A 72,089-nucleotide genomic window follows, 5' to 3' on the forward strand; every position below is an offset into this window, starting at 1 on the left:
TATAAATCCGGGGACATTAAATGAAATCCGGGGACATTCCAGCGATAAATTTGGGGACTGTCCCTGGGAAACGGGGACTTTTGGTAACCATATCTTAAACACATTCATGTAAAAATTACTACTCATTCCTCACAATCTGTGCCTGCCATGGAAGGTGTTGGAAATAGGTTTTCACTCAAGTTTATGCTGAAAAAAGGGCTCTCAAAGAAGCTTACAAATGCAAACACCATTATAAGATAGTCCTTGTTTTTGGGCTTAGAAAAGGAAAAGGGATTTAGAGAAGAAAATAATTACAGGCATCCCATGACTAGTTAGCATGCTAATACTGTAGTAGTAGTAGTAGTAGTAGTAATAATAATAATAATAATAATAATAATAATAATAATAATAATAATTTACTGTTGATATGTCACCCATCTGACTGGATTGCCTCAGCCACTCTGGGCGTCTTCCAACAATTATAAAATCACAGTCTCATTCCTCTACTAGCTAAGAAGAACGACCATGCACCACCACCTGCTGTGTTTGATTTTCTATAACTTGATTACAGTACTTCCTTAAGAATTCACTGTTGAATGTGTTAACTACACTGAAAAACAATTGTGTGCGAGGAGATTTGAAAGCTTCTGTACTGTTGAATCTATGATGCCTGGTTCAGACATGCAGGGTCCTTTGTTTGATAAGTGTGCATGGTTATGCTTTGCTGTTTGGAGACACATTCTAAGTCTGCTGCTTGAATAAAGCTCCAGCGTTGCTTCTTATGTATGGGAGTTACTGATGCAGAATGATGCCTAAGCAATCCTTTGGACGAAGAAATGCCTGACCAAAGCATTATTGGTTACAATTGCCACTTTGTGGCAACAGTTTGTATAAATCTGTGGTCATACTTACTGAAATATACTCAGAGTCGCAAAGTGATTTCATGCTCTTTATTCAGCTCATAGTGGTGAGGAGGAATGAATGAAAGTCCCCTCAAGGTATCTGCTTTATATACATTATTTACACAATGGGCTGCACATGATTGGCTAATTCCGGAATTCTACTGTAAGCCAATCAGGTTGTGGATTCACTTCTATCTGGAGCATGATTGGGTGGTTCCTGCCAACCAATCAGACTGCTGCATTGTTCTAGGACCAATCAGACTGCTGCATTCTGAATCCTATTGTTCTAGGACCAATCAGACTGCTGCCTTTTGGATCCTATTGTTCTAGGACCAATCAGATTGCTGCAGTTTGGATCCTATTCAACTCAGTACATAACACCCCTCCCCTCTAAGTTCCAGTCCTGCCCGGGAGGTTGCATTCATAGTCCTCAAGGTACGCCGGCGGCCTACGTGTGCGTTGCGGCCTGTGGTGTTCCCTGGTCCGGGGTTCAGGTTCTGGCTCGTGTTCCAAGGATACTGGCTGTGATGGGGCTGTATGGTCTGGCGCAACCGGCTCGCTCAGTCGTGGTTCTGGTTCCAGTGTCCTTTCGGCCTCACGGGTCCTCTCTGTATTTACTGATTCTGCCTCTCCTGCTTGCCCCTGCTGCTCTATGGGCCTCACTGCCCCACTGTTCCCTTGGGACTCCTCTGACCTGTCCTCCTCCTCCTGGTTTTCTTCCGGGAATCGTCGCCGTATCTGGTCGCAGTGGCGGCGCCAGCATTGCCCCCCATCTGTTAGCACCTCGTACGACACGGGGCCAGTGACCCTGGTGACTGTGGCGGGTACCCATGCAGGGCCCGCCCCAAAATTCTTTGCATACACTGGGGCCTGGGCCTCGAAGGTCCAGGGGTTCCTGCCTTCCCCCACCACTACCTCATCCTGAGCTCTATCGGGGTGAAGGCGGTCCAATCTGATTGCAAGGCGCCGGCCCATTAGTAGTTCAGCAGGGCTCCGGCCAGTCGTTGAGCTGGGGGTGCTGTGCTGTGCTAGAAGGAATGTGGCAAGGCGGTACTCCCAATCCCCTTGCGTCATGCGGCGAAGGGTGTCCTTGGTGGTCCGCACCATGCGTTCTGCTTGGCCATTGGTGGCAGGGTGGAATGGCGCCGAACGGATGTGGCGGATGGCATTCTGCGCTGTGAAGGTTTGGAATTCTCCTGACGTAAATGCAATCCCGTTGTCTGAGACGAGAGTGTCAGGGAGCCCGTGGGTTGCAAACAGCCTGCGTAGTACCCGGATGGCTGCGGACGTAGAAGTGGACGGTACCAGTGCGACTTCCAGCCATTTGGTGTAGGAGTCCACTACTATGAAGAATGTTTTCCCCTGAAAGGGGCCAGCGAAGTCCACATGCAGGCGTGACCATGGTGCTCGGGCGGACTCCCAGGACTGGACTGGGGCCCTTGGGGGATCTGGGCAGGATTCTTGGCAGGCCTGGCAGTGTTTGACCCAGGCCTCTATCTCTCCGTCGATCCCCGGCCACCACACATAACTCCTGGCAAGGGCCTTCATTCTTACTACCCCTGGGTGTGTCTCGTGTAGGGCTGTGAGGACCCTTTTGCGGAGGGGCTGGGGAACAACGACTCTGCTTCCCCATAACAGGCACCCCTTGTGGGCCGACAGTTCATGTTTGCGGGTTGTGTAGCCGGCGAATTCTGGCCCAGGGCTGCTGCTGGGCCATCCCCTCCACACCCAGTCCAGGACCCGGGAGATGACCCTATCTTTCTTGGAATGGTGTGCAACTTCTTGTGCCTGAATGGGGCGCTCGGGAAGCAGCTCCAGGCTCATAACCTCTTGTGCAGGTGCTGGGTCAGGGCCTGTTTCCGGTAGTGGTAGCCTGCTGAGGGCGTCCACATGGCCCATCGCCTTCCCAGGGCGGTGAATCAGTGCATACTGGTAGCTGGCAAGGAAAAATGACCACCTGAGGACGCGAGGAGACAGCACTTGGGGGGTCTGCTTTTTGGGGGCAAACAAGCCAAGCAACGGCTTGTGGTCAGTCACCATGGTGAAGGGCTGCCCGTACAAGAAATCATGGAATTTTTTTACTCCCTTCACGATTGCCAGACCCTCCTTGTCGATTTGCGAGTGGTTACGTTGAGTGTCTGGGAAAAGTATGCCATCGGTACCTCTCTTCCATCCGGGAGTTGGTGTCCCAGGACAGCGCCAATGCCATAGGGCGAGGCGTCGCATGCTAGCACCACCGGCAGCCTCTTGTCGAAGTGTGCCAAGACCAAGTTTGAGACAAGCAAGTCCTTGACTGCCTGGAATGCGGCCTCCTGGCGCTGGCCCCACACCCAAGGGGCCCGCTTGTCCAGGAGTCTGTGTAGGGGCTCCGCTACCGCCGCCTTGTGGGGAAGGAAGGAATGGTAAAAGTTCAATAGTCCCAAGAAGGCCTGAAGTTCAGTCTTGTTCTTGGGCGCTGGGGCATCACAAATGGCCCGTACCTTGTCCCCAGTCAGGTGGACCCCTTCTGTGTCCACCATAAATCCCAGAAAGTCCACCTGAGGCACTCCTAGTAGACATTTTTCCCGCTTCACCTTGAGACCCGCCGTCTGGAAACGGTGCAGAATGGTGCGGAGGCAGTCCTCAAACTCCTCGGGTGTGGGCCCGGCAATCAACACATCATCGAAGAAGGGGGTGACACCAGGAATCCCTTTAAGGAGAGAGTCCATTAGATTCTGGAATATGCCTGGTGCCACGCTGACACCGAATTGCAGCCGCTTTACCCTGAACGCTCCTCTGTGCGTCACAATCGTCTGTGCCTCTGCTGTGGCCTCATCTACTGGCAGCTGTTGATATGCTTGGGCCAGGTCCAGCTTGCCAAAAATTTTCGACCCAGCCAGGGTAGCAAGGACATGGCTGACCACTGGCACTGGGTATGCATGGGCCGTGAGGGCCTTGTTTATGGTACATTTGTAGTCTGCACAGATGCGGAACTACTTGCAAATCGACAAGGAGGGTCTGGCAATCGTGAAGGGTGACGGCTAGCCCCAGTGGTCCAAACCATGCCAATCCCAGTAAGCTAATGTAGGGGCCCTTGACCACAAGCAAGTCCAGTTGCCGCGTCCGCCCTCGGTACTGCACCCTGCAGGTCCCCACCCCCATTGTGGGGACCTTACATTTCTGGAAGTCCCGGAGGGTGAATGGGGCCGGCCTGAGTTTGGGACCCCCAGTAGGACACAGTTTCCTTAAGGTCCTTGCCGAGATTATGGATAGAGTTGAACCCGTGTCAAGCTCCATGCGGCATGGGCCCCCCTCTATCTGTACCTCTACATAAATTTTCTCTATGTTGGGGTGGGGCAACTGGTATACCTGGAAGTCCGTGAGCTCCGTCGAGTTGCCTTGGTGCGTTGGGCCCCGGGACCCTTGGATTGGTCATCTGATGCCTGGCGTCGGGTGGGCCGAGCCCGACACACCCGGGCGATGTGTCCCAATTTTCTGCACTGCCTGCACTCTGTGTTGCGGAAACGGCAGGTCCTCCTCTCGTGACTTTCTCCACAGCTTGCGCAGTTCCCTCCTTCTCATCGAGGCAGCTGTGGTATGTGGGCTGCTTGAGTGCGCTGCTGTACTCGGTGCACCTCCTCCCTGTTGGATCCTGAGTCGTCGGTGAGGTCTTCATGGTGGACCCTCGGTTGGGACGGCTGGCTCGGCCGTGCCTCTTGCGTCGACCTCTCGGCAGCTTCCGTTGCCAGGGCCTCCTCCAGAGCGACCTGGAACGTTAGGTTCTTCTTAGCATAGAGGCGTCGTTGCAGCTTCTCATCCTTCAGGCCACCGACGAGGCGGTCACGAAGCATGTTCTCCAGCTCTGAGAAGTTGCAGAACTGGGCAGCTTGGCGGAGAGAGGTCACAAACCCAGTTATGGTTTCCCCAGGGGCTTGCCGCTTTGCGTAGAAGGCATTTCGACGAGCCACCACTGAGGGCTGTGGCGAAAAGTGCCCCTTCAGCTGTTCCATTATTGTTTTGTATGGAACAGTAGCAACGTCTTCAGGCGCAAGGAGAGCCCGGGCGATTTCAAACGTCTCCTCTCCGCAGACGCTGAATAATATTGCCCTCTTCTTGGCGTCTTCTTCATTGGTGACCCCTTTGGCTTCTAGGAGGAAGGTGAAACGGGAGGCGTACGCTTCCCAGTCTCCAGATGCTGGGTTGAACGGTGAGAAGCTGCTGTCGGTTGCCATTCTGAGTTCCTTGTGTCCCAGAGCTGAAGCCTGGATACACGGTGCGAGGCAGCGGTGCGGCAGGTGGCGGTACTGCGGTGCTGTGTGTGGCAGTCAGCTCAGCGGGATCCCATCCTCGTCGCCAGTGAAATATACTCAGAGTCGCAAAGTGATTTCATGCTCTTTATTCAGCTCATAGTGGTGAGGAGGAATGAATGAAAGTCCCCTCAAGGTATCTGCTTTATATACATTATTTACACAATGGGCTGCACATGATTGGCTAATTCCGGAATTCTACTGTAAGCCAATCAGGTTGTGGATTCACTTCTATCTGGAGCATGATTGGGTGGTTCCTTCCAACCAATCATACTGCTGCATTGTTCTAGGACCAATCAGACTGCTGCATTCTGAATCCTATTGTTCTAGGACCAATCAGACTGCTGCAGTTTGGATCCTATTCAACTCAGTACATAACACTTACAAAGATCATTATTGGGAACCATTATTTAGAATCGGATGGGTCATCAACTGGTACTCTATAAACACAACTGCCCATCTTGAAGCTGCTCGGTTTGGAGGAATTTGCAAACCTTGGGGGCAGATTATAGATTAGAGATGGGAAACCTATCTTCCTCCAGTTGTTGTAGGACTCCCATCTCTCATCTCGGGCCATATGCTATACCAACTGCAACTAATGGGAGTTTGAGTCCAACAACATCTTGAGGGCCACTGATAAGCCAGGGAACCAGTCAAAAGGGATAGCTGATCAAAAATCCAATTTAAAAACTTAATCAACACAGTCCTATGCATGTTTGTTTAGCAGTCCCAATACGTTCAATGGCTTTAATTCTCAGGTAAGTGTGCACAGGATTGCAGTGTGAGTAGCTTAATTTTTAGAATAAATAAATAAATATACCAATATGCACTAGCTTAATGTTAAGTATAAACTAATGAATTAAAGCTTTTGGTTTTATTTCATAATTTTAGATGCCATCCATGAATTTCAGGGAGTGATATACCCTGGGGGTGTGTGTGATGGGTTTTATGTATTTCCCCCCATCATATTTTTAGTCAGAGGTAAGTCCCATTGAGTTCAATATACTCCCAGACAAATGTGAATAGGATTGAAGCCTTAGCAGAAAAATACCAGTTTTCCTCCACTCTGCTATAATGGATCACATGCGTAGAAACGTGGCTCAGCCTTATACTCACAGTGAGGAGTGACTGTCTGAATTTGACTGAACTGTTGTAAGCTATAATCTTCTGTCTAGAGATAGTCTCTGTTTGGCTTTTATGTCAGATGTAAAATTACAGTATTAGACGTTAGGGAGTTTTCCAGCCCCACATGTAGTAATACCAACCTTTGGAAATCCTAAGAGGAAAGGATTGTAAAGGAGGGAAAGCTAGCAAGGGAATTGCATTGTACCTGGATGGCTTGTTTTGCAATATTTCACCAGGGTTTAAGTATTCTGGGGCCTGCAAGTAAGAGGAGCTGTTGGACTAGTTACTGCTATAGATGTTAAGCTGTACAAAACTGACGAAAGCTTGTAAGTGCATTTTATTTTGCAAGAGATTTGCAATCATCATGGAGCAAAAGTGATAGGCACACAATAACTAAAATGATTTCAATTTCCATCTTGTAATTGATTTCCAGCATATAAGAAGTAATAGCTTTTTCTTCTTTTTTTTTGGATGGGTTGTAGAAGGGCAATGTAGTGTTTAGTGTATTATATAGCACTTAGCCGGCTCGGTGCTCACAACTTAATGGGTTTGTGTGTCTGCTTTCAAGAGAACATGAAAAGATTGTGATTTTTATCAGGAGAGTTTCTTATGCCTGAGAAGCATGCTGAATCCTGAAAATGTGAAAGAAACACAGAGATTTGACTTTTTGTCAATGCATTTGAAAGAAAACTATTGCAAGACATTGCATGAATGGTATTTGATGCCTTGCAAATTGAAACCTATATATAACCTGTCTAATAATAATTGCTGGAGGTGTAGCTTCCCTTGCAGATTGTCTACACATGTATCGAGGAGATTATAAAATCCATGGTTTCTGGTGGCAAGCCTTAGAAAATAATAAGCAAATTGTTGGATACTCAATTCCAAGAAATCCAGTAAATTGACTTTTAAAATGTTTGGAAGGATACATGGATATATGTGAATGTGGAAATAGTTACCAATATTTTGATAGGAGTGAAAATGTTGATTGCAATGTATTGGACTACTACCTCTAGTCAGAATATTTTAAAAATATTGCACATGACAATAAATTAACATATTCCATCCAGGCAAGAGATAATGTATTGATTGGGCAATTTTAATTTCCTTTTGGAATGAAACTTTTGATGGTTATGTTGTCAGATGGTATTGTTTTCTTTTGCTTGAATACTGATGGTAATATTTGCAATAACTCATGTCTTTTGTTTGTTATTTTAAGAACTAATAAAAATAAGCATGTAAAGTGTGAATATTATTATTTATTTATTCACTCCATTTATATCTCTCCTCTTCTTCACAGAGCTCAAGGTGGCATCATAGCTCTTTCATTTCCCAATTTGTCCTCAACACATCGCTGTGAGATAGCTGAGAGACAGAGACCGGCCCAAGGTCACCCAGTGAGCTTCATGGCTGATTTGGGATTTAATGCATATTTTATACGCACTTGCAAGTTTTATTTGGACTTAAGAGGTATACAAATTTTGTTGAAATAAAAATTGAACCTTGATCTCCCAGGTTGGTCTCCAACACTGTAACCATCAAACCACACTGGCTCCTCCAGGGATAAACACATATTTGCAATGACATCTATCATTCAGATACCACTTTGTAAAGTCACAGAAGATGTCCTGCATAATGTTGGCTGTGGCCGAAAATGTCAACATTTCTGTTTATATTGTCTTACCTTTAACTATGAGTGAATAGTCTTCAACATCTGGAGACCTGGGATTTAGCACAACCTATTTTATGGGATCCACTTTTATTTATTTATTTTTAAATAAGGTTTTTAAAAAGGTTTGTTTTTCTGCTTCTCTCCTTCCCTACCTAGTTTCCACTTATTACTCTCCATTAATCTTCCCACATGTTGTTGCTTCGTCTTCTTTTTCTCCCCATGACCCTTCCTTTCAAAGTAATTTTACCCTTCTCCTGAATTCCTCCCCCCCATTCTCCTTGCACATACAACTTGTCCCTTATCTCCACCCCCCCTAACTTTCTCATTCATTCTTCTTCCCTGGCCCCTTTACATTCACCTCTTCCTCCTACAACAGTTTCCCTCTATTCTCACTTAGTTAATTAATTAATTAATTGGTTGGTATGGTGCTGGAGGAGACTCTTGAGAGTCCCATGGACTGCAAGAAGATCAAACCTATCCATTCTGAAGGAAATCAGCCCTGAGTGCTCACTGGAAGGACAGATACTTGGCCACCTCATGAGAAGAGAAGACTCCCTGGAAAAGACCCTGATGTTGGGAAAGATGGAGGGCACAAGGAGAAGGGGACAACAGAGGACGAGATGGTTGGACAGTGTTCTCGAAACTACCAGCATGAGTTTGACCAAACTGCGGGAGGCAGTGGAAAACAGGAGTGCCTGGCGTGCTCTGGTTCATGGGGTCATGAAGAGTCGGACATGACTAAATGACTAAACAACAGCAACAATTAACTATTAACCTTTTATTTCTTATTTCTTTCAACACCACCTCGGGTCCTTTCTCCTCAGAGTGGGGAGACATATCTTCCTGAATGTTCCCCTGAATTTCTCTGTCCACCACCTTTACTCATAGAATCTTAGAGTTGGAAGGGACCCCAGGGTCATCTAGTCCAACCCCCTGCAATGCAGGAATCTCAGCTACAGCATCCATGACAGATGGCCATCCAACCTCTGTTTAAAAACTTCCAAGGAAAGAGAGTCCAATCTGTTCCACTGCTGAACAGCTCACTGTCAGAAAGTTTCCCCCTGAATGTTTAGTTGGAATCTCCTTTTTTGTAACTTGAAGCCATTGGTTTGAGTCCTACTCTCCAGAGCAGGATAAAACAAGCATGCTCCCTCCTCCATGTGACAGCCCTTAAGATATTTGAAGATGGCTATCATACCTTCTATAAGTCTCCTGTTTTCCAGGCTAAACATACCCAGCTCCTTCAAGCACTCCTCATAAGCCTTAGTTTCCAGACCCTTGATCATCTTGGTTGTCCTCCTCTGCACACGCTCCAGCTTGTCAACATCCTTCCTAAATTGTGGAGCCCAGAATTGGACAAAGTATTCCAAGTGTGGTCTGACTAAGGCAGAATAGAGCGGTACTATTATTTCCCTTGATCTGGACACTATACTTTTGGTGATGCAGCCTAGAATAGCATTAGCTTTTTTTGCTGCAGCATCACACTGTTTGTTGACTCACGTTAAGCTTGTAGTCCACCAAGACCCCTAGATCTTTTTCATAAGTACTGCTAGTAAGCCAGGTGTCCCCTATCCTATGTTTGTGCATCTGGTTCTTCCTGCCTGAGTGCAGAACCTTACATTTGTCCCTATTGAAATTAATTTTGTTAGCTTGCAGCCAGTTCTCCAATCCATTAAGGTCATTTTGAATTGTGATTCTGTCTTCTGTGGCATTAGCTACCTCTCCCAGTTTGGTGTCATCTGCAGATTTGATGAGCACCCCCTCAGTTCCCTTATCCAAGTCATTTTTAATGCTGTCGAACAACAATGAACCCAGGACACAGAGCCCTGTGGCACCCCACTTGTCACATTTTTCCAGGATGATGAAGAACCATGAATGAGTACTCTTTGGGTTCGGTCAGTCAACCAGCTACAAATACACCTAACAGTTACTGTACTTCATTCAACCCACATTTTACCAGCTTCCTTGCGAGAATATCATGGGGGACTTTGTCAAAAGCCTTACTCAGTATGTAAATAAGTTGCTGGTACTGGCATGGATCTAACCAAACAGTTAGAGCACAGCTAGGGCATAGGGCCAGCAAGCAGGGAGACAGTGGGCAGACTGTGACACTGTTTGAGGCCCACTGTTTGATAAATTTGGTGTAGACAATGATGAAGTGGAAATTATGGTATCTAGAAAATTATCATTGTGTCCAGTTTAGTTGGAAAGCATATTGAGAATGATGCTGCCACAGTAGTGTTCTGACCAATGGGTAGCTTTCAAGAAGCTGCTGTCTCTGAAATCTTTTTTTAAAAATAAAAATAATAACAAATTTGAGTGTGATTGTAGTAACTAATTAGTGCAGAAACTTTCCTGACCTCTTCCCAGAGAGTGGTTCCAAAGTTTTGTAATAGCTTCAGGAAGACTTAGCTGTAGCTAATGCCATCTAAACCTGTTATATAGGTCATACAGTCAGCAGGACTGACTGTCTAACTAGAGCACAGTTGGTGGGTGGGCTTACATGGGGGAGAAGTGGCTATGTGACAGGAAAACAATTTGTAGCTAGCAGCAAGAGTTCTGATGCAGGTTCCTCCACTGAATGTGTGTGTTCTGGACTAATGCCAGATTCCACAGTGAAAAAGGCAAGTTTGGAGGCCCATGTGAGCAACTTACTCCAGCAAATGTTGAGAGCAGACTACAGTGGTACCTCGGGTTACATACACTTCAGGTTACACACTCTGCTAACCCAGAAATAGTGCTTCAGGTTAAGAACTTTGCTTCAGGATGAGAACAGAAATCGTGCTCCGGCGGCGCGGCAGCAGCAGGAGGCCCCATTAGCTAAAGTGGTGCTTCAGGTTAAGAACAGTTTCAGGTTAAGTAGGCACCTCCTGAACGAATTAAGTACTTAACCCGAGGTACCACTGTATTGCTTTTTAGCCGCTGTCTGCAGATTGCCTCCTCCAGACTCTATCTCCCATAGATAATTTCAGTGCCTTAAAAGGCCAACCATCTGGCCTGAAAACAGGTGCCATTCTTCTTCCATAGCTTCTACTTGGTGCACTCCTGGACTGGTGATGTGTGAAGAGACACATCTGGTTCTCCGGGCTCAGGGGAAAATGCCCATGAGGGTCTGGGCTGTGGCTTTGTTGGCCCTAGAGGGCCAGAGGGAGGTTTCTCTGGGGGTTCCTGTCCAACGGCCTCAGGCACAATGGCCTTCAGTAGTCAGGTCTGAGCTCTGAACCTGTGTCCTGATCACTGTTAAATTCAGGAAACATTGTCTTAATGGCAATATAATCTCTTCCAACTGTTACACCACACAAGATGCAGATCCCAGGGGGCCTAAGATCTGAGATCACATTTATTGGTCAGGGAGCCTAGCTGACACATGGGGAATGGCAAGACACCTCAGTGCTGGCATCCTTTCCTAATCATTTATTTTCATCATGTGGCCATTCACAGGTAACTTTGGTTGCAGCTGCTACCCTTAGTGCATTATTATCTGTATGTTGTCCTTATCTTTCCCCAGGCAACCAGTCAGCCATTGAGAATTTGAAGAGGCAAGAAAACTCTCTATCCTTTGTCATTCCAACCACAAGGGAAGCCTGCAACAGCAATAGTGACAGATGAGTACCTCTGTTGGGTTGCCACTTTTGTCCTAGGGTTCCTAGGCTATTCTAGAGTGCATGGAAGACAATCATGTAAAGAAGAGGGGCATCTGTGCAACATACAAGGTCATATCCAACTAAGTACTACTCATACTAGACTCATTGAGATTAATAGTCCTAAATTAGTTGGGTCCATTAATTTCAGTGGGTCTACTCTGAGTAGGATGGCCCAGAGTCACCGTAACACCATGCTCCCAATTCCCATTCCAAAAATACAAGCCAGAATAAAACTATAATCACTGGTATGAAAAGCAGTGGAGACTTCCAGGAAAACCAACAGGATGGCTGATGAAGAAAGTGTCAGGAAGGATTTTTATAAGCCCTTCCACAAGGAGAGGAAACAATATAGACTAAACATGTTTGTTTGTAGCATTTAGTCTACTCTTTTAAAAAATAATTAACCTTTATTAATTTTGTAAAAGACGAGACTTCAAATAGTAAAAAACCCACATGGTAGAAATCCCCAGAATTTATAACAAAGGTAAGTAAAATTAAATGGGATACAAAACACAAGTCTGTATTTCACCTTATTATTCTGTCTTTCTTCAAAGCCTCTTTAGTGGGCAGCAATGTTGTTGTTGTTTAGTCATTTAGTTGTGTCCAACTCTTCGTGACCCCATGGACCAGAGCACATCAGGCACTCCTGTCTTCCACCGCCTCCCACAGTTTGGTCAGGCTCATGTTTGTAGCTTCAAGAACACTATCCAACCATCTCATCCTCTGTCGTCCCCTTCTCCTTGTGCCCTCCATCTTTCCCAACATCAGGGTCTTTTCCAGGGAGTCTTCTCTTCTCATGAGGTGGCCAAAGTATTGGAGCAGCAATAGTGGGCAGCAATAGAGGGTTTTTATTCACTGTTACTCTTATTCAGAGTAGACCCATTGAAAAGAATATGACAAACTCTGGATTGGATTTAACTAAATGAGGCTCATCAGTGGAAGCCCTGCACAAAGACTTTGCTTGCATATTGGGGTTTTTCCTCTCTCCATCCTGTGTGGCTCCATGAAATGGATTGTAGAAGGAGTCAGGAGAACAGTGTGCTGAGGGAGAAGAGTGAGGGATCAGGATAATTGTTCTGTCTGGCAAGCCAAAATGCTCATTTTGACCGGTGATGTTGAATCAACAGCCTTGGCATGTTGTTGAATTCTTCCTTCCAGTTTAGGGTTGACATACAGTATTTCAAAAAGTGAAATACACTCAAAATTGTCCAGCTTTTAAACTGATTTCTGAAAATTCTGCCCAGATGCTATTTTCGGAGGACGAATCCTGGATATGTCCAGGAAATTCCAGATGTATGGCAGCCCTATTCCAGTTCATTAAATTCAGTGGGTCTCCTCTGAGTATAACTTGGTTGGATACAACCCCAAGTTCCAAAGAAAGCATTCATGTATCTCCAATGTAAAGTATTTATTGGTGTTAGGAGTACCACAAGCTCATATACCTTGCATCCCTACCTTCAGAGGCTCTGCTCTCTCTATCGAAGGGATGCTCTTCACAGATGATGCGGCCTTGACAGCACACTCCAAGGAAACTCTAGAAGCTCATCAACCATTTTGCCCAAGCCTGAAGAGAGTTTGGCCATCAGCCTGATGAAGACAAGCCTCCTGGTCAGGATGTTGCTAGCACTCCAAGCATCACTGGTGAGGTGGTAGACGATTTTGTCTACTTGGGTTTCATCAGCACTGAGCTGGACAAGCATATTGGCAAGGCAACCATATCAATGGCTCACCTCTCCAAATGGGTTTGGGGGAGTGTGATGCTAATGGCCAAGATTACCAGGCGTGTGTGTTGAGCACACTGCTTTATAACTCATGGGCAACACCTCACTTCAGAAAATTGCCACTTGAGGGCAATTCCGCCACAGCTGGAAGTATGTGCCTTATTCTTGCCCATATCCAGCATATCTGAGAAATTGACTGGGAGATGTAGCATAATTTAACCTATGTGAGATGCCTGCAAAATATGATTTTAATTACCATTTCATTTACTTGTGCTGACATCAAGCAAAATGATTTGCCATTCCATGGTTTTTTCCAAAGCTGTATCACTCAACTCTGACTAGGTCTCAATCTCAACATATCTTGTAAGTTTTCCATGTCCAGAGTCATTAACAGATGGTAAATTTTGGAAATTTGTCTTTGCTACTAACATAATTCCTTCAAAGTTCTCATGGCCTGTGTTTTTATGCTTTGTCTTTGTGGTAAAGGAACTTATTTGCTTCATATCGAGCCAGTTGTTACCTAACATATCCAGTGCCTCCTGCAAAGTTCTTTCACTCTTGGGACCTACACTTGTATAGAACTCACATGGTCTGTACTGTTCCTTGCCTTTTCGGCCCTTAAACTGTTGCACTCCATGAAGGAATGAACTATTAGATTGGTAAAGCAAAGGCTGGGTTGGTGCCAAGCCTTTCATCCAAACCTTAAGTGTTACTCTGAAATATGGATTGGAGACCCATGACAGAATTTTTGGACATTTGCCTAAACAGGGGAACTGCATTTACTCTTCAGCACAAGAGGTTTCTGGAGTGTCTTACAAAAATCCGTAATGGGACACTCCCTGCCCTCAGTTTTGTAGACACAATTTGAGAGGACAAGAGATTGCGGGGAGGGGGAAAAAAAATCAAGACACTAGTTCTTGGTTACAAAGTTCTTACAGACCAATGGAAATAGGTCAAGGAAAAGAAAAGCCAAAAGTTGCAGATCTCTTAGTTGCTTCTCACCATAACCAAAACAAGGAAGAGATAGCACTGGATGAAAGAAAATAAAAGGGAAGAAAAGGGGGAGGGAAGAAAAGAAATGGTTTTCCAAAGTGCCCTAAAATGTGTATTATAGTTGTTCATTCCCAATGCATTTTGGAAAAAGTTTTAATTCTGCTGGGAAATCTAAAACATATGAAAAGGAATACATGATGTATCTTTTTTTTTTTAAAAAAAAAACTGGAACATCTTGAAAACTTTTAAACACATCTGAACAAAGAAATGCACTTCAGAATAACTAGTTGAATATCACACCTCTCAAACTCACATATGTAAACAGAAAACCGGAGCTAGTATAAAACAAACCTATTAACTTAAAATGCAAAATCATACTGAAGTCATACTGAACCCACTTGTACCAAGAACAGCAAATACACTTTATACAAATTTAGTTGGGCATGAACAAGTATTCACTGACAGCAGGCTATCTTAGGGGCACAGGGTAGACACCTTGGCACACTACACCCTCCAAGGTTTTGCTGTCATCCCTCAGCATCTGCTGCCTCAAGTGGCTGCCTCACTCTGTCCAGTGGCTGGACCAGCACTATTCGCATCTCTCGCTGTCCTGCAACCTGATGGAATGGTGGCTGCCAGGTGACAGTTGATGGAGGGAGGAACCTGACAGAGTAGGCTTCTCAGCAGAGCAAAGATAAGATGGGAATCTACCTTCCTACATATCTATAAATTGATTTAAGTGCATTCAGACACTGAATGTCTTTCATGCATGCACACCAACAGTAGGAGAAAGGTTCCACTCTTAGGCAGAGTAACCCATGGGTGCAGAAGCCATGGTATCCATTGTCCTGCCATTTCACTATGGCCAGGATGGGAAGGTAGGGGGTCCCTTCCTCCTCCCCCACTGATGACAGTGGGATGCAATTAACACTGATTCCACTGATTGTGTGGGCATGTCAGAATTAGGTGGTTTTAGATTTGATGGATCCATGATTGCACCCAACACACTCAATTTTCCTCTGCCATCCGCCACAGGAAAAGCTATGCTGCCAGAACTTTTGGCTGGTGGGCCAGGGAAGCTTTGGCAATATGTCGTTCCATCAGACAACCTTACTCTCCGCTGGCTGAGTGGGACCTTCTAAGGCTTGTTTACAAAGCTATTGTACTACCAACCTTACTATATGCTTGTGAAACAAGGACCACTTATAAACGCCATCTCCAACTCCTTGAAAGATTCCATCAACCGTGTCTCCAAAATTTTTTACACATCACTTGGGAAGACAGGTGAACTAATATCAGTGTACTGGAAGAAGCAAAGATCACCAGTGTTGAAGCAATGATTCTTCAACATCAGCTTTGTTGGACTGGTCATGTTGTGCGAATGTCTGATGATTGTCTTCCAAAGCAACTACTCTATTCTGAACTTAAAAATGGAAAGCATAATGCTGGTGGTCAACAAAAGAGGTTCAAAGACTTTCTCAAGGCAAATCTTAAAAAATGCAGTATAAACACTGACAACTGGGAAACACGGGCCCGCGAGCGCTCCAGTTGGAGAATAGCCTTTACCAAAGGTGTCATGGGCTTTGAAGACACTCGAACTCAGGACGCAAGGGAGAAACGTGCCAAGAGGAAGGTACGCTTGGCAAATCCACTCTGTGATCAACTCCCGCCTGGAAGCCAATGTCCCCACTGAGGAAGGACGTGTGGATCCAGAATTGGCCTCCACAATCACTTACGGACTCATTGTTAAAACCATGTTCCTGGAAGACAATCTTACTCGCCAAAGAAGAAGATAGTCTACATTGCCTCTTCAACTATTGAAACATACACGAAGAACAATATACTGTATATGAGTTTGCCCATTGTAATGTACTCTATCTCCCAATGAGAAATAATCTGTAAGCCATTTTTTTTACTCACCAGAAAAGGTTTTGTGCATGTTTTCAAAGGCAGTTAACAAAAGGTTTCGTAATGTTAAAACAAGGTGGGATTGTTATGTTTCTCAACAGGAAATCAAGTATTTCTTAATTATTTTAAAAGTTTTTAGCATGGGGTTTTTTTTAAGGTGGGCATTGCTGAACAATAGCATTTTTTTGCACAAATAGAACAGTGAATATGGACATTGTTAAGAATTCTGGTCTATTTTAAACGAACTTTAAAATAATTCCCCCCCCAGAACAGAAAATGTGAAATCTCATGGCCACTAATTTAATCTTTTTTGAACTTATAATAGGCTCTTGTCAATAGCATGTCAAAGTATGGTAACCATCACAAAGTGACAATACTCAGGTCAATCCCTAAGAAAGTTAGGAACTGTGTACGGACAGATTTTTTTTTAAAATAAAAAGCTTATCATTCAGTTCCTTTGAAACATTTCAAACCTCAATTTCCTTTGTGTGTGTCATTTTGGGTGTGCATGTAAAAAAGAATGAAAAATTAAAAGCGGCGTTTTGCTCTTTCCAACTGTGTCACACACTGAACTGGTTGGGGCGGACTGCAAAACGTTCTATTAGACCGGGCGACTTAGTCACTCACTGCACCATTAACTAAGAGCAAACTTAAGTTTTGCAAAGGGTCAGCAGATGACAGCTCGGAAGCGATCAAGGGGGCTTGATTTTCTTTGCGACCAAGAAACAAACAAACAAGCGAGCGAGCGAGCGAGCTCTTTTAAAGGGGACCCTCCTTTCACGCCGCGCTTTGCAAAAGGCAAAAGGCAGCTCGCTCAAGTTCGCCGAAGCGCCGTTCCTTAATAATGCTCTGTGAATGCGGCTCGAGCTGCGGTGTTTCATTTTCTTCCCCCAGCCTGGTGCGCCGATCGCCTCTCCTTGTGGCTGGCTGGGTACTCCCGCACTGTGTGCTTGTTGTACTCTCTCTCTCTCTCTCTCTTCCTTTCTCTCTCTCTCTCTCTCTCTCCCCCCTCCCTTTCTCTCTCTCTCTCTCTTACACTGCCAGCCCCTGATGTGATGGCGAAGAAACCCCGTTGACAAGGCACTGCTTTTTCATGACGGTGAGTTTCCCTTTGAGTGTATTATAATTTTGTGATAAAAATTTCAAGGAAGAAAAAAAAACACACAACCTCCTTCCTCCCTTCCTTCGGGGAGGGAAAAGAGAGAGAGAGAGCGAGCGGGGGTGGTGGTGGTGGTGGGGGGAAGAAGAAGAGAAAGAGAGAGAGAGAGAAATCTATCTCCAGACCAGACAGAAAAGAAAAAAAGAGGAGCAAATTAACAACCAGGAGTTGCCAAAACCAGGATATTAGGTTTCAGCCCAGAGAGCTATTGGCTCCGGGGCTATGTATATAAATATATATCTAGAGAGAGAGGAGAGAGGGGGGGGACGCGGGGAGGAAGATGAAGAAGGAGAAGGCGATTTGGCGCGGGTGGGCAGGCTGCTAATTCGCAGGGAAATGAAATATTTATTTCTTTTTTTGCAGCGAGAGGCCGCGGCGGCGGCGGCTACTGAGGGCACTTCCCAAAAATGTTTCTTAAAGGGGGAGAGAGACAGGCAAGGAGAGAGAGAGAGAGAGGGAGGAAGAGGGAGAGGACAGATAAGGTTTCAGGTCTAGGCTGATAGCTGAGAGAGAGAGAGAGAGAGAGAGAGAGACGGGGGGGGGGCTGGGAGAGAGAGAGAGAGAGAGGACTGGGGTGGGTTTTTCTCTCTTCCCCCCCTTCTCTCTCTCGCTGATGCCATGCAAATTTAGGAGAGGAGGGAGAGAGGGGAAGGCGAAAGAAGGAGGAAAAAAAACAACCTCGTTTTAATGACTCATTGATTGAGCCGGTTTAAAATTAGTTGTTGTTGTGTTTGGGGTGGGTTTTGTGTGCTTTTTCCTGGCCGCCCCCTTGGTGGCCATCAAGAGGGAGGAAGAGGGGTGTGTGTGTCTCTCTCTCTCTCTCTCTCTCTCTCTCTCTCTCTCTCTCTGTGTGTGTGTGTGTGTGTGGTGTGTGTGTGTGAGGAAGAGGGGGATCGAGAGTGTGTGTGTGCGAGGGAGAAAGAAAAATAATCTTTTCAAATCTCCTCCCTCTTTTCTTCCCCCCTCGTTTCTTTGCTTTTCTCTAAAGCTCTCTGGTCTGTGAAGCACTTTTTCCCTTTCCTCCTCCTCGGGAAAATGGAGACGCTCCGTCTTCTCTCTCTCCTGGGCGTGAGGCTGCCAAGGATTTTTCTTTTTCTTTTGCGTTCCTCGTTGGATTTGCTCTCATCGACCACCTCTTATCATCTTGTCATAATTTTCCGCTATATCTTTTTAGCATGGGCTGCGCTTTTTTGGTTTTTTTACGGGGATTCCCAATTCGTTTCGTTTATATGGTTTCCCCCCCTTCTTTTGTTATTCGGTGTTTTTCTTTTTCTTGTCTCCTCCGGTATCGCGTTTAAAGGAATGGAAATGGTGATTGTTTCTGTGTATGTGATTCTACGTCGGTAGGATTAAAGAGGGTGGGGAGGGGGAAGAAAAAAGAAACCTTAATAGTAGGCTGTAATACACGTTTTTTAAAACGGCAAGAATAATAAATATTCTACATCTGTAATAACGCCTTCGTTTTTGTCTTTCGATGAACGTGAGCTTGTTAACTGCCGCCGGATTAGTCTTCCAACAAAGTACTTTTTTGTGGTTAATTGATTTTCAGTTATGGTTACATTATAATAGGGGGGGATGGGGGAAGAGAAAGCCTTAGTTAAAAGACTGGCTTGAAAAATCTCTGAAATGTTGGATCATTTTTGAGGTGGGTCGCCGATTTTCTTCCCTCCCTTTAAAACCGAAATGGGTTTCCTGAGGGTTGGGGTGTAAACGTCGGTAACGTTAAAACAGCTTGTTATATGTATCTGGTTCTGAGAGCGGAAACAGGTTTAGCATTCGTAAGAATAAATAAATCGCCTATTGCTGGGCGAAGGAAGGACAATGAGGCCTTTACTTTTCCCGGGGTTAGGATGTTGTTGTTTTTTAAAACCCTTAAACATGCATGGCTTTTGAATATCTTAAGCACTGATCGTGCTTTTCCAAAGCTCAGTCGAGGAGGGTGTTTTCTCTCTCTCCATATATGCGTTTACATGGCGGGGTTCGGTCTGGTTTGTGCCCCGCTTTGGAGGGACCAGGAGGAGAGAAGATGGCGCTGCCTGGCTACCGGCCAGGATTTGTGGCGCAGTTTCTCTCCGTTCTCTCTCGTCCCCTTCAAGCCGCCATTTTGAGAGACTCCTGACATTTCTTCCCGGGCCGGGGCGTTGCCCTCCGTTGCTTCCCGCGGTCTGGTCTCGTTACCTCAGAACAGACTCCAAAATGCTCCCTCACGAGCAAAATAATAACTCCTTACCCCACGCACTGAGGAAATTTATTTTTTATTTTTTATTATTATTTCCTAGAGTAATCGCTTTCCTAACACCCCACCTCAAAATTTATGAGGAATGCGAATCGAAAGGTGTGTGTGTGAGAGAGTATATATATATTTTTAAAATGGCTACTCTTATTTTAAATTATCCAGTCCTAAGCACGCAGTTTACCCATTCAGTGCAATGGGTAGCTGTTAAAACGCTGCTGCTCCCTTTTGCCAGATTCTCCTACACTATAGTATAGTGGATATGGAAATCACTTAATCCTATGTCTGCCAAACAACAAAGGGGCTGCTGGAAAATAAGCGATATGTAAAATTTAAAAATGGAGGAGCAGCACTTTCTGAATTGGCCTTCTAGATTTCATTCGTCGCTGTAGGTGGGCATTTTTACACGCTGTACCAAGGAGGTCCTGTTTGCTAAAAATCGAATAAGTGAGCAAAATACGCCTTCTTGGGCACAGGCATCCCTGTTGCTAAAGTAATAAGGGAGTAAAGTATGTGGAAAGCAATAGTCTGTGTTGATTGGATTGAATTAACTAAAAATGCTTCCAAAGTTTAGAAATGGTTTGGCTTAGAAAGCCCAGTAATGTGGCTTTAAGGCAACACATCATAGCATTGTGCTTTCCTGTGAGATTTAAATCCTGGGCATTTAAATTTCATTTTTTGCCAGTCATATATTGCCAGCAACAGACTGTTATAAGACATACCTTTCTTTAAGCATTTTAGAATTAAGACCTTTTATGGTGGGGGGGGGGATTAGGTTTGAGATTCCCCACTCTCCCCTCCCCCAAATATACTCCCCTTGATGAGATACAAATTTATGTTTCACTGCTTACTGCAGTAATGTTTATCTCATGATTTTACAAAATGGCCTGGATGTTGTTTATTTTAGTTTCTAATGAGTAGATAAGATATACAGGAAAAAAAGATGGAAGAATGTTGCTTTATAGTGGAATATCAAGTTCTCACATGAACTGTTATATGGACTTTCTGCAGTTTAAGCTGAACTGAACTCTTGCAGCCACTGGGGTTGCCTTATTTCAAAAAGTAAAAACCAGGACACCCCAAAAATTGTTAACCAAACCGGAAAGTTTTTTAGACAAACCCCCAAAGTTGTTGAGCCAAAAAAGCATGATTTTTCAATTGACTTGCCTAAGATCCAGAACAAAGCACCGCCTTTCGGACAGCCCCCCTCCCCGATGTCAATTCCGCATTTGAAATCCCGGTAATGTCTGGGAAAATCCGGACATATGGCAGCCCTACCATTAACACCAAGGCAACTGAGAAGTTCCTGATCACATAAGCAAAGTCATTTTCTTAATGTTTCTAGTGTACAGTACTCCAGGACCAAGGATGTAGCTTATAGAACAGTTTCTGACAAATAATACTCTTTGGTGAATTAGAACTGACATACTACTGTATTAATTACTTAATAGGATTATAGTGTTCCTTTCAATAGATACGTAGGGAAAAATTAATTTAAAACAGTTACTTTATAGCATAGTGAGTTAAATAAAATTGCTTTCTTCACCTTGTTATCATGAGAGAGAAAAAGCAGAAAGTTCACTGGGAACAGGATTGAGTGGATCCAAAACAAGTCAAGTTTCAAACTGAAGCCAAAAATAGTGTTCTCGTATGGGGAAGGGACTTTTCTGAAACAGAGGCATTTCTAGTTTCACATAACATTGCTATTCCTCTCCACCCACCCAAATTAAAATGCCAGGCTGCTGAATGTGTTCATTCCTGCCCCCCCAGACAGTAATGGGTTCTGTGTAAATTTCTTCAGGCGCAGAGAGATAACCTAAAATACTAACTAGATTGTACCTCAGATACATGGAACAGGGCAGATATTCCAGAAAACAGATTGCCCTGTGGTATATAATATATGTGAAATGAGGATAGAAATCTAGCTGGTAGATTAATGGGAGGAACACTCAAAAGATTTCTTGGCCAAAATAAATAAATAAAATTAGTAATTCTTTTCCAAGTTAAGAAGAAAACATGATAGGGTTTGCCTTTGTACTTAAGCTCTTCCTTCTGAGGGTACACATACAGGCCAAATTTTGCCAATCTGGGAGGTTCATCCTTGATTACAAGTATTGCTTGCATTTTCAACCATATACTCTTATCATGCTGTGATTCATATAAGCACTGGTAGACTATAAAGTCAATTCCATATTTTTCTGCCATTTTTATAGAATTGAAACAAGGCAGAAGAAAGAGCCATTCATAGTGATTGAGACAGAGATTCTAATTTCAGGTTTATTCAGATCTTTGCTTTAACAGAGAGTATATATTACCTTTTTTTGTTGAACTGAACATTTGCAATCAGGACCAGTTTATACATAGCTAACTTGTAGCAATGTGCTAACTGCCCCCAAATTAAACAAATTTGCAAATCAGATTTGCTAGGATTTTAAATAGGCCAAATTGCAAGCCTGTGTATACACTGCTATGATGTCATGATTTCCTGCACACCCATTTTGAGTATTTAACTGGAATTGAAAACATAATTCCTTTCTTAACTTGAACTGTGCGGCTCCGGACAGGCTTTCATTAGTTCTGTTACTGTGGCCTTTCAGATGAGTGCTAGAGTAAAGTGCTGTGTAGTGGGTGGTTGCCAGTCTACACTGGTATGCAGATAATTAGGAAACATGAACTGACCTTAAAATCATAATTTGAGGCCCTTTGTGTGCCTCTCCCACAGGAAGTTTGGAGGGTGACAACACAAGATGGGACTTCTTCTGTGGTGTCCCCTGGCTTGTGGAATGCTCTCCCCAGGAAGGGCTGCCTGGTGCCATCTTTTTAGGATTCAGGCAAAGACTTGCCTTTTTATCTAGGATTTGTGGCCCTGAATCGAAGGGTGGCATCTAGCCAGGATGGGAACTTTTAAGTCCCATCTTTTATCAATATGGCTGTATAACCTTTATCTGTATTTTTAGAATTTTATTGAATATTCTTAAATGGTTTTAATATAAGCTGCTTTGGGTCACTCTGAGAAAAGTGACTAAGGAATATAATTAATAGCAATAATAACAAAAATAAATCAAAAGGATTTAAACAGCATTTTAAGCATATAAAGGGTGTGATCCTTTCCTACATGGGCAGAGTGTCCATGTATGGAGGCACCCTGCATTTGGTCAAGGAATGTGAATTCAGAGCTCTGTTGGAGGGATCACATGTGGACATTGGAACTGTTCACAGACTTTCATTCCCCATAATGCGCTGACTGCATATGTATCTATTTGCCCGGACACTGTATACCCAGATTGTCATGGATGGGACATAAAGTGTTTTGTAATGCTTCTTCCTACAATACCACTGTGTAGTAGGTACTGACTTGCCCATAGCTACCTGGAGGTTCCAAGTATAATATGTTCTTGAATGGCTTTTAGTGTCATTCTGTAAAAATATTATATTTGAAACTGATCATTTTACTTTACATAAAATAAAACCTTGTGAAATGGTATCCATTATATGAAAGTATGACAGATACATTACATGGTACTGTACTGTGGCCTGTGCGGAAGAGTCACACAGAAAGAGAAGTTCACTTCTTGATATGTGCAGAAAATCTTCACATAGGCCTATGGACAATGCAATTTTATATTGAAAGGATTGCACACAGGGTGAAAAACAAGTGCTGGAGTCCAGCAAAGGAATTTGACTGGAAGCCATATGGAATGAGGAAATCGGAGTAAAACAAGAACGTGAGGCATGGAGTTCAAGAAAGGGTGGGAGAATACACCTTCCTCCTTGGGGCGAACTTCATGCAGAGATAGAGTTTCCATGTTTTTTTTTCTTGACAGGGTTTTTTACTTTTAAAGGTTGCTTGATGAGAAAACAATATCAGCAATAAAAAACAGCAGATGCAGATTTCCCTAAAACTACATTTGGGGAAAAACCTGTAACAGTTAAGTTCCTACCAGTCATGCAGCTTTTAAAGGCATAGAAGTGGTTCCTGAACAAGATGTCAGTCCTCTTAGTATCTTTATCTGACTATCCTCAATATGGCATACAAAAACTAGCAGGTCAAGTGTGGGAAAAGCTTCATCTGCTTGTATTCTTCATATTAAAAGCCGATTAATGCTGCTAGGAAAATGAGGTGCCAGATTTATAGATGAGATCTGTGGAAACTGTAGGATGTCAAGGGTGTGTAAGTCATACCCAAATCTCAGGGCTGTAGATCATTTGTAGAGCATCTGTTCAGCATGTAGACAGTCACAGATTCAATCACTGGCATCTCCAGGTTGGACCAAAAAAGACCCCTACCTGAAATCCTAGAGAGCTGCTGCCGTTAGTGTACATGATGCTAAGCTAGAAGGACCAGTTGTGTGACTTGGAAAAAGACAGCTTCCTTTGTTCCTAAGGCTTTTGTACTGTTAAGAGATGGATCTTTGGGTGAGCTCCCATCAGGTGTAGCTGTCGCCATTACTGCAACTCTATGATGAGAAAAGTATTGCCTGGTGAAATTCTTGATTCTGTTCTAATCCAAATACAGGACACTATTATTGTTTAGAAATCTTAATGATGTGGGGCCCAAGAAGCAATAAAAATTAAAATTTCATAAACTGATATGAATTAACTAGCCATTTGTACTGTACGAATTAAATAGCCATTTGTACTTGGGCCAGGCTAGGCCTGGGTATGTTTCTCAATCGGGGATAGATTTAGGGGCAGGTGATTTAAGCAACTACCCAGGTGTCAGGTTTGGGGATGCCTGCCTTGGACGATCTTCTCAGCTATTAATGGTTGAAGCAAATAGTATAATTTGTTCATCTTCACATGAAAAGCTGGCAATGGTGCCCTACATGGCTAAATCATGCAATAAGAAGTTGTGAACTGGACTGGAAATGCAATAAAAAACAAAGTATTCCAAAGCCGAACAAATGAAAGGGAGTGCCAAAAACTCTATGCCTGAGTGTTAATTGGCCTGGGGGTACATCTGCAGGGTGCTGGGCTGCAGCATGTTAGAGACCCACACTGTACTTTGGCTGCCTCCCTTTGTCCATTGCAGGAACTCAGAGACAGAAGTGTCACCCATTGCTGAGGGACATGGCAATGTGGGGCCCAGCCTGACCCCAGCCTTCCTTTACCCCCTTCACCCTTCTAAGCTACAGTCTAGAGTGGGCCACTAGTTTTCTGTGGTAATGTATGCATATAGTTGTAGATCATTTATATATTAAAAAGATTTCTATACCGCTTTCTGCAAAATGTATCAAAGCAGTGTGTAGCAATTTAAAACAATAAAACTACATAAGAAATATACAGCTGGCCAAGAATAAATAGCAAAACATAACTAAGGGGGTCTATAAATGCTTTGGCAAGAAATAATGTTTCCAGTTGCTTGTGGAAGCACATCACGGAAGGTGCCTACCAGATCTCTTAGGGGAGACTTCCCTAATGAGGGAAACAGACTTCAACTTGACAGCTGTGGCACTACCAAGAGGGCTCCTCTAAAGACATCAAACATGCAGGTTCAGATGGGAAAATATATTTTCTCAGATATCCATTTCTCAAGTTGTTCAGGGTCTTGTAAGTAAATAGTAAAACCTTAAAACTGGGGTCCTTTAGGATAGGTGTTATATGCATGCAGTAGAGAGCAGCAGTGAGCAGCTTAGCTGCAGCATTCTGTACCTGTTACAGCTTTTGAACCCCACAAAGAGGGTGTTACTGTTATCTAATTTCAAGGTTACCAGTGTGTGAGTCACTGTTGTCTATATGTGTATGGCTATAACTTGGTGGTATGCAGAATGTTACAGACTGAATCTCCTAAGTGAGGGAAAATCCAACTGCAGAAAGATAATACTCAGCTGTCACTGGTTAGAACACTCAGCTGATCAAAAGTTGCTGTAAATAGAGGGAAAACAGTGCTGAGTATGAAATGCTGATTTAGAAGACTTTTATAAACAATATTTGCATGGAAGCAATATTGGTAGGCATAATTTTTTACCCACTTATTTCAGTTATGCCACTGGATTTTCCAAATCACAGATCATCAAAGTCAAATCATATCATGTTCCCACTGTTTTCCAGGAACTTCATATATACTTTGGAGAATAAATGCAAAAATGAGCACAGATGTGTAATACAAGTATATACTATGCCTCAAAGTACCATTTTACTCCTATATTCAAAGCAGCATGCAATAACGTGTGCCCTGTTGTAAAAATATGCTGTTGCTCGACTACATAATTTGCAGGTTAGTGAACAATGGGAGCATTTTATAAATAAACAATACATGTTAGGAAGAAACATGTTGAAAAGCATCCTCTATTTTTAATTGTCGTGTTCTGGAAAGAAATAGAAAATCTTTATGATACAATATTATTTTTCCTTAGTTGTCATGGATGATGACGATGATGAATCCTGTCTCTTTGATCTTATTGGGTAAGATTTAAAAAAAAATTATGCAGAGAAATAATACAAAGTTCACTTTGCAAAAAGAAAATTTGCACAAATTTGTGTCTGTTAGAAAAGGGGCATAATCCCCAGATCTGCTGGCTGGAGAAGGTTAGAATTTCATGAAGGTTCCTCCCTGCTGATGTAGAAGATGTCCTACTCTGCGGGTGGGGCAGGCATCTCTGCAGTGAAGTCCCCCACTTTGCCCAAGTAAAGTGCTGCATGTTTATTTCTACCACTGGTGTTGCTGCTGCTTACAGTAGCAAGTGTTAGGCCACAAAATGGGTGGGATGGATACAAAGCACCTTCATTCTCAAAGAGGCTCCAGGTTTGGGCCTCCTATTTGTGCTAACATGAAGCTGGCATAAATAATTCACCTCCTTGAAACCAATGGGGAGATTTTGTTTTAAAAGTGCAGAATTTAAACACTGGGTAAGACCATCTCTCTATCTCCCTGCTTGGTTGGCAGAACCCAATCCCTATTAGGATAGCACTCTAGGGCTGAAATCAGGTGCACAGTTACTTAGGAGTAAATCCCATTAATCTCAGTGGAACAATTCTCAGTGAAGTTTTATTGAGTTCTTTTTTTGACAAAAGGTGGTATAAGTTTTTTTAAACAAACAAATATGCTTTGGATGCATGTTATGATATGGTTGAGTAAATGAAAGAAATGTTTATCATTTATTTACAGTTATTTATTCACCAGTATATAAGGCACCTTTGTAAACCACTTCGAGGTTGTTGTTTTTAACAAGCAATGTATAAGTTTTAATGAAATTAATAAATAATTCAATAAAAATTATCCCAAAGGCATACAAGATATTTAAAATTTACAGTAAAAGAAGTAATGACAAATATTACCTTAATATATATTAAGGGCCACTTGGACAAACTTGAATTTCCTCATAGGAGGAGTGTCCCTGAAAGTAGTGATTGAATGTAGTTCTCTGATGCTCCATTTGGCACCTCCAGCACCAACCTTTTTACTTAAAAGGTCAGTACCAGAGAGTACCAGAGAGTGGCACTTTGCCTCCTTTCTTCTCATCAGCTTGATCGCTGCCTTCTTAGCCTTGGTCATTTTCCCCAGGTGGGATAGGGACTTAACAGTGGTGAGCAGCAGCAGAGGAGTGGGAAATGGCAGCAGGAAATGGCATGAACAATGGTGGCAGTGGTTTGGGAGCTAGTGACAAAGTATGTAGATAGCAAAAAGTGTGCCCACCGTAGATAGGTCTCTTGCCAAAGGCCCCAGCATTTGGAGCTGGTCCTTCACAAAACGACATACAATGATGTAGGGAATAAACAGAGTTATAGCCAGCTAAGTCAGTGGACTAGTCATTAATTTCAGTGGTTCACCTCTGAATATGTCTTATTTGGTTCAGTCCATAGCTGAGAGCTATTTTAAAAACAATGGAACAGTTAAATATATTGCTTTATAAATATATATTTACACTATTGATAGGGTTTGTTGCAAACAAGCCAGGGTTGTTGCTTTGAGATGCATGCTCTAAAATAGTTGGGGATCACAGCCTCAGTATTCAGATGGTGTGATTCAGAAAGATTCTTCCTGCTTGTGCCATTTTAGTATATTTTAAACAAATGCAAGATTCTCAGACTGATCCATCTTACTTTCCTTGTTTGTATTTTTAAAGAGATGCACAGGCACTGAATTATTTCCTCCATGGAGCAGGCAGTAAACCTGTAAGTATCATATATTCTGGTATGTTAAATATACATCTAATTTTGCAAATTGTGCTGCTCTTATTGTAATGCTTTTTCTGTATTACAGAACAGTGAAGACTTGACTAATGCAGGATATTCTGCAGCCAACTCAAATTCCATATTCGCCAATATCAGTGTAAGTTTATAGGAAAAAGTGTAATTTTAGTGCATGTTAGTGTGTGCCTAAGTTCTCCATTCTTATAATACTCCTATCTGGTGAGGTAAAAGCCAAAAATAACATGCAGGCAATTGCTATTTAAACCAAAGGATTGAATATGGGTGAAGAAGGAGAATTCTGAGCCTGTGCACTTGTGCACTAAGCTTTACACCTGGTTCAAACTTCTTGCTCAGTCTTAATTTGGGTTAATGCTGCATGCCACTCATGGTCATTAATCTAATGATACCTGACTTAGTAGTATTCTTGAGAGATGTTCTGAAAGGGGGGGGGGGGAGAGAAACCTATAATGAGCAACACTGTACTACTACTAATAATTTGTTTTAAAATAGTGTTTTATTGTTATTGTTATTACATTTACATCCCACCTTTCCTCCAACGAACTGTATGGTTCTCCCCCTCTCCATTTTATCCTCACAATGCTTTTGTGAGGTAGATTAGGCTGAGAGACAATGACAGGCTCATCCATTGAACTTCATGGTTGAGTGAGGATTTGAACCCTGATGGTGTGTATTACAATTTTTCTTTCAGAGTTCTGATCCTAAGTCATCAATCAAAGGTGTCGGTAGTCAGCTTGGAGAAGGGCCTAGTGATGGACTACAGTTGCCAAGTAGCCTTCAGTTTCTTGATGATGAACTTGAATCTTCTTCCTTGCCTGATCTTAGTGAAGATCAGCCTTTTGATATCCTCCAGAAATCTTTGCAGGAAGCTAATATTACCGAACAGACTTTGGCAGAAGAGGCTTATCTGGATGCCAACATAGGCCCTAACCAACAGTTTGCACAAGCTCAGCTTCATCCTTCCTCATCAGCATCTTTTACTCAGGCTTCTAATGTTTCTAATTACTCAGGTCAGACGCTGCAACCTATAGGAGTTACTCAAGTGGTACAGCAACCAGTTGGAGCATCTTTTGCAAGCAATACAGTTGGTGTGCAACATGGCTTTATGCAACATGTGGGGATCAGTGTTCCTAGCCAGCATTTGTCAAACAGTAGTCAAGTTGGTGGTTCAGGACAGATACAATTAATTGGTTCATTTAGTAATCAACCTTCCATGATGACCATCAATAATCTTGAAGGGTCTCATATTATTTTGAAGGGTGGTGGGCAGCAAGCACCTGGAAACATGAGTGGTGGTCTCTTGGTTCATAGACAAACACCTAATGGTAACTCATTGTTTGGCAACTCAAATTCCAGTCCAGTAGCACAACCTGTAACTGTTCCATTTAATAGTACAAATTTTCAGACATCTTTGCCTGTGCATAACATCATTATACAGAGAGGTCTTGCTCCAAATTCTAACAAGGTTCCCATCAATATCCAGCCAAAGCCTATTCAGATGGGCCAGCAAACTACCTACAATGTGAATAGCTTGGGAATACAGCAGCATCATGTGCAACAAGGGATTCCTTTTGCTTCGTCAAACTCCCCTCAGAATTCAGTAGTTGGTCCACATATGTCTGTTAATATTGTTAGTCATCAAAATGCAAGAAAAGCAGTTACCTCTCAAGCCGTAAGTAACGCCAGTGGTAGTATTGTGATCCATTCTCCTATGGGACAGCCTCATGCACCTCAGAATCAGTTTCTTATACCCACAAGTCTGTCGGTAAATCCTAATTCGGTTCACCATGTCCAGACCATAAATGGACAACTTCTTCAAAATCAGCCTTCCCAGCTTGTTTCTGGCCAAGTATCCACTGAGCATGTTATGCTAAACAGGAATTCTACGAACATGCTTAGAACTAACCAGTCATATTCAGGACAGATGCTGAATAATCAGAATGCTTCTGTACAGCTAGTTTCTGGTCAGACATTTGCAGCTCCTGGAAGCCAAGTTATAGTGAACCATGGGACTTCTCAAATTGTTAGTGGCCAGGTTCCACTACAACAGGGATCGTCTGCTGTGTTGCATTTATCCCCCAGCCAAGGAAACATTTCCCAAGGTAGAACAGGCTTTACCACAATGTCTCCTGGACAGTCAACAGGTTCGAGTATCTCATCAAGCAACCGGTTTACAGTTGTAAGTTCTGCTGCTACAGTGCATCCCAACATTGGTCCATCAGCCCAGACTGTTGCTTCCGGAGGAAATTTTGCTGGAGATCAACTTACACAGCAAAACAGAACACAATTGTCAGTTACTGTCTCACATCGTCTTCCAGTTTCTTCTTCCAAATCAGTCAACACCTTTAGTCACACATCGGCATCCCAGCCCCAGTTTTCCTTTGGCCAGGTATGGATTGATGCAAGTTCAAAATCTTTAGCATCTTTAAAATCTTTGCGGCTGCTAAATGTACATATCTATCATTTTATTGTTTTACAGCAAACAATGTAAACAAATAACACCCTAAGAACCTTTAGAATCTGTGTCAATGGATCAGTACTTCTTGGTTGGAACTATTGGGTTGTATCCATTGTTGTGCATGGAAAAGATGGCTCTTTTGCTTCCCCTGTAGCCTCCTGTACCCTATGAAAAGCTTATTTAGAATGTTGAAGGGGAGGCCATGGGCTGTGTCATACGGGGCAGCAGTGAGAGGTTGAAGGATTGCTGAAATTGGGCAGAGGAATCTTGTTTTAAATTTGTTAAATTCTTGACATTAGAAGACCTTCCTCCTGACTGCACCAACATGTGACAGAACCCACACATAGGAAACTGCTTTATGCTGAATCCATCTAGCTCAGTATTGTGCACACTGACAGGTAGTGGCTCTCCAGGGTTTCAGACTGGCAACATTCCCAGTCCTAACTGGAGATACAAGGGATTAAAGCTGGGACCTTCTGCATGCAGAACAGGTGATCCGTTACTGAGCTACATCTCTTTTCTCCAGGAAGACACCTGGAGAAGCTTTTGGTGTAGGGGGAAAACGGGAAAGGAAAGATCCATTGTTTGAACTTGCTTTCTACTTGTGCAACGTTTAGTACAACCCATTATTTCTGTTCCTTCAATAAGTCTTGTTTAGTTGCTAAAAGTGAGGTTTTCAGAATTCTCAGTAGTGATTTAGATATTCATTTAAAAGTATTGAAGTCACATTGTAGCTGATTCCTGAATACTATTTATTGTAATTTGCACGTTGAGACTGCATGAGAGATAGGAAGGAGAGCTCTTGAGGTCAGACCATACTCAAGTGAGTGAGAAATGATTCCATTTAATATATATTTGTACTACTTGTTCTCTGTATCTTTAAAGATCTGGAACAATTTAGAATTTGATGATGAAAGGTATTGATTGAAAGTCCAGCAATGGAAAACCATGCCTTAACAAATTTCAGTTACAATCCAACATGGCTCAAGAAATTTGGGAAGTCTTTAATTCTTATGTGCAAGCAAAAGGTGGAGGGAAGGTAGAGCCTACTGGCACAGTGCTTCTTGGTCTAATAAACCAGAGATGTTATATCTGAACTGTACAAGATGCCACAGATGTTTGTACTGATTGCTAAGATCATATGAGCCCTAAAAAACCCATATCTAGCCTTGCATCCTGTTTTGCACAATGGCCAACCATTGAAAAAAAGGCAATGATTTTGTTTGCCAACCTTTCAGATAAACAAATTCAAATTCTCTACCTATCAGAGCTCATTTTATTTGTAGTGCAAGGTAATAAAACTGGAACTGCAGATAGAGTTTATATGTTTTCTTTTGTATATAGGATATTGGCTTTTCCCTATCTTTTACCTTTAATAATCTGCATGGTATTTATGTATGGTGTCTTTTTTCAGACTCAAAAAAAAGTTACCAATTTGGTGTCTTCAGTTTCAACGTCAAAGTCACAGGATAATCTAAGACCACCTCAACTAACAAGTCTTTTAGGTAATAAATTGCTAAGACAGATAAAGTTTTTGTTTTTTAAATACCTTTATTCAACTCCTTAGCTGTGAAGTGGATTCTTAACTACACCAAAGGGTTGTCTTGAATATTACTTGAAAATTTGAACTTTCAGGTTGATGTTAAGCTGTGCTACTGAGAGTTAACACATATGTGTCAGTTTCTGTTTGTTTATTTATATGCCACTTTTAAAACAGTTTTCTCAAGGCGGCTTCCAATTAATGCAATAAGAGCTTTTAAAATCAATCTCTAGAAAAAAAATTAGCTTAAAAGGGCAGCATACAACAATTTCCAGTCAGACTGGTAAAAAGCTATATTACACTTTAAAACAGAGAGAAAATCCAGTTAAAATATGTATAGACAGAAATTTAGTTTTACATTCAGTAGGGAGGAAATTTAGAAAATGCTCTTTACAAATTGCTAAAAGTCATCTGCAAATTTAGTTGATTCCCCACATGGCTTTTACAAGTCATAAATGCTTTACAGAGAACCAACAATTTACCGAAATACATGAAAATGTAATGTTAGAAGGATGTTTTTATTGGTTGCAAAGAGAAGATGCATGAGCAACGGAGCTGTTTCCTGAAGTTAGCTCTGCACTAATTTCTCAATGCATGTATGGCCTTCCAGTATTGTCATTGTGCATCTCAGAACATGGGTGAACTTCAGGGACTGTGCCTGTGGCCTAAGGCATTTAGTAGTATGTTAGTAGTAAACATAAACTTGGGAGCTGTGATTGGAGCACACATTTATTGTGGAACACACATGTGCCCTTCAGATGCTACAACAAAAGTGTAGCTGACCTGTAGTGGAAGTGCAGGAAGCTATCTTTTGTTTAACCTTGAAGTGACCATAAGATTTGAGACAAGCTGCATTAAGATTGCCTGAGTAATTGAGCACATTAGTTCTTCGGGAACCAAAACGAGAAAACTCACGTACTCATTGGAACTTGCTCTTGAAAATGTGTACTTGGGAGCACAACTTAAAGAAGTCTCTACAAATAACAGCAGAAGATATTTCAAACAGAATATATATGTCAATATAGTAAAAAAAGAGCATGATGCTTTGATTAATTTGCCTGATTGAAACAAGAGACCGAAGTGTGGGGTTGGGGGGAGACTAGACAGTACTTTAGTATGTGTGCTATTTACGTTATGAAGACAGGGATTAGCTGGGCTCCCCATGCCTTTTTCATTGATACCTGTATACAGCTTTGGCATTCTGAAGTTCCATGAAATGGCAAGTGGTTAAATGCTGGCTTAAACCTCACAGGCTCATAAGATAGTTTTTATAAATATTTGTGTTTTGTATGGGCCTGCAGTAGTTTTGTGAAAGCATTGCTATTTAAATACGTTTGCCTACATGCAAATTAATTTTAAATCATTCAGTGACATAACTAGACAAGATTCCAAATATTGTATAGGGGATTGTTAAAGAATCTTCCTAATATATCTTCTTATAGGACAAGATACCGGGGGTAAAATCATACAGCAGCCTATAGGCACAGCACTGACACACCAGGAAAAAGCAGTAGGATCATCTTCTGCCCAAACAAATGTACAGGTAGGAGGCCCTTGAATGTTCCTGAAAAGGCTAATAGTGCACCAGTCATTTCTTGTTTGTATTATTTTCTACATAGAATATAATAACCTTTCCATTGGTCATTTGTGAGAGGAAATCCATGATAGTATATACTAAACACCCCATCACTTTTAAATATTAAATGAATATGTGCTGGCTAAGCTTGATGGTAGCTGGAGTCCAAATAAGATGGAGGGCACAAGGTTGGAGAAGGCTGTGTTAGCATATCTGTTGGCACTGTAAGCTCTAGTCATGTGCTGTCTTTGGATCAGGCTGCAAAATATGCAGTCCAATCCTGTTCTTATTTCCTTGGAGATAAATGCTTCTGAGTTTAATGGGGCTTATTCATGAAAGTGTGCATTGGATTATTGCCTTTGTATCTGTCAGATGCATATATTCAGGCATATATAGCCATGCTGTTTATTTATTTTCTTAGTATCTCAAAAGATTAAAAAATGCCTTTTTGAAAATCCAAAAATCTGGTCATATTGGTAATGCAGTCTATACAAAATGCATTTAAGAGATTTTTTAAAAAAAACCACACCCCATAATTTTATTATCTTAAAGAGATTTTGTGGCCATTTTTATTTCTGTTGGATGATATGCACAACTGTATAATTGATTATTATAAAAGAAATTTAGCCCAGTGTATTTGATGCACGTTTTGAATCTAGGTCGATGGCCATACAATTGGACAAAAGAGGCCTGCTGCTAAACAACTAACAAAAGGAGCCTTGTAAGTTGTTTCCTTTTATGCATCCTTTTGCTTTAGACATTTCTTCCTCTCCTTCCCTCCCTCAAATTTTGTCAAGTTGTTACACACATGTGGTGCTATTGTAAACAACTGACAATAGCAATCTTCCCATTAGTATTCTACAGCAGCTACAGAAGGACCAGGCACATGCTGTGACTCCTGATAAAACTCAGTTCAGATCTTTAAATGATGCAGTCCAGAGACTCCTCTCATATCATGTGTGCCAGGGATCACTGCCAACAGAAGAGGATTTAAGAAAAGGTACTTTTTCGCTCTCCAAATGGTTTTGAAAATGCTATGCTTCTGGGGTTTTATACCAGTTAAATGTTATATATTGTACTAGCCAAAAAGTAAGAATCATATGCTTTAAATGACTATTTTAGTTGTTAAGAACTACTATTCTAAATGTATTTTCTTCACCTTTCCAGTGGATAATGAATTTGAATCTGTAGCCACACAGCTCCTGAAAAGAACACAGGCAATGTTAAATAAATACAGATGTCTGCTCTTGGAAGATGCTATGGTAAGACTAATAAAAAAATACACGTGTGCATGTGTGTATATTATGGATTTGTGCATCTTATCCCACATGGCTTAATTTATTGTAACACAGCAATGTGCAGCTTTCATCTAATTCCATGGCCCGTATCTCTCAACATGTGGTACTTAGGAATGTTTAGCACTAACAGTAGATTTCACTAAACAGATAATGTTATCATTCTGTGTTGACAAGTTCACTGGGTGAGAGCGTTTTGACTTCTACCATGTTCCCCCCTCCCCAGAACTCTTAATGAATTTCAAAAAATGTGAGCGGGGGTTGGGGTCGGTCTGCCTTCACAAGGTAAGCTTGCTCAGAAGAACTCTCCTAGCCCATCAGGGATAAATGTACCGGAACAGAAAGGTCTGAGCAGGCATATCTGCATGATAATTTAGTCCTTTCAACTATTTGTTGATAATAGCCTGGCCACAATGATTCATGCATTGGTAAGCTCAATATTCTATTATTGCAATACGTTCTATGTGAGGTGGCCGGTGGGTCTGGTCCAGAAGCATCAGCTTCTGCAAAATGCTGCATCTAGACAGTTGGTAGGGACAAACTATTGCCATAACCTAAATGATGCTTAAAAGCTTCTATTGGGAGCTCATACACTACTGAGCCAAGTTCAAGATTCCGGTATTAATTTACAAGGCCTGTAACAACTTGGATCTTGGGTACCTAAAGGACCACTTGATGTCTTTTATCGCTGCTTGATCACTGATGTCTCTGGGGGAGTCACTGTTACTGATGCATACAGTGACCCGGAATGCAGCGCCCATGCAAACAGAGAGTTGCTTGTAGCAATTACATACACGAACACTGATGTTGCTATCTCATCACAACAGAGAACGTTAATCAGTACCAGGAAAAATACACAATTTGGCCACATCACACTCACTTGCATTTCACAGAAATTGCTTAGAAAGTATAATAATAATAATAATAATAACAACAACAACAACAACAACAACAACAACAACAACAATAATAATAATAATAATAATTTATTATTTATATCCCGCCCTCCCCAGCCAAAGCCGGGCTCAGAGCAGCTAACAACAATAAAAGTAACACAGCATTCTAAATCAGTTCATTTTAAAATCAATTCAAAGTACATGCACATTTGCCCCATAACTTCAATTCTAGGTGGGATAGAGAAGTGCTTCTTTTTTTAAAATGAAAGTTATGAGTCTGGGGGACTTTCCAGAGGCAGCAGTGAAAGCCTTCATGGGGCACCATGGTGCCCATGGGTGCTGGGTTGGTAATCCATGATTTAGTGTTACTTGTGTACCGGCCCACAGTCTTCATTTTTTATAGAGGCCTCTTTAAAAAGACAACATCACATCATGGCTTTTGCATCCACCTGTTTTACAAAACATGCACACACTTTCAGATCTGGCATATTTAAGCAAAGTTATTACCTGCAAAGTTAGGGCTGCAATCCTGTGTGCACTTTGGAGTAAAGCCCCATTGAATTCAGAATGAAATCACTTCCAATTCAAAATACATAAAGCTGTGCTGTACAAACACTTTGATATGGAACAATAATATTATAAAAATGGTTTTCTCCTATGTTAGATGACTTTTCCTAACAAACCAATTTCCCAAAACAAATGTGTGTATTCATAATATACAAAAACACCAGTTTTTCTTTAAAAATAACCCCCATTATGAACTTGCCACCTCAATTTGCCTGTTGAACTTAGCATTCTGTTTTATAGTATTGTTAGGAAACTTCATGTTGTTTCTTGCAAGTAAAAGTTAAAGTTGTTAATTATAGAAATTATTTTGTTTGTTTCTTTTCCAGAGGATAAATCCTTCTGCAGAAATGGTCATGATTGACAGGATGTTTAACCAGGAAGAAAGGCAAACTCTTTCCCGGGATAAACGCCTTGCAATAGTAGATCCTGGTAGGTAACGTAACCATTTTAAATGAAAGCCTCTTTGGCTGCAGTCCTATACAAATAAACCTGGGCGTAAATTCTATTGAACTCATTAGGTCTTACTTCTGAGTAGACATGTATAGACTAGCACTGTACCATACAGAGAAATGATTTTAATATTTATAACAGTGGGTTTTTTGCCATAAGTAAAATTAGAACGCAGGAAGGATTTATATTTGTGAGTCAGACATAGAGATGCAACATCTGTGGAAACTTGGGTGCTGCAGGAAAAATATAGCTTTTTTGGATGGGAGGAGGGGAAACCCAATCATTTTGACATCCTTGCCAAACCTAAAATTTATTTATTTATTTATTTATTATTTATTTATTAAAGAACTTTAAATACATTCTGCATGATTAAAGCTGCAATGTTATACCAACCTATCTGAGAGGAAGCCCAATTAAACTCAATAGGACTTGCTTCTAAGTAGATATGAGTGGGACCACATTGTTAGCAGTTAATATACAAATCAGTGTTACATTTATAAAGTGAAAATGTATATATTAATTCATTAGCATTCAAATGAGCAATTCTGTCCAGAGAGATGGAACTCTAGTCTGTTACACTTTACGTTGACTACACATACTTTTTTGCCAGTTTGCCAACAGAAATAAATAAAGTTGAAAACAAACCTAATCAACAGTGGGTTGGTGCACATATAATCCTGGTTACCTGTAACCCCATGTGTCAGCGCATGCTTCCTCTCTCTGGAGCAAATTCCCTTTTTCTGGTCTTAATTGTAGTTAAGGGAAACAGTGGCCCAGGCCTTAACCATGGTTAACACTAACCTGAATTCCCCTTAGCTCAGGACCTGAAAACCACTAAAACCATATTTTAGTATGCATGCTTTAGTTATTCTATTCAATGGTCTTCAGCTAGTGGGCTGGGACCACAGCTGGGTCACAGCCAGACCTTGATAAGTGGGTCCCAACAGCAAAACCATACCATATGGTAACAAAATTCAGAAGGGTCTGAAAGTGTGTGGGTCCTAATTCTGAAAAGATTGAAAGCTACTCCATTCCTTGTTTTTCTGTCCATGATATGTCACAATTCTTTACTAAAATGCTTGCTTTCAAATTTCAGATGGTTTTCTAGCAGACTTTTGTTGTCCATCCACACAAATTGACAAGATCGCTGATGAAACACAGCCAGCTGAAAGTGATCATCAATCTAACAAATCTTCAACGTCTCAAAACCAGACTGCTAATACCCAAATCAAAGACAGATCAAGTTCAAGCACAGCAGAGTCTTTAAATCACAGCAAACTTCAAGTAGTGCCTAACAATATTATGAGTTCGCAACAAGGAAACAGTTCTGTTAAAAAATCAGAAAGCCTTGCAAAAGCTTTAAAATTTGAGAAAACAAGCTCCTCTCCTGAAAGCCAACATATGGCTGATTCAGAACAAAAAATCGCTGGCAAAAATCCAGGAAAGTCAAATGAAAACTCTTTAGGTTCTGAAGATCATTCGTCAAAAACCTTATCAAGTGTAGATCATGGTATGCATAATAAAACATGTCGGAACACAGTTGATTCTCACTCAGAGACAACATATAATCATTCCCTCCAAGACAAAACTCCTCGGAGTTCTCCAAAGAATGAGGATTTGCATCCAGACAATTTGAAAGGTTCTGGGGAACCCCAAAAGGATTTGCTGCTCAATAAGAGTTTAGAGACTACATTCAAAAACATATTGGAACTGAAAAAGACTGGGAGGCAGCCACAGAGCGAAGCAACCGGCAGTGGCTCCCTAGAATTAGAATATCCAAACTTTTCGCTTATTTCTTCACAAGAAAACTGCCTGGAGAAATTTATTCCAGACCACAGTGAAGGTGTTGTAGAAACAGACTCTCTTTTAGAAGCTGCTGTAAATAGTATCTTAGAGTGTTAATAGTTACAGTACCATGGACATATTTCTCTTAGAAGTAAATGTGAATGACACCACAAGAACAGCCTGACAAATGTCAAAGGTTACCCTTTCTAAAGTAGATTCTGTTTTGTGTTTGAAAGCAATACTCATTGTGGTTACAGTGAGGTGTCCAGTAATGTAAAACCTTGAGAGAAAGCTGTCTGGTAGGGCCTACACATTATGATACAGCTTTGCTGATCGTTTTAACATTGCAGTTTAATGAAACTGCAGTTCACTAGGCCCTAAGTTAACAAGGTAATATGCTGACAATCACAGTCTAGTAACAGGTTTCTTAAATAAAATGTTAGGAATGTTGCATTTAATAGGAAAATATCCATTGCCTCCGCCCACTATCACTTGATTTTGATATTTAATAATTGGGGCTAAAAAAATTCCCCAGTACCTCTGTTTAGAAATGCCTATCTCTTGAGGTTTGGAACAGAGAGAGAGGAATTGGAAGGAGAGAAAATGGCGCCAGTGTTTACAGGGCTTTAAACTTTTAAAGTGCTTTTCTATGCTCAGTGAGCAGAAACAAGTATCTTACATAGGAATTTGCTGTATTGAATTACACTGTATAGTTTTTGTCACTTTCAGCACTGCGTAAAACAATACATGCTAGTCTAAGAAGCTAGTAGATGGAAAATTGTATACAAAGAGGCTATAATATAGCCATAAAATTCTGTATAGACACACACAAATGTATATATATAAAAACACACACACACACACACACACACACACACACACACACACACTAGTTTCATCAAGAAGAGCTTTTTCATTTTCTAATTGGATATAGTCAAACTTAATCTTTCTGATGTGGTATAATTTTTTCTAGACCAAGTGTCAAAAGCACTTTTATTTGGAAATCATTGTAGTAGTTTATACTTTAAGGAGATAATAGCCTTAACCTGAACAATTTAAAGGCCAGTGTTTGCTATTTGCTTATTTCTGCTTCTTGCTGTTCAAGAATGTCTGTCATCTGTAGCAGCAGTTATAGTTACCAAAATATGTACAAACCAAAGTTAATTTTCTATCCCATTAAAAAATTATAGGTTGAATTTAGAATTTGCCGTCCTCAAATTTGGACTTTGCCTTCTGTTCATGGAGGGCTTTTAATCCAGTGGAGGAGCCTGATGGCGGAGGAGGCTGCAACTTTTGCAGATTCTTCTTTCCTCCTACAATGCTCAGTACCATTTCCCAAATTGTTCAAACGGGTTTCCCAACCCGCATCTGGAGTGGATTTTCATAGGGCTGCAGGGGAAGGGATAATTAGGAAATGTCACTTCTTCCTCATCAACCAACGGGAGAGTCCCTGAATCCAAGCCTATCTCTAAAGGCATTTAATACATAATCTAGAGCCAAAGGAACCCCTTGCATGTTTGCATTTGGCTAGTTGTCATCATGACAATATAATTATTTATTATTTTAACCCATGGCATTTCCCCATTCTTCCTGTGTGTTTTAGAAATTATTCTACCACCATCACCAGTGCTGCTAGGTAAATTGCTTTTGTGCCACTAGTAAGAGGGATGTGGCATGTATGCCTACTAAAATAACAACTCCCAAGAGGTGTGTTTTTTGTAAAGCAATCTCTGCAGCTTCCCTTTATAAACATATTCAAAAGCTTCCTTATGGATATCGTCATAGCCTTAGAGCCCTGAGGTGCAGCAGCCTCAACCCAGTGATAACTGTGTGCATACAGAGGTTTGGAATTCAAGCATTCCCGGTACTGCTTTTGGGGAGCTTCCTCTTCCATGCTTGTGTGGAGCTCCACGGAGCTGTGCGACACAGCAGGAGTAGCTAACTGTGGTTGTCAGTTGGATTGCCAGAGCGCCCAGATAAAGGGCGGAATTTTGCTTTCTTCGCTCTGATTTTATTGTAGCGTTAGAACCATGTTCTGCTCTTTAAGTAAACACAAAACACTACCACCGACCTTGTGTTGAAACACAATAACTATAGAATAATAAAAGATAAACAAATTCAGCAAAATAGTAATGCAACTTAATGTTCTGTTGACTCTTAATAGGATTAGAAAGACGGGGGGCTTTAAAAATTTGTTTTTATTACCACTTTTTTTTTAAAGTGCCAGTTTTAAAATTAAATATTTGTGAAACCCCACATTCCACGAAGACAGCATTGCCACTTTGGTTCATTTTTGTAGGCATGGGTCCTGTACTTGCTTTCTTGTCAATGATAGTGCAGCAGCTACCTTTCTATCAAAGATGCTGCAAAGAATAATTCATTGAACTGTAACCATAATGAGATGTCTAAGAAAGCAGGGTGTATATTGCACCAGTCACAGAAATCAATTGATCAAGAATCTGATTGGAAGAATGATAAATTTGACACATACTTGTAAATTTGTCTTCTTTTGGTTTTATCTCACAGAATAAAGTTTCTTATCAGCTGTACAGAGTATTCTGAACCTAAATACCAAAACAAAGCTTACACATTTTGAATATTATGTGAGAGTTTACTTTTAGATAAAGGTTTAGCTGAGACATCTGAAATGCACTTCCATCATATGTGGATTAAATTCCACCTATTTTGATTCCAACATTTATGCTGGGTACCCACTGAACAAAGTTCACCTAAATTAACCTACGGTAGCTAATGTATTTTATTTATTGAACTTGGTTTTAGAGCTCTGAATATTTTAATTGGTAATGCAGTAAAAATATTTTTGTTGTAAAAAAAAAAGTGTGAATTTGTTACGCAGCACATGGTCCTGAATCCAGTGAAGACCATTTATTTGTGCATAACTGCTTTGTAGGATTGGTCTCTTTACTTCCTGGATGTCTTTCCATGTTGTCTAAGGTTAAAAGAAAATTTTAGTTGGCAACTATGAAAAAAAACCTGATTCAACAATGTCAGCATAATTGAGCTGTTAGATTTGGGAGGCCTTACAGACTGACTTTACTGAAAGAGGATGTGTCACTTGTTGTCAGTGTGGTATGGATTTTATTTGCTTAAATACTTTCATTTGTATAGTATGTCTCACTTGAAATTGCTTTGTATACATTTTGTAAAAATATTTATAAAATGTTTTGTAAAAAAAAGTATAACAAATTGCAGTTTATTTTGTTATGTTGGATAAATACTGTTAAAAGACAACACGTTGGTAAAATATATTGTTAACCCATGGATAGGAAATGTTTAGCTGGAGACTACGAATTGAAACAACAATTGCAATACAGCCAAAGATTTGGGAAAAATGTGTTATCTGTGATTGTCTTGATTTACCCAAGATTAATAACTAGGTTTTGAAAAGGATTTCTTTTTTAGTTTCAAGTATCACAGTGGCAGTATATTTTTATTACGTTTATATCCTGGTTTTCTCCCAAAATGGTATTAAAAACAAATATATACGGATTTCTAAGTGGATTCCCAGCTAGACACTGATCAGACCAAGACCTGTGTAACTTAATTCATAGGCTTTAGCTATTCTCCAACAGAGCTGGAACAGGTTCAGAAAGGGACAGCAAAATTGATCCCAGGACTGGAGCAGCTCTCCTGTGAGGAAAGGTTACAACATTTTGTACTTCAGGAAAAAGAAGAGATTAGGTGGAGACAAGACAGGTCTATAAGATTATATACACGGTACAGAGAAAGAAAGGTTTTCTTTCTGTCTGTTAATTCAAGCCATCTGATGAAGCCGAATGTTGAAAAATTCAAGACAGAAAATGTACGTTTTCACTCTGCATAATTTGTTGAATTTGTGGAAGATGCAGTAATGACCACTACTTTGGATGGCATTAAAAGAGGATTAGACAAATTCATGGGATAAGGATATGTTTTGCTTCTAACGTTGGAGGCAGCATACTGCAGTATAGCAGTGGGACTTGCAAGTAAGAACCTAAGAATGCAACCAAAGTTCTGTGTCAGGCTAAAGACCCATCTAGTCCAATGTTCTGCTTTCATTACGCCAACCCAAGGAGGGGAGAGTGCTGTTTAACTTGGTTCCTGCTGGTGGGCTTCTCATTGGCAAGTGGTTAGCCAATGTGATGACAGGATGGTGGACTAGAAAGGCCTTTGGCCGCCAGATCCAGTAGGGCTCTTTAGTCTTAGCATTTCTCATAAGCGCTGGGGAAATACACAAGAGTAGCTGGGGAAACCCAGTTGGATGGATGGGATATAAATATGATGATGACGACCCTTACTATTCTCATACAAAGGATTTCTGTCCACCTTGCAGCATTACATGCTGCTGAATAGACCTTCCTGATCTGCTATATGCTGTATTCATTTATTCTACAGCAGGCATCCCTTCACTGGTCTTAAAAGGTGAGATAATACAGTTCTTTAGGCCAAAGAACTACTTGTCTGACAACATTTCACCAACTGTTTAAAAATTAACCTCACCAACTGGGGTATGTGGAACGGCAGCTTGTGCAGTGCTCAAGGCCTCGTTCACCCACCATCGCCCAGGTCTTCTTAATTTTAATATTATTAACTTATTTCTTAGCCGTCCTTCACCAAGAAGCTGCAGGGCTGCAAAACATTGTGTACAAAAACACAACATTTAAAAACTGAAGCAAGCGGCAGTCACTGCGAAGGACTAGGAGGGGCAGAATGGGGGCAGAGTGCTGTTGCGATCAGATCCTCCTTGCAGGTGTGTGCATGGCCGTCTTAAGCATATCCGGCACTGTGGTGCAAAGCTCCCTCCTGTGCCCCTCCTGTTTCCCAGAGTTATTTAGGGAGGATGGCACTGCTGGCGGGGCTGGAGGAGGCGGGCAGCGGCTGGAGGGTGGCTCCTATGGCAGGGAAAAGGCGGAGGATGGACGTGGTGCCCCCTGGCTCAGCTGGCCGCTCTGTGCCGCGGTGGCCACGGCAGACAGAGGCTTCGGGTGCGGCGCTGCTTCGGTGTGGCATGGCAGAGGAGGGCGAGGGCGACGAGCTGATGCCAAGAGGCGCTGCGTCCAGCCTCCACCTCTACCCTGGCGCCCTGCAGAACTTGTGCCACTAGCCTCTATGGGTAAGACACTCCTGGGTGTGTGATCGGTCACTGTGAGAACAGGATGCCATTGGCCTGATCTGGCCGGCTCTTCTTATATTATGTCAACAGGAGTTGTTGACAGACGAGACAGGCAGCTTCTCCCTGTGGAGCAGCTGGGGAAGGCAGATAGACAATAAACAGCTGGGAAGGAGCTATTAGACTTGAAATTTCACAGCTCCTTATAATTCAGGAGGGAAGGTGGAGAGGGGTTGGCTGGCATACTGTTGGAGCAACAAGAAAGCAGGGAGAAAATGCCTGGGGGATGGAGCAACCAGCTGGATGTGGAGAGAAGTGTCCTTCTGCAGGCTATGCTTCACTACTGGGAAGCCGACTGGGAGGAGGACAGAGGAACTTGGGGGCCTAGTGAGCTACAGGCCAGGCCTGAAGAAGTTAGCCCTTCTCTCTCTTTTTAATATATATATTTTATTAATTTTTTAACATGTAAATTCCAACAATCATTTGACATATCTTCTTATCTCATACAATATTTTGGACTTCCGTCAACAACCTCCGAAGATGTTCCGTTCTTTATCACTTGTTCTGCATTTCTTAATTTCTCTATTACTTTTAATTGTCCTTAACTAATAATTATTTTCAAAGTCTTCCTTGCAATATTTCACAAAGTCCTCCTTACGGAACTTTTTGCAGTCCTGCTAGCGTAATCTGGTTATCATAATTGCTTTTCAAACAGTTCAAATATTTACTCCAGTCCTCTAAGAATCTCTGATCCCGCAGGTTTCGAATCCTTCCAGTTAATTTATCTACTTCTGCATAGTCCAGAAGTTAGCCCTTCTCAATCCACGAAGCAGGAAAGCTAGAGTTGCCATATGTCTGGAATTTCCCGTACATATCCAGAATATTGCAGTTGGAAGCAGTGTCCGGGCAAAAATCACTAAGATGTCCGGGAAAATCTGGACATATGGCAACCCATGTCGGCAATGTCGTTTGAGGCAATTTCCCTTAAAAATAGCTGGAAAACGTCTTTTTGAAGATGCCTGCCTAATATCAATAGGCAGGGAGTTCCAGAGAACAAGTCCTGCCACACTAAAAGATTTATTGTAAGGCTGAATGAACCTCTTGTGGGGCATGCAACTGTTAAAGCTTCAGGGGCTGTCTCTTCTGTTGCAATCCCTGAATGGGGTAACTGTGCCCCTGAAGGACCAGGTGCGCAGCCTGGGAGTCATTTTGAACTCACAGCTGTCCATGGAGGTGCAGGTCAATTCTGTGTCCAGGGCAGCTGTTTACCAGCTCCGTCTGGTATGCAGGCTGAGACCCTATCTGCCTGCAGACTATCTTGCCAGAGTAGTGCATGCTCTAGTTATCTCTCGCTTGGACTACTGCAATGCGCTCTATGTGGGGCTACCTTTGAAGGTGACCTAGAAACTACAACTAATCCAGTTACATGGGTGTAAAGGAATCTTATTATGGGACTCTCTGCCAAGATTTGAACTGGTATCTAGCTCGCGTGCTACCGCATCTTTGGGAAGATCCACTGAATTGCATCTACTGACTGATCAGTATCCTACTTGCAGCAAATTAAGTACAATAATCAAGGAAACAGCCATTCACATGAGGAAGCCTCAGATAAATAAACTGCTTTATAGGGAGAGGTGGGGGAAGGAAATTCCGTACAGGACCTGCAGTTGATGAAGCATTTTCAATGAATTCAGCATCACTCTATTGCCATCTGCTGGCAAGTGGCAGGTTGAACATCGTTCATTCTCTTTAAGAACGTTAAGTCACTTTTCCAGACTGTCAATATTTTGCTGAAGGATTTCAGCACACTTTAATGTTTGCACAAGTCAAGCGGATCAAAGTGCCGTGTTGCCTGCAGCAACCAAGCCACATTAAAAAACAAAAAACCTGACTTTTGTGGGTTTGAAATGTGATGGGGAAATGAGGAAGTGTGGGATGAACGAAGGACTAATGGTAAGGTGTGTAAACAGCACACAGTCAAATCAGGATGAATGCTCCTTGTATAATAAGCAGAAAATCCTTGGAAATTTCACTTTCCCAATTTTTGCAATGCAGTTCTCCAGCCAAATAATGTGTGTAAGAATGTATATGCTAAGGTAAAATGTGCCTATAAGTACGTATATTAGTGAAAATACCATAAAAAATGGATTGAATTAGGGGAAATTGCTTTGCAAAAAAAGCACATATCAGCAAAATTGCATACAAACTAATGTATAGTAGGAGAAATCTGACTAAAATTCTGATTAATTTTTAGCAGGAAGATTTTTTTAAAAAAACATTGCAAACTGATGTGGAAATATGGAGAACTGAACTTAAATTTGGAAAAATGAGAAACGGAGAGAAAGCGAAAAGATAAATGCTACTGGTGGCCAGTTGGATTACTGGTAAATAGGTAAAGGTAAAGGGACCCCTGACCATTAGGTCCAGTCGTGACCGACTCTGGGGTTGCGACGCTCATCTCGCTTTACTGGCCGTGGCAGCTGGCATACAGCTTCCGGGTCATGTGGCCAGCATGACTAAGCCGCTTCTGGCGAACCAGAGCAGCGTAGAGAAACGCTGTTTACCTTCCCGCCAGAGCAGTACCTATTTATCTACTTGCACTTTGACGTGGTTTCGAACTGTTAGGTTGGCAGGAGCAGGGACCGAGCAACGGGAGCTCACCCCATCACGGGGATTCGAACTGCCGACCTTCTGATCAGCAAGCCCTAGGCTCTGTGGTTTAACCCACAGCGCCTGGTTGTTTATTTGCACTCTCTGCTGCCTTTCTGAACTAAAAATCAGGAAACAATTTGCTGTGAACTCTATAAAAACTAGGTTGGCCTCGCTATTAGAAATAATGATACATAAGTTTTTTTTCTGTTGAACAAAGAAAAGATTATCTATCCATCCACAATTGATGCAGGTTTATTTGAGTTTTCAATCCTGCCGCTAGAGGGAGAAACTATATTACCTTTTGACAAGCTGTATACTGTAGATATAAAAATGTTTATACCAATCTTTGCCTGTTTTGAATTTTTAGAATTAGAGCCAGTTAATATGCATTATATGTATTTGTTGTCCACTACAAAAAATGTTGCATTCAATACCTAATTGAAATACATCAAAAGATTAAAGAATATACATTAACTGAACGTGCTCAGTCTACAATAGCATAAAAAGGGCACACCCGACTTCACTCAACTAAAAGATGAACACCAGTTAAGAGCAAAAAAAGGAATGTTTTCACTGGGCACTAAAGTGATGGTACAGGTGCATCTCTCTGAGAAGAGCATTTCACAGTTGGGGAGCCACCACTAAAAAGGCCCAATCTTGTGTTGCTCGCTTTCGCATCTCTCTCCAAGGGAGCACACAAAGAGGGGCCTCCGATGATGAATGCAGAGTCCAGGTATTGGAGTCCTGATATAAGGCTGTAAGGTTTTATAGGTCAAAACCAGCACTTTGAATTGAGTCACGTTACTAATCTAGACACTCTTGATCCCTGTTCAGGTGTTGGTTTCATGTGGCGCATAAATGCATAGACTTTGGAGCGAGGCTGAGCTTTTAGCCCTCCTTCCCCTGATCTCATATCTTCTTCCTGTGTCAAGTGCCTGTTGGGGATGGTAGCCAATAACGAAAGCTAAATGGGTGATTGTGTAGGTTCATTTTTTAAAAAATATATATATTTATTTTATTAAAATAATTCAACATTAATACATAAATATTACGAATATACAAACAAACATACATTTCATACAGTCCTTAAAAATATTCATACATACCCACACTCAATCCCACACATGCTTCATTTCCCACCACCACCCCTCACCCCTCACCCCACCCTTGTGTTAGACTTCCAATCTACACAATTGCAATTTCTTTCCACTTCTATTACTTTCTTTCACACACTTTTAAATGAACTTTTTGCTTCCTTTTCTGTTACACATTGTTATCTATCTTATTTAGTATTTCAGTATTTATAACAGAACTTGTAATGGTTCTAGGGGTTGCTTGTGGGTAAATCGACGCCACTCCTGGCTAGGTTACCTGGGTGAACCCTTTCTGTCTGGACAGCCTCTCACCCGTGGCTGTCTCAATCGCTGGCAGAATCCGTCAGTGGGCGTTTCTTGAACTTCTTCCAGCAAAGAAGTTCTTTGACGCTTAGTCTCCTCCTACTCTCCCTGCGCGGAAGTCTTCTGCGCAGGGAGGGTGTGGGCAGCGGAGGACCCGTGCTCTCCCCGCTGGTCCCCGGCAAGGAGTCATGGAGCCACCTCGCCAATTCCCCCTTCTGCCCCCCTTCTCCACTGGTGCTACGCTGATTTCTTTCCCCAGAAGATGGGCTGCTTCTCTCCCCCCCGGGACGCTCTCCGGAATCCCTCTGGAGCCCTCCCTCTCCCTCTGGCTCCTATGGCAGTTCCCTGACAGAACTTATTTATTCTAATAGGAGTTCTGATTTTTCAATATGATTTTGCAAATATCCTTTAAACACCTTCTAGTCCTTGTCTATCTTCTCTTTTGGTATCCTTCTGATTTCTCCCATTGTTTTGGATATATTGTAATACTTCAATAATTTGGCAAGCCACTCTATTTTTGTTGGTATTATACCACTTTTCCATTTTTTTGCAATCACTAGCCTTGCGGCTACTGTTGCATATAAATATAATGTCATGTCTTCTTCCTTTAGACTTCCTGGCACTATTCCCAATAGAAAACCTTCTGATGTTTTCCTAAATGAATATCGTGTAGGTTCAAACTGTGCTTGTAAATGGAGAACTTCGAAACCATCACCCATCACTGTGAGCCCCACTTGCTGAGGAACAACTGGGATCATATAGTAAACTCCCATACAATGTGAGAATAAGTTTTAGCGGTTAGCTAAATACACCCTGGGATGCGGGTGGCACTGTGGGTTAAACCACAGAGCCTAGGACTTGCTGATCAGAAGGTCGGCGGTTCGAATCCCCGCGACGGGGTGAGCTCCCATTGCTCGGTCCCTGCTCCTGCCAACCTAGCAGTTTGAAAGCACGTCAAAGTGCAAGTAGATAAATAGGTACCATTCTGGCAGGAAGGTAAACGGTGTTTCCGTGTGCTGCTCTGGTTCGCCAGAAGCGGCTTAGTCATGCTGGCCACATGACCCAGAAGCTGTACGCCGGCTCCCTCGGCCAATAAAGCTAGATGAACGCCGCAACCCCAGAGTCGGTCACGACTGGACCTAATGGTCAGGGATCCCTTTACCTTTAAATACACCCTGCTACACCTGGACATGCATTACTGAAGGCTGCATGTCTGAATCGTTTCCTGTAAATATGTTATAAAGGCATGCCACATATCTATAAAGTCATTTTTCATTTGCTATCCATTCAGTGTTTCTATTGTCCTGACATTTTGTCTCCAAATAGATAACTGCAAATTATCCAAACCCTTCCAATTTTCAGCCATCATTTAACAAGCTGCAACCAGCAGCAATGCAATCTATTCTTTTTGTAGACGGTTCTTCGGCTCAGCCTTGACAATTGTTAACAAAGCGAACTGAGGGATACACTGAACAGTCTGTTTCCTTATCAAGGTTAAGGAAGAAGCACATGGTTCAGTTCAAATAGCCTTGTGAGCACTTTCCCCTGTGACTATCATTTCACTCCTATGTGTAAAAAACATGTTGTGTTTGGAACCCAATTCTTGGCACAGAACTTCTATCATGAGTACTAATTTTGAATGAAATCAACAATTTTCACATGATTTCCTAGAATGGAATGTGGGACTTCGGTCATATATTTGGAAGCTAGTGCAGAAAGCAATGAATCCAAGTTGCATTTGGAGCGGCTTTGTGAACAAGCTAGGTCAGCCCATTCTTCCTTTCTGTCATAGGTACAGCAAAGTTTTCTTGCTCTTCAAAAACTGTTTGTCCATCCATGTTTTGAAAAATAATGATGAAGTGGCTGTTTTTTTTTTAAAAAAACTGGCACACATTGTTTCTAAATACCTCAACACCTATCATGGTTCCAAACGTAAATTTGCTAGCATCTTGCCACATTTCACACACTGAAGTATTTTTTCGGTGCAAGTGAAATTTTCCACATATTTTTTTTACATAATTTACGTTTTTATTAAGAATAACATGAAAGAATACAAACAACAATAAAAGGTGCAATCATGGTGTCTATAAGGCATAAAATAATAGCAGCATGTTACATTAAATAACCAAGCCGAAAAGACGTATGAGTTACTCGGGGTTGAGGTTCCTCTGAGGGACAGTTAATAAAAGAAATAAAGATAAACCAATCAGCAGTGAAAGTATCTTATTTTAATTTTCCATGCAACACTCTACAGTGTTGTGCAAGTTTATCAGCCAAAGCCAAGTACCATAGCCTATCTTACAGTTGAATCTTACCTGAGCAGTTGTGGTGCCCACCACTGCAACCAGGGCTGTCTTACCCATAGGCGCTAGGGGTGTGGGGCACCCAGGCGCCAGGCTCTCAGGCCAAGAGTCCGGGGCCCGAGAGTTGAGTCTGGGGAAGAGCCCACCCATCGGTTGGAGCACTGCGACAAGCTTGTCTGCTGTGGGCTGCTCTGCGCCGCAAGTTCGGGGGCAACTGAGCCAGCAAGATGCTGAGGTGGCCAGCTAGCTCTGTCCTCCTGCACGCCTGGTACTGGGCAACCGGGGGGGGGGGTGCCAGGCGAATCTTTGCACCCCGGCACCGCATATGCTTAAATGTTTCAAAGGCTTAATTCAGCAAATTAACAAAAGGCAATTACTGATACAAGCTACTAGAGTTATTTTGGATTTATTCTAGAGTTATTTTGGAATGAAAATACATAGGGTCATATTGCATTTTTATGGTCACAAATGTAATTTTTCTGCTTTAATGCATACCTTGCTCAAAAGATTGCTTAGGAAAATCATAAACTAAATGGAGAATCATGTAAATCCTGTAAAGTTACTATTTTCTTGTTCTTGTCTATCTATTTTTTTCACAAATACTATGTTGATCAACCAGGCCTTTGCCAAGGCACAGTCTGACCCCCCTCCTTTGGTAATCCTCATAGAACTCTAGCCCAATGGTTGCCATTAATTTGATTCTGAATTGATTTTAGAATGTATTTCAATTAATTGATTGTGATTTTATGTAAACTGTGTTACTTTTACTGTTGCTAGCCGCTCTGAGCCCGGCTTTGGCTGGGGAGGGCGGGATAAAATAAAATATTATTATTATTATGATTAAGACAGCTCTGACTGCAACCGAGGGCAGCAGACCAGTTTTGGCGGGCGGGCACAGGCCAAGTCACGTGGCACACAGAATCATGTGCCCCAGCACCCCCAATACTTCTCCACTGCTCGTCAGCAGATGGCTCACTGTCTAATGGCTGGTGCAGCCCACCGTGCTGGGAGATCTGTGATTTTCCTCTCAACTTTGTTTGAAAGCTAAATGCAGCTCATGCTACAGAGAGAGGCCGCTAATGTGACTGGGGGAGTTGGGGGTGGGGGGAATGGGAGCATTTAACCCTTTCCCCCTGCATGCTTCCCCAGTCTAAATTGCTCTGCTGAAGCAATTTGCTCCAGAGGGAAAAATATATATACAAACATCTATACTATGCCTGTATTTTCACCCTACAGAGAATATGGTTTGTGTGTGTGAGAGAGAGAAGGCAGGGAAGTTAAATCAGGAAAATGGTGTCCCTGTGACTGTATTTAGTAAACAAAAAAACCCTGGAAAATCATCCCTAGCTTTTCCATCATAAGATGTAGTTTGCTCTGAGTATGGAAGTAGGAGCCGTGACTCAGTTTCATCTGCTTTCAGCGTGCTCATTTTCGCCCTACGTCTGTATCCAAGCGGCTCGTCAGTAACAGCAAATGTGCAAATAAACAGTAGACTTCAATTATCTGTTGCTAATTATCACTCAAATCTGATTTGCACACACTTCAAAAGAGCCCATATCGTTCCATTTAGTTATTTGCTTCAGTCTGATGGGTCTGTAATTCAAACCAAACCTGGGTCAACTGCCAGCCGGCAATGAAAGGAATGTGTTTATCCATAATCGTATCTTTTGAACATGTATCTGTGGTTCATGAAGTCACTGGGGAGGCAAATTTACCTCGTTTCTCAAATTGACATTGCTTGCTTGGGTCAGTTGTTAAAATGGTTTAAGCAACTTTGCAGAGTGGAAGCTTTTTTTTTTTTTTGGACAGGCACCAGGAGAAGCAGTGGAAAGAAAAGCAAGAAAACCAGATCAGCCTTGGGCTTCCCCACAATAGGACTCAGAAGAAGACAAGGGCTAGAGATGGGTGTGTGTGGCAGGTTCCAGTTGGGATGTCCATAGTGATTTCTGGAATGATCAGAGGACTTTCTGCACAGATTTGGATCCCTTCCAGAAACAGCACATGAACTACACTTTGTTATGAAGTTTAGGGGGAGGCAGACTCCCCATAATCCTAAATTTAGTAAAGGGTAGAACTTAGCTAATACAGTGGTACCTCGGTTTTTGAACATCTCCGTTGATGAACGTTTCAGTTTTCGAACACTGTAAACCCAGAAGTAAATGCTTCGGTTTTCAAACACGCCTCGGAAGTTGAATGTGTTTCACGGCTTCTGCTGAGTGTAAGCTGTCGGCTATTGAGTTTTCGGTTTTCGAACGTTTCAGAACTTGAACGGTCTTCCGGAACGGATTACGTTCAAAAACCGAGGTACCACTGTATTTGGAGTATGGAGGGAAGATATTTATGACGCTCTTAAAAAAGCAACAGTCTCTGAGTTGTATCTGCTCTGACCTTGGAGTAGAGAACTGCAGGCCACAAACTGCTTGTAGAAAATGCATTCTTCCCCAGTTCTCTGGGAAGGAGGAGATGGCAAACCGCTAAAATGTTGACGAACCTCAAGCAAATCATTTGCAAAATGCAGAATGTTCATTGCAACCTTGGTCTTTTAACATCAGAAAATTATCCAATAGCTGACATACGCTATAATTTGTGGCCGTGAATACCATTCCTTAGGAATATTCCTCTCATTTTTGGGTCACTGCCTGATAGCCAACTGGACTGTTTCTAAAGTCATAACTATTATTGTACACACACACTAACCAGCAATGTAGCTCATGCCCCCCTTTGAATTCTAGTCTGTTGTCAGTGGAATGAGTCGCAAGGGGCCAGAAATAAGGATAGCAGGCAAATATGTCTGTTTTCTCAGTTTCTCATTTTTCCTGTGTTAGGTACAGTTCCCCACATTCCCACATCAGTCTGTATTTTTTTTAATTAAGTAAAAAATGCCTCATGAGGATTCACCGGCATTTTAGTGTGAATTTCTCCTAATATACATAAATCTGTATGCGATTTTGCCTAATACTCATGTTTATACAAAGCAATTTCCCTTAATATTGTTGCATGCCAACTCAATCTCTGAGCAGTGTGAGATTCTAGGGATTCCAGGCACTTATCCAGAGTTTGGTTTCCTCAGAATGAGGAACAACGGAGACTGTGGTGTCTTTATGATATATTTACACATAACCAAACTTTATGGTTTATTTACACATATATCCAACTTGAGCCTACAACGGAGGGGCCTCCAGTATTAACACTCCAAGAAAGTCTTACTTAGTCACAACCTTGGATTCCAGCAGAAACCAGGCATGACTCTGCCTCTCCCAGCTGCCCAGCCTGCAGCTTCCAGCTTCTAGCTCACATAACTCAACTCTCAACCCTGGCCTTTGTCTTTTTGTCTACCAGTGTTGAGGAAGGGAGGTCCACCCATTTTCTGTCTGGCACAGAGCCACTTTCTTTGTTACCTTAATGGCACATACTTAGAGAGCCATTATCTCACCAGGAAGCTAGCCTGGCTATTCCATGTTGGATTCAGGAATTAGAAGGGGACTCAGGCATACAGCCTACCCCCCAACTCATAAGAGTTAAATGCATTTTTTGGGTATATTAGTCACATTAATATATGCATTTATATTCATGCTTTATCCTAGTGTCTGTATTTCTCTGCACATTACTTGGCTGAAGAAGTGCACCACAAATTTCAGAGAAAGGTGAATTTCCAAGGATGGCCATGCTTTAGTTTGCATAATGTAATGTGTGTAATTTATACCCCACCCATCTGACTGGGTTGCCCCAGCCACTCTGGGTGGCTTCCAACATATCTGTCTGTCTGTCTGTCTGTCTATCTATCTATCTAAACATAATAAAATATTAAACATTTAAAAAAAACCTTCCCCATGCAGGGCTGCCTTCAGATGTCTTCAAGGTTGTAATTTATTTATCTCCTTGGCTCAGGGCATGTTGGATAACTCCATACCCTCCAATATTTCTCCGATGAAAATAGGGACGTCCTAAGGAAAAGTGGGACATTCCACATTCACATCAGAAACCCCGACAGCTTCTGTAAATCCAGGACTGTCCCTGGGAAATAGGGACACTTGGAGGGTCTGGTACTGTAGGTCATATGGCTACCCTAAGAGGCACAAGGAGGAAGGGAAAAAGAGCCATGCGATTTATCTTCCTCTCTCCCATTCAAGTGAAATAGGTTCTTAATTATAAACAGTGAGGCCCCAAGCAAGGGACTGAAATGAAGGGCAACTGCAGTGACCTGCAGGCAGAACCAATCAATGTGGACAGATTTAACAACATAAGCACCAAGGGCGACATGCCAGTTTTCTCCTAGACAAAGAGCAGGGATGGTGGCGGGAGAAGCTGTTACGTACATCTTGGAACACACGATGCATTTGGAATGAAAACATTTGCTTATCAGTGGAGGCACTGTAATGTCAAACATACGGTGGCCGCTTGATATTTTAACCTTATGTCTGAGCGACGAGAAAATTAGATAGCTGGTTTTATTTAGGGCCTTCAGAGTCTGTGAACATGAAAGGTCGGGCTTAGTTAAAGCGGGACATAAGCTGCCTGACAAAGCTGAGGGAGCTGGAGAAACATGTCCGTGTTCTCTGGCTCTCTCGCTATTTATTTAGAGGAGCACCATTGGTGCAACATGGTGTTTCCCAAATTTGGGTCTTGGACTACAGTTCCCATCATCCCTGATCATGGTGCATTGTGGATGATGGGAGTTGGAGACCCAAGTTTAGGAAACACTGGAACATTTTGTAGTGGTTTTTAAAATATCCAAGGTTAAACACAGAAGAAGGGGAAAGGAAGAACAATGATAATGCTTCTTGCTTGCCTGGACAGAGGGTAGAGAGGGCTGTGTGAAGGTGAAGAAATTGCCCAAATGTACAAAGGTAAAATTCACTTTGGCCTCACCCACCAGTAGAGCCTGGCCTTGGAAAGTTACCTAGAAGGGAATGTGGGCCTCAGGCTTGAAAAGGTTCCCTACCCCTGAGATAGAAGATTGATTCAGATGAAACACCAAAGCATGATTTGGCACCACACCAACAAGTCCTGTCCCTGTGCAGTCCCAATCCAATCTTGGATTCAAATCCTGGATTACAGAGTTTGGACAAACCATAGTTTACCACTTCTGGCCTATGGTGTATTGCAAACCAGGAAGCCTGAAAGCTGATTGCTGGAGAAAAGCTGACAAACATTGATGAGTGTCCAAGCTGGGATAAATTATTGCTCAGGGATGAAGGCGAAGATGTCCATGGTTATGTAAATGGGAGAGGAGGAGAACTAAGGAACGTGGAAGTAAAGGGAGACATGATAAAATGCACAGAAGCCAAAGACAGTGGCAGAGGGATCCTGCAGTCTCTGTATGGAGCTCGAGTGGCACCGCGCATGCACTGTCTGTATGGGCAGTTTGCCGACAGCGCCGCTTGAGCATTGTACGAATGGCGGCAGAGGGTGCAGCCATGAGCCAAGGATCCTCTGCATGCGGCTGGGGCAGAGTGATGGTGGTGGGGCGAGCCCCCCCATGGGGTGCCTTCTTTTCACCCCCTCAAAGATGGCACCTGGGGCACTCCGCCGCCCCTTCTTCCACCACTGGCCAGAGTTGTAGGTAAAATGCGCATGCCAGAGACACTGAGAGAGAGAACCCATGTAAAGGTGTTTGTGGCCAATGCTAGAAGCGTCCAGGCCAAGGTTGGAGTCCTAAAGGACAGCAAAGCTATCCTAGGGACACTGACTGGAAAATAGGAATTGTTCCCTGCAAGTAGGGGCAACTGGAGAATATGACAGTCATAATATGATCCTAAACAAAGATGAAACTTAAAAGAGGTGCCCCACGACAAAGATCAAGTATATCAGTATAATTGTGTTAGGAGAAAGGCTTAAATGATGCTTAGGAATTTGTGCCTTTGCCATCTACTTCTATAGAAAATGATCCAGGCTATGCATTAGTCTAGCCATGGAACTAGTATCCATTGCTTAATACTCATAATAGAAAATTAATGCTGGAAAACTCCATGAAACAAGCTCTAGCGTTACTAAGCCCTTTCTTAAGCTGAAATTCCTCCTGCCTAGGGATGAACTATTGAACTCTTCTAACATTTCTGAAAACTCGGATTTAGAAAAACTGGCTTTGTCCCAAGATGTTTATACCTGCACGCAGATAGGTACGTTAAGATGGTACATGATGCCTATATTTGGAGGATAAGTTCAATGGCTTTGCGGTAGGCACCAGGGATGAGGGATTTCTCCAGCAGGATCCCTTGCTGGAGGGAGTAAAACAGGGCTGGAGAGCCTCTGGTTTCTTGGGTGCTATAAGCCGAGACTTGCTGGATCCTGTTCTCACAGTGGCCAACCAGATGCCAATGGGAAAACAAGAGAACTTGCTTCACTTGCGATTCCCAGTAACTGGTATTCAGAGGCTTATTAGGGCTGATGAAAATTCTGATTCCCATGGCCAGCATGGGATAATGGGCATTGTAGTCTAACAACGACGGGAGGGCTCCATGCCTGAGTGAAGATTAGATTAGATTGATTTGATTGATTATATTTCTGTGCCGCTTTTCATTTGAACGAATCTCAAAGCAGCTTGCAAATGATAAATAACAGTAACATAACAAAACATGGTAAAGGTAAAGGTAAAAGACCCCTGGACGGTTAAGTCCAGTCAAAGGCGACTATGGGGTTGTGGCACTCATCTCGCTTTCAGGCTGAGGGAGCCGGTGTTTGTCCACAGACAGCTTTCCGGGTCATGTGGCCAGCATGACTAAACCACTTCTGGTGCAACAGAACACCGTGACAGAAACCAGAGCACACGGAAACGCTGTTTACCTACCCTCCACAGCGGTACCTATTTATCTACTTGCACTGGTGTGCTTTCGAACTGCTAGGTTAGCAGGAGCGGGACATAGCAACTGGAACTTACTTCATTGTGGGGATTCAAACTGCTGACCTTCCGATCAGCAAGCCCAAGAGGTTCAGTGGTTTAGACCACAGCGCCACCCGCGTCCCCTTATAAAACATGACATCACAAGTACAGCATAGATTGTGTAAAATAATTGACAAATCATCAACAAAACAAACATAATCTATTAATATGACACTGTTCACAAAACAGCAAATAAAAATTAAGATAAACATCATAATTGCAGCAAAATGTTTAACAACATTAACAAAATAGCAACTAACAAAAAAGCTACACACTGTTTAGTTCATACACACATTCTCCACACCCCCATGACTCATAATCCTTCACTCCATTAGTTTATACAAATACATATAAGGTACTATATTGTCCGTTGTTAAGCCAGCTGGGGTCCATTGCTGAGATGGTGGGGTTCTTGGGCCTTCCACCAGTGGTAAGGTGAAGGTTGACTCTGGTAGCCTGCTCAGGCATTGTTGATGAGGAACTCGCCCACATCCCTCTCCTGATTGTCAAGGTCCCTTCCTACTTGAAGAAGTCTGAGATGAGCCTTTCCCTCCAGAGTGGTGAGTCATGGCTACACTCAGTGCAGAGGCTGACCAGAAGGTCCGGCAGTGTCTCAGGACGCTCTTGCTAAGCCATGGCCTGTCCACCAGCAGCTGTTTTGCAGCTGCACCTTGGCTGACATGGTGGCAGAGAAGGCTGATGGGAGTGAGAGGGGAAGCTAGTTGAGTCCACTAGGCAGGAAGGAGAGGCCATGATAAAGATGCTGAGGGAACCTCAACAGGGCCCCGGCGGCCTAGATGAGCTCGCAGCCAGGTGTCCAGGCTGCTGCCCGTGGAAGTCGGGCTGCTGCCCTTGGAAGTCGTGAAGCAGAGGGCATCAGTCGGCGGGGGGTGGAGATGCAAGAAGCAAAAACATACCTGTGTTCCTGGACAGCTCCCTATATTTTCAGAGATTTATTATACAAGAAAAGTTGTTAGTGGATTTTTGCCCCCAAATCTCTGATTTCCTCCCCGCAAAGGTGATGCCTTGTTAAAAGGCCAGGGCTTATTGATTTCAAAGCCAGAAGGTAGAGTTGAATGAATAATGAACAGCAGCTGCTGGAAACACTTTGTGGCAGCCTTGGGACTGTCTTTCCCTATGTTGCAATTACACTTTGACTGACCTCCAAGAATAACGAACAAGAGTACCCAACTGGATCATAAGCTCCGTGTCTGTGTTGTCCAGAGTAGGTGTAGCGTTTCACATCCACGGGGTCCTCTGTGTCAGTTGAACATTATACCACTGTACACCCGTCAGGCTTGCAAAGCTAACTCTCAATCCTTTATTTTTATGTTCTGATTCAGCATTACTTTGCAAGCTGTGCTGAAAGTGCAGATAAGATTTTCCATCTCCGAAGAAGAAGAATGATCTCTCTTATTTTCTGAAGGCAACAGCGTGTGTGTTAGTTGTTTATGGCCTGACTAAGAGCAGGTGCTTTCTAGTTTACAGCAAGCGGGGAAATCACGTTACTTGGGGATTGCGAGGAGATTGTGGATGGTGGTGGTGGGAAATCTCTGTTTTATAAATTATTGTCGTGGAGTGCCAAAGTAAGCTCAAGCACTCAGGATTTCATCCATAACTCCTGTCGATCTGAATGGCAATTTGATCTGTCTGCTTTTAATGGGGCATGAAATGCAATGTCTCCAGGTTTATATGTGGAGCTGAAGCAAACCTAGCAACTTAGACAACCGCTGCTTTGGTGTTTGCATTCCCTCTATCTCTCCCACTTATGTGTATTTGTGCATATCTGCCCATCTGATGAATGGGCTCCAATCTACCAAAGCTTTACAAAAAAGAAAGGTAAAGGACCCCTGACAGTTAAGTCCAGTCGCAGATGACTCTGGGGTTGAGGTGCTCATCTCGCTTTACAGGCCAAGGGAGTCAACGTTTGTCCGCAGACAGTTTTTCCGGGTCATGTGGCCAGCATGACTAAGCCGCTTCTGGAGCAATGGAACACCAAAACCAGAGCAGCGCACGGAAACGCCATGCCACAAAGCTTACACCACAAAAAATCTATGAGTTCACGGTGATGCAAAGCTCCTTTTTGTCTGGTGTCAGGAAAGCCAATGACTCAAGGCCCCCCGGTCATGAAACTTCCCCAGGGGTCAGTGGTAAGCTGGAGCCAGACCTCTTCTACACCTTCCCCCTTTAAAGGGAGGAACTACATAGGAATTAAATCCAGAATGCACCTGCCAGACTGGTGACTGGGAGTGGCTGCCAGGACCATATAACACTGGTTCCAAATGAACTACATAGGCTCCCAGTACGTTTCCAAGCACAATCCAAAGTGTTGGTGTTAAAGCCCTAAACGGCTCCAGCCCTGTATACCTGAAGTGTGGGAATGTTCAGGGGTGCAGGAGAGGATATATTGACTAATTATATCCTTATCCAACTTGTGCTAACAAGTTCCCAAAATATCAGCAGAGTTTATAGACATTCCCCTTTAAGTTCGCAACGGTAACGTGTGCACAGGTTCGCTAGAACCTCTATAATAATTACTCTGGTAATTTCCCCTTTGTTCCCTCTTAAAATACAAGACACAACACAGTCTTTATAAAAGTATAAAAGAGTTTACTCACGTTCTGTTCACAATATGATTCCAGAAGGCACACAGGCTTAAAAAGGTAAAATACATTTAGAATCTATCTTGTAGCAAGATAGTCCTTATCTCCTCTCTTGGCTGGGAGCCAAGAGAGCATCCTTAGATGTTTCCTCATCGAAGGAAGATGGCAGAGAGAGAGGGATGGCTGCCTGCCCTGTGCTTTTGTCATTTACCTGCACAGGTGAGGCCACACCCACCTCTGGTCACATGCGGAGGAAGTCCGTCCCCAGGAAGTTTACCTGCTTGCTGGACAGACATCCCTCCCCATGTTCTAACATGTACACTCTAGGAATGTTGTCATTGACTGCTCCTGTGTTTACATCCCACATGAAGGAGTGTCTCTACCCCTTTGGTTCAGCCCGGACACTGAGGTCCAACTCTGAGGGCCTTCTGGTGGTTCCCTCACTGTGAGATGTTACAGGCAACGAGGCAGAGGTTCCCAAGTTTTCCTGAGGGAAGCCATGGCAGCTCAACTGGGATCAAATAGATAAAACTGTACAGAAACCTGCATGGTTTGGAAACATTTCCAGATATTGACTCTGATCTTGGAGCTTGGACTCAACAAAGGCTTTGCAGTGAGTGACCGACTTGAGTGGTTTCAGGACTGGAGCGAGAGGGTCTTAAGCGCTGGTATTGGCAAAGGGGAATGAATGACACACCTCATTTCTGCCGTTGCAGCACTTTAAACAGCAAGAGGCAATTTCTCAAATAAGCAGATTTCAAGTCCTTCAGGGCCTTATAAGTTACGGCCAAGTAACAACACAGAGCATTCCATCCAGAAACCTACTGGCAGTCGCAGCAGATCCCCGGGTACTTTTGCAAAATATTCTTTGCACACAGGGTCATTTAATGAGCGGGAGGCTGCCTCTCTTTTTTGCACCAGATCCGATTTCTTCCTGGTTTCGGTTCCTAGCTTCTTGCACAGGCCATTGCGTTAATCCAACCGCAAGGTGCCAAAGGCATGGTTAGCTGAAGCTACGCTTCTCCACTAGCAAAGGAAAGACCTTAATTGCAGATGTCTGGAGCAGCCTGCCTTCCCTTTGAGGCCTTGGAGCTCATTCTCAAAGCCATTCCAGCCCATAGCAGTTGTAGTTATTCTTCAGTTCATGCTAATATCCTGCTATTGCAAGGGTGGGAAACATTTTTCGGCCCAAAGGCCACATTCCCACCTGGGCATCCTTCTAGGGACCATGTTCCAGGGTGGGCAGGGCCAGAGGCAAACATAGGCAGGGCAATGCATGCAAATTTTACCTTGTACAATAGGCCCACACCTCTTTCCATAGGTGCCAAGTCCCTGGGGCCCTGGGTGCCTGAGCACCCACAAAATTCTCCATGAAGGGGCTGGGCATCCACAAATTTTGGTGCTAGGGCTAAGCACGCTGCATGGTACCCACGTCTCAGGCACCCACAGTCACAGGGCCAAGCTGGTACTCCTGCCTCTCTCTGTGCTCCTTCCAGGGAAGCAGACAGTCATTCAAGGTCATTCAAGGTTACACCGCAGCAAGGCAACTAGGAGGGTACTTACTATGGTATATTCACAAACATATGCATTTTAAATGCACCACTTTCCCATAATGTACACATTTCGGGTCCGAGAACAGCATTACAAAAATCAAATAAGCATGAATTTTGGAGAAAAGCTACATTTCAGTCCTTGTGCTTTTTCAAGAAGTGCAATTGACACAGCTTCATGTTAAATGTGATCTGAACTGAATTATTATTCTTCCTCCTCCTCCTCCTCCTCCTCCTCCTCCTCCTCCTCCTCCTCCTCCTCTTCTTCTTCTTCTTCTTCTTCTTCTTCTTCTTCTTCTTCTTCTTCTTCCAGAATGCTATCTGTCTTGGTTGTTGTCTGCCTATTTTAGTGTGAACCATGCCTATTTTATTTCAAACTACACCCAAAGCTGCGTTTAAAGAACCCACATTAATTTCCTCTGGAGCCTTATGAAAAAAAAAATCAAAATCAAGGGTGAGGCAGAGTTGTGGTGACAGACCTTTTCAACATGTTGGGAGAAAAAACTTCTGGTCACACATGGCAGGCAGATCCTGCGTGTACACACAGGGGTGTACAGAGCTGAGCTTGTTCATTAACTTTCCCTTTGTGAATGTGCCGGCCAGATAACTTTGCTGGTCACACTTAATGTACCATCACATGTCTGGTGGGGAGGGGGGGTGTCAAATATTAGCAATATCCAGCTGCAGTTCAGGCTGGATTTCAATAAGGCTTCAAACCTGACCATGAAATCCTAATATTTTGGGGTGTTATAAATCTCTGCTGTCTTGCATGCCGCATGAAGCACTCATAAAAGGGAAAGGCTGGTTCTGTTGGCTGGTGTACGACACAGCTAGGAGTTTTGGAGATCATTCCCAGCTTCTCAGCGTTAGCCTTAATAACGCAATCCTAAAGCAACTGTTTGAGACAAAAACAAGCAAGCCATTTTATGTCAGGGCTAAGATAAGATCACAGACAGATCCTGCTCAGCAGGATCTAAGAAAACTCAGATAGCCAGGAAAAGTCTAGAAAACAGCTCTCAGCTTGAGATGATTATGGAATCATGCAAGTGCCTATGTAAATGAAAGGTTCCCTAGGTCAGCAGATGATTCGAGAATATTAGGTGCATGAAATGTTAGGAGCCTAGTTTCCCGAGGTTAGCAGATGATTTTAGAATATTGGGTACATGAAACTAGTGAAAAATGAATGGCATGCACTATGCTATTCCAGAGGGATCGTATTACAGTGGTACCTCAGGTTACATACGCTTCAGGTTACATACACTTCAGGTTACAGACTCCGCTAACCCAGAAATAGTACCTTGGGTTAAGAACTTTGCTTCAGGATGAGAACAGAAATCGTGCAGCGGCGGTGCAGCGGCAGCAGGAAGCCCCATTAGCTAAAGTGGTGCTTCAGGTTAAGAATAGACCTCCAGAACAAATTAAACCCGAGGTACCACTGTATAGGGCTCTCCCATGCTACCCAAGGGGGGTAATAAACAAGAAAGCACTGAGCTCAGTCTATGAAGCTCTCATGCCTTTGTGTCCTCATATTCAATCAAAAACAGTAGCTGTTTCCAGACATTCTCATGAATACATGTCATGAGAGCGGCTTTCGGGTATAGATAATAGGGCTGGTTCCAAGTTACTGTCTCCCCCTAAAGTGCTCTGTGGGAGATTCCTCCTATGTCAATGGGTTCCCCTATTCACACTAGGGCCCCCTTCCATTCATTTGCTTACACATCTGGACTGGGACATTGTGCTCACTTAAAATAGTGGACAGCTGACAGAGGCTGGGTCTGAGAAACCACCCACCATTTAAAGTGCCCATAATGCCCTGGTCACTACTACATTGGTCATATTGTGGGAAATTCAAAATGGCGGCAGATTAGCTGTCACAGCGAGGGAACAAACCCAGGGTATGTGGACCCTGAAGGATGCTCTAAGATGCAAAATACTGCTGCTGGCCCAGAATATTGGTTGTTATTATTATTCTTACTTATTAAATTTGCATACCACCCTTCATTTGTGGATCTCAGGGCAGTTCACAACATAAAAATACAAGATAAAAAAGTGAAGTATGTCATGGAAGCAACAAGCAAAAAAACCCCCCACAAACCCACTCGCTTCCACAAACACATTTAAAAGAGTATAGGATCTTATTCAGTCAAAGGCCTGATAGAAGAGGGACATTTTCACCTGGGGCCTAAAGCTGTATAATGAAGGTGCCAGCCGAACGTCCCTGGAGAGAGCATTCCACAAGTAAGGGGCCACTGCAGTAAAGACCCATTATCGTGTTGTCACCCTCTAGACATCTTGTGGAGGAGGCACACAAAGATGTGTGAAGAAAGCCTTCCTTGCACACAGTTGTACATACATATAAGAAGAGCCCCAATGGATCAGGGCAATCACCCATTTAGCCCATCATCCTGTTCTCCCATTGGCCAACTGGATGCCTATGGGAAGCCAAGAAGCAGGAACCGAGCACAACAATACTGTCTTGAGATTCTCAGTAGCTGGTATTTAGAGACATACAGCTTCTGACTGTGGAAGCAGAACCAGGGGATCTCTTTACACACTAATAGTAAACACAGCTAGATTGAGGGTAGAGACTAACTTCTGCAATGTTGTCCTGCATTATTCATTATCCTCACTGAATACCTGAATAGGGTTAGGGCAAAGCAAGAAGAGGAATGTTTGGGTTGATCCAGGGATGTGTGGGTTTTTGTGTGACAAAATTCAAAAATCGCTCTCAGATTATTTAGCAGCTTTAAAACAAGGCATGCTCAATCCACCCAATGTGCTAGTTAGCATAATGATCCTGTTCTCGGAAGCACTGAGGAATCATAACAGGCCAAACTCCACTGCTTTCTAAATGTTTTAGAAGATTACATCTGGCTTTGCTGCCAGCTGAAAGACAGATTCGGTTTTCAACCAATTAGAAGAATGGATCGGTTGACCAATTAAATCATTAATTTTATTTTGTAGTAATAATCATTGCCATTTGAGATCTCTGAAATGTGTAGAGGAAAATTGGATTAAAAGGGTCAAATGGCAAGCTGTCATCAGCCAGTTCTTTCCCCTTGTATGCGTAGATATTCCCAGCACTGAATTTAGAACAAAACATGATTTCTTTTTATTACTTTCCTCCACTTTACAGATAAAACTTCAAAACAGAAAACAACAAGAGAAAGCAGGAATCTCACATATTGATAACTTATGCTTTTCTTCTTCCTGTGACTGTAAGCAGCTGTCTTGACTCTACTCACACTGCTTTTGGCAACTGAAAGTCTTCTTCCAAATTCATTAGCAACAATAATAAATGAATAAACCGTATATTGCTGTGCTTTTAAAGTTTTCTGCAGGTTATATGCCACTGAGAGGTGCTAATGAATCAGACTGGGAGGGAAGGAACAAAAGCAGTTACGTGCAAGTGTACTCACAATCGAAACCGTGGTTGTTTTACTCTCCCCAATCTTGATGCTGCAGGAACCAGCAAAACAACATCAAACCTAGTGTTACGTAAAATATATTCAACAAACACACAAAACATAACTGGCTGTGTACTCACAATCAAAACTGTGGTTGTTTTACTCTCCCCTGACAATCTTGCTGCTGTAGGAACCAGAGCAAAGCCATGGTTTGTCTTAGTGTCACATCTGAACTTGGGTTGTCCATTTTCCTCCCCCGGACAAACTGCCACAAATGGTAAATCAAGAACAAAACTTGGTTGCAATTCATGGTTTGTTTGGAGGGATGCAAACCATGAGCTTGGGTTTGGACATAATGAGCCTAACCATGGCTTACACCTGGGTTGAGTGGAAGCATCTGTACCTGGGGAGCAGTGAAGTAGCTGCTGCACCCATCCACATTCATGCTTGGCCATCTTTTGACTTAGCGTTATGTGTGAACTGGGTGAGTATAGAGGAAATTTGCAATTACCCACCGCTGGCCAACAAATGAAAGCCCATTCTCCTTGCCTAACATGGAGGGGTGCACTGGAGCTGGTTCATTTCGGTGAATGGAACAATGGCCACCAATCTCAGTCTGCCCTCATTAAAGTTATAAGTTTAATGTACACAAAATCTTAAGATTTCTCAGTACATTCAAATATATTTCAAAAAGCTGGTATTGCCTGGTCTCCTGACTCAGCTTGTGAGTTTGAAACATGAGAAGGTGTTTATGTATAATCAAGGGAAATTATAGCAGCTAGTTATGCCTGCCTGCTTGGTCTGTCTTAAAACTGCAGGTTTTTACAATAATCCTGCCAATGTCTTGATCTGTTTACAGTTTGTTTGTAAATACTCAATAAACCATTTCCATTCCTTTCTAAAAAGTTTGTTATCTTGATTTCGTATTCTTCCAGTAAGTTTCGCCATTTCTGCATACTCCATTAGTTTCTGTATCCATTATTCTTTTGTCAGGACATCTTCATCCTTCCACTTTGGGGCAAATAACATTATTGCAGCTGTAGTTGCATACATAAATAAATTTCTATACTGTTTAGGTAGTTATAATTCCATAATTCCCAAGAGAAAAGCTTCTGGTGTTTTTTAATGAATGTTATTTTAAACATCTTTTTCAATTCATTATATATCATTTCCCAGTAAGCTTTAACCTTATTATAAGACCACCACATGTGGAAAAAGGAGCCTTCTTTCTCTTTACATTTCCAACACTCATTTGACTTCGATTTATACATTTTTGCCAATCTACTAGGTGTTTAGGTACCATCTATATAGCATTTTCATATAATTTTCTCTTAAACCATAACATGCTGTAAATTTTATATCTGTATTCCATAATTGTTCCCATGCTTCCATTTCTATATTATGACCAGTATCAATTGCCCATTGTATCCTTGAAGATTTCACTTGTTCATCTTTTGACTCCCATTCCAATAACATCTTGTACATCTTAGACCAGGGGTCAGCAACCTTTTTCAGCCACTGTCCCTCAGACCATGTGGTGGGCTGGACTATATTTTTGGGGAAAAAAATAATGAATGGATTCCTATGCCCCACAAATAACCCAGAGATGCATTTTAAATAAAAGAACACATTCTACTCATGTAAAAACACCAGGCAGGTCCCACAAATAGATGCATTTTAAATAAAAGGACACATTCTACTCATGTAAAAACACGCTGATTCCCAGACCGCCTGTGGGCCAGATTGAGAAAGTGATTGGGCCACATCCGGCCCCTGGGCCTTGGGTTGCCTACCCCTGCCTTAGACATTACTTTAAAATTACAATTTAACAGGTTTCACTCTAATTGTGATAGTTGTTCCCCAAACCCCCACTTCCTTTCTTTTTTAAATATTTCATTCAAATGATAATATTGTAACCATGTTGTTAACATTCCTGGTAAATCCTTAAACTCTTTTAATTTAAATTCTCCACCCTCCCCTCTCAGCAAATTTCTGTAAGTCACCCAACTTTCTGTCAAATTTTTCTTTTTCATCTCTATGGCTTCTAAAGGTGAAAGCCAAAGAGGTGTTTTAATTTCCAATTTTTTTTTATATTTGCCCCATAATCAATACATTTCCCCCCTAATTATATGGTTTGTGAAACTTTTATGTACTTTCAACTTTACATAAGCATGCCAACCAAAAATATGACCTTCCAAATCTAAAATATACGGATTCTTCAATAGCAACCATTCCTTCAACCAGCACAGACAAGATGCTTCATAGTATAACCTCATATCCGGCAGGGGGAAACAACCTATCTCTTTCATGTCTATCAGTATTTTACATTTTATTCTCGGTTTCCCCCCTTGCCAGATATATAGAAGGAGGAGGGATTCAACATAGGTTCAGTGCTGGGAGTCCTCTCCAGCCTGAATGCATTTCAAAGCATTTCACAGACCAACAGAAGGAAGCTTATAAAGTCAGCATAATATATTGCAGAATCACCAAACCCCTGTGTGCAACAAACCTTCATAGACATTGTTTCAACGGTAGTTTTAGAATCCTAAGTAGATCGAAAAAGCTGTATAAACAATGTTAATCTATTTCCACTCTTAGCTCTTGCTTAAGCGTTTTATAGGAGCTGGATAATTTTTTATTTTTTATTTTTGGCATGGAAAAGCACCAACCTTTTTTTTCTTTCTTCCAAAAGTGGGATCTAGACCTTGGCGGTTTTCTGTTTCTGTGTGTGCTCCGTGCCTCGGAACGACATCTGCTAGCAGTTAATTTGCAAAACGGGGAGAATGTCACCGCAAAACGTAGGCTTTATTTTAAAATAAACACTAGAAAAATATTACTTGGGCAAAGAATAAATGTGTATCAGAAAAAGAAGGTGGGTGGCAGCTGCCCACAAACCGGATGGTCTTCATAACAGTTCAAAGCAATCGGCGTATATTGGTGGAGACCGCCGCTCTGGCCCTTGTGGAGAAAAGAGGCTGCCAGAGCCAGCAGCCTCTAAACCAGGAGTTGTTCTCTCTGCACCATCAGCTTTCTTTAAAGAATGTCCTGATCACCTGACTGCTTTCCTGGGCAGAAATGCTGAAGGAAAAACATACCCCACTGCCAATCCCCGTCTCACCCCAAGTGCTTGTCAGCAGGAAAAGTCAGGTTTTTTCCCTTTGCTAATGGTCGCAGAAACATGGCCGGCACAGCCTGCCAGTGATAGAGAGAGTGAAGGGAGAATTCTGCAAATAAGTCTCATCTTCCTGCTGTGGGTTGGCTGGGTTTGCCAGCAGAAAGGAAAGAGCGGATGAAATGGCTGGCTGTTTTGGTGGGTGTTTGGCACTCTCATCCGACATCCCTGTGGGTAGATTAGTTTATTTTATTTATAACACCTATATCCCATTTTATATGCCTGTTGTCTTTGTCCATGGAGTTTTCTTGGCAGGGATACTGGAGTGGCTTGCTGGTTCCTGCTCCAGGTGGATCACATTTGGTCAAAACTCTCCACTATGACCTGTCCATCTTGGGTGCCCTGCTCGGCATAGTTCATAGCTTCTCTGAGTTATTCAAGCCCCTTCGCCACGGCAAGGCAGTGATCCATGAAGGGGATCAAACCTATCCATTCTTAAGGAAATCGGCCCTGAGTGCTCACTGGAAGGACAGATCCTGAAGCTGAGACTCCAGTACTTTGGCCACCTCACAAGAAGAGAAGACTCCCTGGAAAAGAACCTGATGTTGGGAAAGATGGAGGGCACAAGGAGAAGGGGAGACGACAGAGGACGAGATGGTTGGATAGTGTTCTCAAAGCTACCAGCATGAGTTTGACCAAACTGCGGGAGGCAGTGGAAGACAGGAGTGCCTGGCGTGCTCTGGTCCATGGGGTCACGAAGAGTTGGACACGACTAAACGACTAAACAACAACAACAAATATCCCAATTTTCCTCTGAGGAGCGCAAGGTGACATACATAGTTCTCCTCAGCAATGGGTGATATTTAACTAAGGTTCCCTCAGAGTAGAACCTTTGAAATTAATGCATCTAGCTTAGCCATGTTCATTAATTTCAGTGGGTTGACTTGAGTGCAACTTACAGTGGTACCTTGGGTTAAGTACTTAATTCGTTTCAGAGGTCCGTTCTTAACCTGAAACTTTTCTTAACCTGAAGCACCACTTTAGCTAATGGGGCCTCCAGCTGCTGCCGTGCCTCCGGAGGACGATTTCTGTTCTCATCCTGAAGCAAAGTTCTTAACCCGAGGTACTATTTCTGGGTTAGCGGAGTCTGTAACCTGAAGCGTCTGTAACCTGAAGTGTCTGTAACCCGAGGTACCACTGTAGTTGAATATTGCCCCATGGTTACGAATGCTGATGCCCTGAACCAGGAAATGTTTATATAGGACTGCTAGCCAAACAAAGGCCTACAGGATAGGGAATTTCACATATTGTCAAGTCTTCTAGTTAACTGGTTAAAGGTCTTGGCAAATGACCAGGCTTCTGGTCCTGTTGATGCCAGCACCTATTCCATTGCATACTAGTTAATCAAGTCCTTCCTTTTGTTTGATTTTTTTTTCTTTTTACAAAAGGAAAATGAAATGAAAGAGAAATCTGGTGTTTTTGTACAAGGCCACCCATTTTGCATTGCTCTCAGTGCCACATTTTTAAGCTACTTGTCTTGACCACATTAATCTCTTTTAAATATTATAAAATATGATCTAATATATTGTATAACTTAACTGCCAATGTGTTTCCACGGCAGACAAATAGAACTATTCTGGCTTCTTGGGGGCGGGGGGGGGGGGGCGGGAATGCAACAAATAGCTAGTAAAATTTGAAGGTACCATTCTTGCTCAAACCTTAAGAGGATTTGGCAGAAGCAGAAATCCAAAGAAATGCAGCTCTCTGTTGGAAACCATTGGGAATTTTGCCACTGACCCCAAAGGAGCCAGGATTTCATTCCAAGAATACATGTATAAAAATTCTATTTCCAGTTTCTCAGGGGCCTCAAGAGGCTTTATGATAGTTCTTGTGGTTCAAGGCAAGAGAGATCCTCAAACACTGATGAAAGGGGATTTGACAAATGCTTGCTAAGCTTGCTTAATATCAATGTGATAATCCCTTTGGTCCTGTTTTGGAGGAAAACAAACTCTTATTTCCCACAATTGCACAACATCACTATGTGTGTGTGTGTGTGTGGGGGAGGAGCCACAACACCGAGCAAACTTAGAAAGGATTTTGCTTAGAATCCATAAGGAAATAAGAAACACATGACTGGATTTGACCAAAGGACCACCTTATCCAGCCCTTTGCCTACAACTCCCACCAGCCCAAGCCAGCATATTGCCTGGAGGTGATGGGAATTGGAGGCCATGCAACACATTACTGGCTTAAAACTCAGCTAGGCCATCCATCTTTTCAGTTAAAGCCAAAGCTGTTTTGGGAAAGAAAGTCATCAAAACACAATGTGTGACAGGATAGAAACAGGATAGGCATTGATGGTGGCTTATGCTGTGTTTATACAAAAACACATTATATTAATTTTGCAAATAATTTGCAATATTGCAGTTTTCAACAACAAAACAATTATTGGATTGCACGCGTTGTCAATTTTTTTGATCATCTTGACACTATATGTACTTTTCCTTGTTTATTTGTTTTTGTAACACAGAAAAATCTTCAATAGAAGTTCGAAGTTATAGTGTGCACACAGTTTTATACTGTGTCAGGCATATCTTTCTCATTTTCTGCCACATGATCCTCTAAACTGGAGCTTTCGGAGACTGAACCCAAGTTCTTCCACGTAGAAAGCACCTGCTGTATGACTGAGCTATCCCTTCAGCTGAGTTTCTGATGCTGTAATTAAATCAAAAAGTCTCCTGCATTGACTATCATGTTCCCCAGGGTTTCCACCCCAGCTGGATCACACTGGAACTTAGTTCTGGCACCTCTCAGTTGGGCTCCATTGCCATTCTAAGATAAGGTTACCAGACATCCCCGTTTCCTGGGGACAGTCCCTGGATTTACAAATCCGTCCTCATGCAAAATCCATTGAAGTTAAAAGTGTCCCTCGATTCATTGAAAAAAAATCTGGTAACCTTATTCTAACAGACCAAGGGAGATGTTCATGGTGAGTTCTGGCACCTCTTTTTCTAGAAAAATTTTCCCTTCTTCCTCTGAAGAATTCAAGAGTGATTTACATATGGCTCCTGGACAAATCTGCAAGCTGCTTACAAAACAGAACTATCAGTTGGACAGAACAACAGAAGTTCATCTAAAAACTCCCACCCCCAGTGTTTATAGAATAAATATATTACCAGAGTTTTTAAAATGTTGCTTTGAAATTCCCAAACAATTATTTGCCTGATATAACCGTATTTTATGACAAAATGGGCACTAGATGGCACTATCAGTACACAGAAATACAATTCTCCAGGCCTGGAGGGTCAAAGCAGGATTAAACGGGCAATTTCATTTAAGGTGATTTTCTCTTCTATGGGCCCAACTAGATAATGTGATGTTCAGTGCCCCCCATGAATTTAATGTGCAGATAGAAATAGCCATTGAGGGATAGTGGAGCAGGATCTAGACAACGTCAGGCGTGGAAAGGGGAGTTTAACTGCCGGTCCTCCGACAATCCCGATGAAAATCACGCCTTGCTGATGTTGAGAGGAAGGCTTCCATCTGGGCCAGGATGGTGAGGCTTAGCCAGAAGGCCAGGGAAAATATGCCCCAACGATATGAGGCAAAAGAGGGAATTCCTGGATTATGGTAAAGATCAACAACTGGAGTCGGCTCCACCGTTAGGCAGAGTGAGGCTGCTGCCTCAGGCAACAGATGCTGAGAGGCAGACAGCGGAAAGTGTTGTGTGAGCCATGCAGCCTACCTGGAGGGCTCTGTCCATTGCTAGTGTTGAAGCAAGAGTCAGCTGCCAGTTTGGCTGGTTTTTGCACATGGAATGGGGGAAGTGCCATCGGGGAAGAGAGCTGGTGTGGTGTAGTGGTTAAGAGTGGTAGTCTTGTAATCTGGTGAACTGGGTTTGCTTCCCCGCTCCTCCATATGCAGCTGCTGGGTGACCTTGGGCTAGTCACACTTCTCTGAAGTCTCTCAGCCCCACTCAGCTCACAGAGTGTATAAGACGACCTGTAATTTATGCCAATTATTTCTAAGGAAAAAATATAGTCTTATACATGGAAAATACGGCACTTGTTCTCTAGGAACAAGTTGCTAAAGAAGGAATGCTTGCCAAAAGGGAGGATGTCGTGTGCAGGGTTTTTTTTTTAATTGCAGGCCACCACTAGGGATAAAGGAGAAATGTGATAATAATAAAATTATTATTCCCATTGTGGAACGCGCTTGGAAGTCGAGGAGATAAATAACTATACAGCTTTTAGAAGACATCCGAAGGCAGCTCTGTATTGGAAAGTTTTCAATGTTTGATCTTTATTATGTTTTTATATGTGTTGTAAGTTGCCCAGAGTGGGTTGGGCAACCCAGTCAGATGGGCGGGGTACAAATAAAATATTAATAATAATAATACAGTTTGCATTTAAAGGCAAATTTACCTGATTCTTTCCAAAACAGTGCATGGGCTGAAACATAAACTTGCACTTCTCCAAATTTAGCCATGCACAAATATATAGATGCATATATTTGTGAAAGAACATGCAAAAATGTGTTTTCTTAGAGGAAATTGCTTTGCAGAAGAGGTGTACATTAGGAAAGAAATGCAGTAAAATGCTGGTGGGTTTTATTGAAGACTTTAAAAAAATATCAAACTGATGTGGAAATTTGAAGAAATAATTGAAACAGACAGATTTGCCCATCCTTAGAGATGCCCCTTGCAAAATAATAAAGAAAAGTGGTTGTAAAGAAA

General features: G+C 42.4%; 2 protein-coding genes across 8 annotated transcripts; one reads left to right on the forward strand and one right to left on the reverse strand.

Moving 5' to 3' along the window:
- Nucleotides 1-489: 489 nt before the first annotated feature.
- Nucleotides 490-2,989, reverse strand: LOC128411590 (uncharacterized protein K02A2.6-like). The gene is made up of 2 exons (XM_053384028.1): nucleotides 1,789-2,989; nucleotides 490-589 (listed from the first exon to the last, which is right to left on the reverse strand). Exons 1-2 carry the CDS (start codon nucleotides 2,919-2,921, stop codon nucleotides 490-492), a joined length of 1,233 nt encoding a protein of 410 aa, XP_053240003.1. The 5' UTR covers nucleotides 2,922-2,989.
- A 13,847-nt stretch (nucleotides 2,990-16,836) lies between these two features.
- Nucleotides 16,837-40,031, forward strand: BICRAL (BICRA like chromatin remodeling complex associated protein). Of its 7 annotated transcripts, none has more exons than XM_053383299.1 (12): nucleotides 16,837-17,329; nucleotides 25,979-26,027; nucleotides 27,689-27,737; nucleotides 27,826-27,894; nucleotides 28,465-30,162; nucleotides 31,646-31,736; nucleotides 33,214-33,314; nucleotides 34,007-34,068; nucleotides 34,202-34,347; nucleotides 34,515-34,609; nucleotides 36,432-36,534; nucleotides 37,652-40,031. In XM_053383299.1, the coding sequence occupies exons 2-12, from the start codon at nucleotides 25,984-25,986 to the stop codon at nucleotides 38,455-38,457; spliced, it is 3,264 nt and encodes a 1,087-aa protein (XP_053239274.1). In that variant the 5' UTR covers nucleotides 16,837-17,329; nucleotides 25,979-25,983; the 3' UTR covers nucleotides 38,458-40,031. The 7 variants fall into 7 exon arrangements, with proteins under 7 accessions (XP_053239274.1, XP_053239278.1, XP_053239275.1 ...); XM_053383303.1 differs by lacking the exon at nucleotides 16,837-17,329 and adding an exon at nucleotides 17,676-17,698; XM_053383300.1 differs by lacking the exon at nucleotides 16,837-17,329 and adding an exon at nucleotides 18,260-19,034.
- The last annotated feature ends 32,058 nt before the right edge of the window (nucleotides 40,032-72,089 follow it).

This window comes from Podarcis raffonei, chromosome 3 (assembly GCF_027172205.1).
Source record: "Podarcis raffonei isolate rPodRaf1 chromosome 3, rPodRaf1.pri, whole genome shotgun sequence".
NCBI classification, from domain to species: Eukaryota; Metazoa; Chordata; class Lepidosauria; order Squamata; family Lacertidae; genus Podarcis; species Podarcis raffonei.

Bases quoted from the DNA above. Each gene is read 5' to 3' on its own strand.
- LOC128411590 (XM_053384028.1), bottom strand. From the start codon at position 2,921: ATGGTGACTGACCACAAGCCGTTGCTTGGCTTGTTTGCCCCCAAAAAG. The intron at 590-1,788 runs GGGGGAAGGCAG...ATTGTTTTTCAG, and splicing joins GCTCAGGATGAGGTAGTGGT to TGTAGTTAACACATTCAACA.
- BICRAL (XM_053383298.1), top strand. From the start codon at position 25,954: ATGATACAATATTATTTTTCCTTAGTTGTCATGGATGATGACGATGAT. The intron at 27,895-28,464 runs GTAAGTTTATAG...TTTTTCTTTCAG, and splicing joins CCATATTCGCCAATATCAGT to AGTTCTGATCCTAAGTCATC. The intron at 34,348-34,514 runs GTACTTTTTCGC...TCACCTTTCCAG, and splicing joins AGAAGAGGATTTAAGAAAAG to TGGATAATGAATTTGAATCT.